The following is a 72,089-nucleotide window of genomic DNA, read 5'->3' as shown; positions in this document are numbered from 1 at the left end:
AATAATCCATCCACTTAGTTGCCTTTCTTCTGACGAGATGTCTAGGTTGTTGGCAACAGCTGATGAGTCAGTGAAAATGTAGCAAGATAGAGTGGTAGAGGAAGTCTATGTGGCTATCACCACTGCATGTAGTTTGGCCCATTGTTCAAAATGCCCATGTCCAGTCTCAGCCATGAGATAGCTATCCACTAGCTAGATGGCTACCACAGCCCAGGGAACCCTGCCTGCTTGCCATTTGGCAGAGCCATCAGTAAGCAAGCCATGTCATACTGTCAGTAGGCACATGTCTGAGTCTTGGGCCCCAGGTATCCATAGGAGGATCCAAAACATCCCCTACATGTTGCTTAGTCCCTTCTGGCAAGTTAGCCACTTCCTCACGGAGCCTACTGGTCTCTTGGCTGCTAGGCCCAATCTTTTGAATGTATCCTATCCATTTGATCATTGAGCTGTATTGAGCCTGTCCAATTTCATTGGCAAGGTTTGTGAGTGCCCAGGTGAGAATGGGCAGTTCAAGTTGCAGTGTCTTTTGTGGCAGTTCAATCACAAGATGCTCAGTCTCCTTTAGTGTCCAATGGCAAGCAAGGAGTTGTCATTCAAAAGGGGTGTATCTGCGGGCGGCCTCAGGCAACTTACATGTCCAAACTCCAAGAGGCTTGCACACCCCAGTGGCAGTTTTCTGTTGCCACAGACTCCAATCCACATGCAGAGTGGTTATGCACACATGTCATTTCATCAGGGTAGCAGGCTTTAAAGCTTTTAAAGTCAGTGCCTGGGCCACGGCTCATTGAATGGCTTCCAAAGTCTGCTGCTGCAAAGGGTTCCACTTAAAGTTGGTAGCTTTGTTGGTCACCTGACTAAGGGGACAAACAGAACACCCAGGTGGGGTACATGCTGTCTCTAGTACCCAAAGATGTCTGCCAGCTATTAGGCCTCCTTTTTATTAGTGAGTACCTCCAGAGTTAAAAATATTTATTTCACCGTCTCTGGAATACCTTTTTGGCCTCTTGCCCAAGTGACTCTGGCATTCAGCCTGGACAGTCCATTGTTAGTCTCTGTGCCCCAAAGGCCTTTTTGACCAGCCAGAAGAGGCTGTTACATGGTGATAGTGTAGTGTGTAGCAAGGCCTGAATTAGCAAAATAATATCCTATTTTCCACTTAGCTTGCAGTACTGCTTTTGTGGAATAAACTTGGGACTTGGGTAGCTTAGGTGGCAGGCTGAAGTGGACATGTTCCACTGTTAGGCTTGAATTCTTCGCTATAATGTGGTGATATTCTGTTCCACAAGCAGCCAAAGTGTCAATGCGTATGTCAACTAAAGAAAAAAATAGCTTTTTAGGGGTTATGGTGGTATAAGTTTTATTGAGGACTATAGACCAAGGCCTATAGCCTGGTGGCAGCCCTGTGGAGGGTTTTTATTAGACTGTTTGGCACAGTATTTTAGCCCAATGCTTATACAGAGATGGTGAGGGTTTAGTACATGTAAAATTGTATTAAACTTGTTCAGAAGTTATATTAGAGCAGAATCAGATCAAGGTTTGGGTGTAAGAGTACATCTGGCTATAGATTACAGAGGCATAATCACTAACCCTGTCAGACGTTATCTTATGTGTAGAAAAGGAAAGGACTAGGATTATTTATCTTCTAAGGAATACAGTGACCAGGGCAAGAGGCATGGGGGTGGGAGTAGTCTATCCTGTTTTGTCTTTAAAGCATCATTCTGAGAGCTGCACATCATCACAGAGTCAGGGGCTTTGTGAAATCATGCTGGAAAGCAGAAATGAGCATAGTGTGATGGTTACTACTGAGTGTCAACTTGATTGTATTGAAGGATGCAAAGTATTGATTCTGGGTGTATCTGTGAGGGTGTTGCCAAGGGAGACTAACATTTGAGTCAGTGAACTGGAAAAGACAGACTCAGCCTTAATCTGGGTGGACACAATCTAATCAGCTGCCAGCATGGCTAGGATAAATGCAGGCAGAAGAACGTGAAAAGACTAGACTGTCTTAGCCTCCCAGCCTACATCTTTCTCCTGTGCTGAATGCTTCCTGCCCTCGAACATCGGACTTAAATTTCTTCAGCTCTGGGACTCGGGCTGGCTTCCTTGCTCCTCAGTTTGCAGACAGCCTATTGTGGGACCTTGTGATCGTATTAGTTTAATACTCTTTAATAAACATATATATATATATATATATATAATAGGCGATATATATATATTAAAAAGGTGATATATATATATATAAAAAAAAAGGCGATATATATATATATATCGCCTATTAGTTCTGTCCCTCTAGAGAACCCTGACTAATACACATGGCTTCTTTTTAGTTTTTATGTTTGTGGGCACATAGTAGGTGTATATATTTAAGGGGTGCATGATGTTTGCTACTTTGCCTCACAACTCTCATGTACTCAGCTATGGGAACCACAGTCACTGGCACCTTAAATGGCTCAAAGGACCCCAAACATAAGCAAATAAGTACTGTGAGTCACATATTTGTCTCCAAATCTCCTGAGGTCATCAGTTTAATTTTTCCCCTAAGGGGACCTGGAAGTATTGTTATGTGGGCTCTAATATCCAAGAACCCCAGAAAAGTCCGAGTTCCTTTCTTTTCTCCTCTTGTTTTACAGGATTATAGGGACATTGGCATTGACTCCAGTTGAGGACCTAATTTCTCAGGCTGACTGGCCCCATTTCTAACTGTGCCATTCTGCCTGAGACATTTGGATTTGCAATGTCCCTTGATTAAAAAAAAAAAAAAAATCAACCAGGCTGCATGAGATTCCTCTGGCCTTTCTCTATATTTATCCTTTAGATAATGAGTCTCTCTTTCCATGAAGGCCCACATAGCACACGTGTTAGTTCCCTTTCAGGGTTCTTCTGAGTACGTGCTTTGCCAGCTCTCTAGCCAGTAATGAACAGTCACATAAGTGTCCAATAGCCAGGGGATCCTGTGCAATGCTCCCCTGTTTCTGCATTCCTCTCTCTCTGCCTCAATCAGCAACCAGCTCACACATCTGGGTGGGGGAGGTGACCTATGCCTACCTTATCACACTTCTTTCCTGATCAAACATCCAGCTGCACATCCAGCCCCTGTTTGCCCAGGCTGATGCTTATTGGCAAAGTGGGTAGAGCAGTAACCCCCAGTACCAGCCTGGGGGTTATTTGCTGCCCCTACTTTGCCCATAAGCCATGGTTCTTTCAGACCAGTCTCTACTCACTATGTCAATTTTGTAAAGCAGGTTTACTAATTACCATTTGCCTGAGTCTGGTGAGACAAAACATACACACAACGAGTTATGTGCTACAAATTTATTACTCACAGATAGGCAGCAAGAGACAAAAGAAGCTTAGATCTGTTGTGAGCCAATCCCTCCATGCCTCAACAAAGCTGCCCAGGGCAAGTGAAGTCTCAACTGAGCATGCCCCACTTGCATCACAGCTGAGGAACCCCAACAGGCAGCCCACCCTGGATTATATACATCGGGGCACGTAACTCACTGGGCAAAGCTTTGAAAGACATCTGGCTTCCAGGGAAAAGTGGAGTAAAGCCAAGGCTGTACCAGAGTAGTTCCTCCCTAACTCAAGACATTGCATTCCCATCACAATCTACAGCTGTTCCTGAGAACTCCAAGCAAGAAAAGGGAGAGAACTAGGTCACTCCAAGGCCACCCAGACAACTGACCTGCAGCACCAAATGTCTATACAATGTTGGTTTCACTTCTTTGTGGTACTCTTTTTCCAGGGCCTTGGCCTAGCTGACTTTTTTTTCCTTGATTATAATTTTTCCCAGGAGACATTTAAAACCGCTCAGTCTCTACCTTCAGCTTGGCTTCTCTGACACACTCAGGAAACACACAGAGGGGAAAGCACAGTAGACAAGGTCAGCCTATGCTCTCTCTGTGGCCTTGGCTTTTCAGGTCCTGATTTTCTTTCTTTGTTTTTCAATCTAGACTTTCTTGTTGTCTCAGTGTGATAGTTGATTTGATAAAAGTTACTATGATGTAGCAAGAAATGGACTTCTTAATAATTTATGGTTTTAGAAGTTATTAACTCTTAGTTTTATTGCCCAAACGTTTTCCAAGAAAGTTTTAAAAATTAATAATGCTTAAGTACATGATACATGTAATGTGCTCTGTGGTTTCTTCAGCCTATGCAGAATTCACAGGGGACTAACTGACATATTTAGCTAGTACGCACCTATTTTCTACGTAACTAATGTATATGTCCTCCTTTTTTATAAAGATTTTCTAGATATATAGGCCCATTTAAATGTGAAAATATATGTATTTTCATATATACATGTATACAAAATTTTTTCCAAGTGTTCGAGGATATTCACAATTTTTTTATGTTTTCAATATGCTTAAATAATTACAAGCAATTAAGTGTATACTTAGTATATTCTTGCTTGGGAATTTAGATCAGTATTGGGTTATAGACGTCTCAAATCTTATATAATCTAATGTGGGAATTTGTATGTTGTATAAAATGTATTTAAATGTAGAACTGCCTTCCCAAATTAGGTTAAATGTGATTAAACATAACCTCAAGCACGCTTAAAGAAATTCTAAACTTAACTAGTGTAATAATTTTTGTAAAAGATATGGAACAATTATTTGATAAAATTTATTATGCCAGAAAAATGCAGCCTTGCTGCTGCAGCAACTATAAATCTGGCCTGATTTTAAAATTGGACAGGCAACATTTTTACAACCACAAGATTTGAGATACTAGTTATAAATGAGGATTCTCTATGGGACCACTATTCTGCTGAAGAAAAAGAGTTCTTCCAAGTCCTCTATATATTATGTGACTTTAATATCTGAATAGTCACTGACATAAAAGGTTGACTTACTTTTAATTTATTAGTGCCAGCTTTCTATTGGCTTTAAGCTCAGAAATGTAAAAAATTCACCTTCTGAGAAATATGACACACTTTGATTAATGAATTTTTAACCAAAAAAAATCAGGATGGGAAATTTGATTGGCAAGGTATAATGAAAAACGTACCCAATGTCTTTTGCATGTTAGTTTCATCAAGGGACATAGCTTCAGTCACATAAGGTCCTACCATATTTTGAAAAGTAAAACACAACAGAGTACCATAACCATCTTAATATTGTGTTACTTTCTGGCCTTGTCTTCTTCAGCTGTTCAGATCTTGAATGTCTGTAGGACATTCTGGCTTTTATCAGAAAGAAGGCTAAACTTTTTCTTCTTAGTATAAGGAGTGACCACAACCAATGGCTTGCCAAATCTAGGCATTCCTCTTGGTGCAGTATTACAAAATAAAGCTTCACACTCCTTGGATGTGTAAATCGCATGCTAGGTGAGAGCACTTAGAACCACACCTTAGGTCTTTACCCTAAAATACATGGTCTGGATTCACCAAAATGGCATGAACCCTCAGTCATACTGCAGGAAAACTGACCTCACATCAACCATTCAGCCCAATGTTGGTGGCAAGATTGTCCAGATCACATCCAAAGATTCTTCTGCTTTCTGCCATCAAGCATATAAAGCTCATATAAAAACTTCCATGTAATTTTAAACACCAAACCTTCTCAGAGCCCCATGGAAAGCAGGTTTAGAGAACTGCTCCAATTCTATGAGACCTCTCAAAATATAGAGCTAAGAATCAACACAAGATAAGACAGCAGCTCCTTAGATAGCATAAACATCAATGACATTCACAGTTTACATCTCATTCATGTAGAATAAAGATAAAACCATCAGTTTTAACCACTCAATAATGCAGTGTTACAGTCTCAGATACTCATAGAGTTATCTAATAGTGACCTCCTTATCCTATACAAATCCATCTTCTTCCAGTTTATGTTAAGCTTTTATTTATTTTTTATGTATTTTTTTCTTGTATGCATTTATCTCAGCAGTGTATAGTGATTTTCTTGTATACAAACATTTGGAAAAGATAACTATAAAAAATCAAAATGAGTTTGTGACTGCAATTTTCTATTCGGCAATTTTTAATATACATTAGGGCACATGTATGAAGATATGTTTGACGAAAGAAATGAAATGTCTGGGGGAATTCGAAGTAGCTTCTTCCTTCATTTACTGACAGAAATAATTCAGATAAGATCTTAAAATATTCTGTAACATTTGCAGAGTGCTTTAAACACGAGGTTGTTCTTATTTTTTTATTTAACATCAACTTGCCTCCCTTTCTCAAAAAACCTATTGTCACTAAATCTTTCTGAAACAGAAATATACACATATATACATGTCTGAATAATAAAATGGAAACATTTTAAAATTTTTGATAAATATTTCATGATCTGCTATGGACTTATTTTCCCTCAAATTCAAATCTTTAATATCTTCTATAGTCTTAATGAATACCTGTTTCCAAAAGGCATATATTTTTGGTGTTAGTATAAATATTTTTACAACATCATCTCGCTTTGTTCTTTGTTATCTTGAAGGATTTTTTTCTAGACATAACTGTAGCTCCCTAGCCATGACTTCAACCACCTTTCTCAGAAAAATGTCTTTTCCCCTACTATACATTTGTGTTTGCAATAGAAGATCCATTGATCCTTCTTTGGTGGCCCAGGAGTAAGTTCCTATTCCATGCTGAGTTACATCATTTTACCCATACCTAGGGCCAGATATAAGTGGTTCGGGATTGTGCACCTGATCCAAGTTGGATCTGTATGGAAGCTTCCTTAGAATTTTTCTTTTTAATTTGAAAATAGTGACATTTCATCTCAATCACTTTTTGGTGAAGAAGTTGAGAGCTATCAGCAGACTTTCTTCCATCCTCATAGAAGGAACTCATCTGAGATAAAGTAGTTGCTATGAATAAAGAGTTTGACAAGCAAGATGGAAAAAGAGAGGCTTGACAGAGTTGGAGTCATTGGTGTGGTTTTCCTGAGGGCCAGCTGCATCCCTGCCTCCCTCAAGTGTTAATTAGGTAAGTAAATAAATTAACTGTCTTGCCTAGACTGATCAAGCTGGATTTCCCTCATCTGAAAACAACAAAAAGTCCTGACTAGTCTGCCCTGTAATATATATTTTACTGCCTCCATTTCTAATAATTTTCATATTGACACATTAGATGTCCCAGATCTTACCTTTGTTTCTTTACCCTAGGATTTTTGCCTTGAAGATTTTCTTAAATTTTATCTTTAATATTTTTTGTATTCTTAGCTCTTCATCTTTAGATATTTCTTTCATTTTATAATTAAGAAAAGTTAGTTAGTGGTTCAATTATTAACGGACACCCATTAATTTAATAACTTATTAACATTATCAACTGTATTTTATAGCCGAAATGTGTCCACTATTTATAACATTTAGATTCCTTTTATCAATTTAACTATTCCAAAAAGTCATAAAAAGAAAGTCTCATTTTAGAATAAGTCAGGTACTAGCTTTTGAAATTTTCATAGCTGTCATAATGATTGATTTACTGTCACATTTTAAAAACAAAATACAAATATATCTGTGATAATATCAAAATCCTAGGAGACCAATTTTCTATTTTATTCTAATGATATAATGGTCAAGGATTTTAAAATTAATGAACCAACGAGATTTTTCCGAAGCAGAACGAACAGAAAAATCTGAGAAAATAATAATAACGTGTAATTGTACAATATGTGAAGATGTAGACTTAGTATTAAATTGTTTTTAGATTTAGAAAAAAATTATAAAATTTTGTAAGGTACATTCCTGGTGTTGTTTCAATATCCAATATGTCATAAGAAAGTGAGTTATACTTCCAAAGGAACAAATAAGGCAATAAAAATAAAACCTAATATTATTTCTCAGGAACAATAGAGTGTCAAACATTGCAAAGAACAAGAAATAAGACAGCTTATGCCTCTAAAAATCTTGGCATGGTTTCAAAACAAACTAGATACTAAATAATATCAATGTCTGAAAGAGATTATTTTAATATTTTAGAAAAAGTAATGAGTTCTTCATGAGAATTTTCACTTTCCTAGTGTGCTATCTATAACTCCACTTTTGTTTCTGTAGCTACATCTTGACCTTAACATCCAAAATAAGCTGTTCATTTAAGTGTACCTCGTACTCTTTCTGTCTCTCACATAACATGTCTTATCATTGTCCTACAATATAAAACAGATTATGAGGGAAGGTTTTCCAGAGTCATAAAAACAAGATACATTCTATTATCCAACATTAGGTAATTAAAAATGTGAACATATTGCTGCAAGCAATCTACAGGGGTTTTTTTGCAATCCAATCTGTACTATCTTTTAAATATATAGACAATTATACGCATATAATTACATTTTTATGTTCACAATATATGTAATTATATTTTTATATAAATAATTTTAAATATTGGTGCTTTAGCTCTAATTAAACTTATTTTGCTCATCTAAAATTTGCAGATAAGGCTCTGGAGTTCCTTCTTTTTTGAATAATATAAAGCGTCCTCAAAATGTAAAATAATTACACTTGCTTAAAATATTCGAGTGCTTTTACTCTAGCCGTTTACAATATGTTTCACACATGTATATTTGACTAAGACTTTGCTAGTAACCTAAATATAGTATAAAACTGGACCCTAGCATATATTCAAAGTCACCTCATTAGGGGATAATATTCTGACACTTTTCTAGAGAGTGTGACATGAAAGATCTTCAAGAATTAGAGCTCAAGAGGGGAAGATCTCAGAGATGAATTTATCTATCAACTTTTTAAATATTTGCAATAATATATCCACATTTTAAAGTTTAAAAGACAATATTCCACATTTAAATTAATGTGCATATTGCATCAGCAGTTCGGATACTCAATTCCTTTCCACTTGCTCCTCTGGCTCCTGAGAATGCTCAGCTTTCATAAAAGTTCTATCAAATCCCTAGTGAGACAACCCAAAGTGGAATTCAAGATGCTTCCAATCTTTTCATGTTTCAATCTGGGTTTATTATTTTTATCATCCAATACTTTAGAAATGTTTATCCAAATGTTTATTTTCACACAAAAATTGAGAGGTTTTCCTCTCTATATATTAAAGAATAGCAATTCTTTAATTCTTTAATTGCTATTAAAGGAGGTCTGCCCCATGATATAATCACCTCCCACCAGGTCCCTCCCTTGACATGTGGGGATTACAATTTGAGATGGGATTTGGGTGGAGATACGAAGTCAAACCATATCACAGACCAAACTCAATTTAACACAAAATCTCTAAGCTGCATTTGGTATTAGCTAGGATAGCTGCTGTAACAACAGAGCACAGCAATAGCTTATGACAAGAGCAGTTCGTTTTTCTTTTATTTAACAGGACAATGCAGACGTTATTAGCTGGCAGATGGCTTTTCCACATATAATTTCTTCTGTCTGATAACTTCATCATTCTCTTGGGTTTGTGACCTCTGAATTCAGACAGGAAGAGAAAAAGAGAAGGTAGGAAAGGCATACCTGCCTTTTCATTCATCTAGGCCCAAAAGTGACATATTTTTTTGATTCATATAGCCCAACCTAGAAGCAAAAGGATGTGGGATGGGGAGACTTGAAATTTTAGCCAGCAGAAATTCTATAATGAAAGGAGTTGAATAAGTTTTCACGGATATTTAAACCTTCCAAAACAATAGAGAATAATTATTTTATACATTAGTAAAAAAATACCTAACTACATATTACAAAGACACTTTACCTGGCATAATACCTAGCATTTTTTCCACACACTCCATCCTATCAGTTACATATCTGTTAATATTTATATCCAAAACGATCACCAAACATGTAACATCAGTTCGACTTTTTTCCTGGAGCATTTCTTACTGGAGCCCTCTGTCCTTCTGCTCTAATCTGGACTAGAAGCTATTTGGCCTCTGATATGCTTTGGCTGTGTTCCCGCCCAAATCTCATCTTGAATTGTAGTTCCCATAATCCCAAGTCGTGGGAGGGACCATGTAGAGACAATTGAATCATGGGGGTGGTTTCCCTATCCTGTTCTCATGAGAGTGAGTTCTCACCAGATCTGACAGTTTTATAAAGCACTTTCCCCTACACTGGGCACTGATTCTTCCCCTTCCTGCTGCCATGAGAAGAAAGACATATTTTCTTCCTCTTCCACCATGATTCTAATTTTCCTGAGTCCGCCCCATCCCTGTGGAAATGTGAGTCAATTAAACCTCTTTCCTTTGTAAATTACCCATTCTTGGGCATGTTCGTATAGCAGTTTGAGAATAGACTAATACAGTACATTGGTACCAGGAGTGGGCTTTACTTTGCAAAACCACGGGGGCAGAGCTGCCCAAGGCCGTGGGAGCCCACCTCTTGCATCAACATGACCTGGATGTGAGTCATGGAGTCAAAAGGAGATCATTTTGGAGCTTTAAGATTTGACTGCCCTGCTGGATTTCAGACCTGCATGGGGCCTATAACCCCTTTATTTTGACCAATTTCTCCCATTTGGAATGGGTGTATTTACCTAATGCCTGTACCCCCATTGTATCTAGGGAGTAACTAACTTGCTTTTGATTTTATAGGCTTATAGGCAGAAGGGACTTGCCTTGTCTCAGATGAGACTTTGGAATTGGACTTTTGAGTTAATGCTGGAATGAGTTAAGACTTTGGAGGACCTTTGGAAGGGCATTATTGTGTTTTGAATTGTAAGTACATGAGATTTGGGAGGGGCCAGGGGCAGAATGATATGGTTTGGCTGTGTCCCTACTCAAATCTCATCTTGAATTGTAGTTCCCATAATTCCCATATGTCGTGGGAGGGACCAGGTGGAAATAATTGAATCATGGGGGCAGTTTTCCCAATCCTATTCTTGTGATAGTGAGTTCGTTCTCATGAGATCTGATAATTTTACAAGGGGCTTCCCCCTTCACTGGGCACTCATTTTTCCCCTTGCTGCCACCATGAGAAGAAGGATGTGTTTGCTTCCCTTCTGCCATGATTGTAATTCTCCTGAGGCCTACCCAGCACTGCAGAACTGTAAGTCAATTAAACCTCTCTCTTTTATATAAATTACCCAGTCACAAGTATATGTCCTTTTAGCAGCAGGAGAATGGACTAATACAGTCTGATAATGTTACCCTTCAATCTCTCTTTTTTGCTTTCTTTAATTGGAATTTCTATTTCCTAGTTCTATTTCAGTCTCTTTCCTGCTTCATCTGCTTGTGTTGCTGAAGCATACACTCTAAATCTTCCTACAAAGGGTGAAAAGGAAAAATTTTCTGTCTTTCATACTTTACATTTTTTATTCTATTTTTGCTGTGGTGTGAATGTGTCCTTCTCTGATAATGTGAAATATTTATTTGGCCTTTATTTCATTTCTTGTCTTACACCTCCTAAAAATCCCTGAAATCTCTAAAGTAATAAATGTCTTTGTGTATGCCAATGAGTTGGCTGATACCTGGCAGCCCCCAAGTAGTTTTAGGATGGGGCCTGGTCACCAAAAAGACCAGGCATGATTGCAGAGTTGTTATTTTCAGCTCCATCCCAACCTCCAAGGAGGAGACAGGTACTGAAGGTTGAGTTGATCACCAGTAACCAGTGGGCCAATGATTTCATTAATCATGCCTATGTAATGAAGCCTCCATAAAGAAACAAAAGGACTGGGTTCAGAGAACTTCCAGATAGCTGAACATGTAGAGATTTGGGGAGGGTGGCTCCACATCATTTCTCACATCTCTTGCCCTATGCATCTCTTCATCTGTATCATTTGTAATATCATTTATAGTAAGCCAGTAAATGTAAGTAGTGTTTCCCTGAGTTCTGTGAGCTGCTCCAGCAAATTAATCCAACCCATAAAGGGGGTTGTGGGAACCCCAATTTATAGCCAGTGGATCAGAACATAGACAGAATAACCTGATCTGTGCAATTAGCATTGGAAGCGGGGCTCTGTGAGACTGAACTTTCAACCAGGGGGATATAATTCTGTCTTCAGGTACATAGTGTCAGAATTGAATTGAATTAGAGGACACCCAATTGGTGTCCACTGCAGAATTAATTGCTTGCTTGCCAGTAGAGAGAAAACCCCAGACATCTGGTCAGACATGTGTTTTGAGTGTATAGTAGGAGAAACTGAATGTTTTTTCCTACTCATGCCCAAAGTTCATGTGTTGGAAACTTAATCCCCAGTGCAACAGTGTTAGGAAGTGGGGCCAAATACAAGGTAATTGGGTCATGAGGGCCCTGCTTTCAAGAATGGATGATAGTCATTATCATGGGAGAGGGTTAGTTACCTAGAAAGTGGGCTTGTAACAAAAAAAGTGAGTTCTGCCCCCTCTTGCTTTCTTGCCCTTCAACCTTTTGCCATGGGATAAGGCAGCATGAAGGCCCTCACAAGATTCCAGCACCACGCTCTTGGGCCTCCAGAATCGTGAGTCAAATAAACTTCTATTGTTTTTAAATTATTCAGTCTGTGACAGTCTGTTATAGTGGCAGAAAAATAACCAAGACAATCTTCACACTTGATTGATAATTTGGCTGATCATTAAATTCTAAATTAAAATTGTTTTCACTGAAAAGTTTGAAAAAATTGCTTTATTTCCCTGTAGCATCTATTATTATTTTTGAAGTTAAATATTAATTGTATTCCTAGTCTTTTATATGTGACCCATGGAAGATTTTAGGATCTTTACACACAGCCAGGGCCAATTGCATGTGCGTGTAACCAGTGCAGTTACACAGGGCCCTATGTTCTGAAGGCCCCAAGCTTGGTTTAATGTTTTGCTTTGGTTTTATGTCTTAAGATTGTTAATAATTGTTTCTGAATGTGTGTTACAACTGAAGACTGATGGAACAAGGGAATGTGTCAAGTGCTCACACATGGTAGCACCTCCTGCCATCTCACTGCATTCCTTCAGCTGCCCAGACCCCGAGCACACCAAGCCCTACCCAGCTTTCTCCTCTCCCCGGATCCTGTCCAGTGATCCTTGCAGCCTCCCACCCACAGCGGGGCCTGGGTGGAGGCTAAGGGGCACAGATATTAGGTGTCTGGGTAGCAAGCACATTGCATTGCAGAGTTGCAATATTTTGGTGTTGCCCATCTGTAGTGGGCTGGGGTAAAAGTTTTGTGAGACAGGGGATTGCCTGGCTTGACATATCCATCACTGGCTGGAGCACAGAACCTGACTTTGGTAGCTGAGATGACAGGGAACTCACTCAATCAAGGGAGGGAGGCCCCAACCCTCTATGAGGGCCTACACTCATGCTGTCAGTATCATCATGCACAAGGGAGTGCACCATCAATAGCAAATAAAATATAATAGGTTGAGAGACACTGCAGAATAAAGAATGCTGTTTGATATTTTAGTTACTTTAATGACACTTTTTGCCTGCTTTTTGAACAAGGGACCTTCATTTTCAGTTTGCACTAAGCTTCACAATTATGTAGCCAGGATTCTGACTTTTTTTTTCTGACATGCCTCAGGGAGTATCTTTCTTCATTCACCAAGCTGGACATACATGGGGCTCTGTAAATTAAGAGGTATGTGTACCTTAGCTTTGGACATTTTTATTATATTATGTAGGTATTTTATTATATTATGTAGGTAATTATAGATAATTACCTACTCTTTGTTTTATTTCAACTACTTTTTTGTAACTTCCATTAGTCAGTTGTTGCTCTTCCACTTTTATACTTTAAGTTAATATTTTCTTGCCATTTTTTTATCTTTTCTTTTTCTGCCTCTTCTTGGAAGATTTCCCAGGCCATATATTTCAACTCTTGTTTGTAATATTTTATCTTGGCTATTACATTCTTAATTTCTAAATCTTATTCTTTTGTCTTTTGTAAGTATCCTATAAGTATCCCCATTCTGCTTTTTTTAATCATTTTTTTATTTTTAACTTTTATGGGTACATAGTGGGTGTATGTATTAATAGGGTATATGAGATATTTTGATACAGGTATACTATATGTAATAATCATGGTAAATGAGATATTCATCATCTCAAGCATTTATTATTTATTTGTGATACGGACTTTCCAATTATACTTTTAGTTATTTTTAAATGTGAAATGAATTACTGTTGACTGTAGTCACCCTGTTGTGCTATCAAATACTAGATTTTATTCATTCAGTCTAACTATAGTTTTGTACCCTTTAACCATCACCACTCCCTCCACTCTTCACTACCCTTACCAACCTCTGGTAGCCATTATTCTACTCTCTGACTCCTTAAGTTCAATTGTTTTAATTTTTAGTTTCCACCAATGTGTGGAAACATATGAAGCTTGTCTTTCTGTGCCTAGCTTATTTCACTTAACGTTATGTATTCCAGTTCCATACATGTTGTTGCAAATGACAGGATCTTATTTTTTTATGGCTGAATCGTACTCCATTGAGTAATGTACCACATTTTCTTTATCCATTCATCTGTTGATGGACACTTAGGTTGCTTCAAAATCTTGCTATTGTGAATAGTGCTGTGATAAAAACAGGAGTACAGATATCTCTTCAACTTACAGATTGCCTGTTGTTTAGATATACGCCCAGCAGTGGGCTTGCTGGATCATGTAGTAGCTTTATTTTCAGTTTTCTGAGGAACCGCCATACCATTTTTAATAGTGTCTGTACTAATTTACATTCCCATCAACAGTGTACAAGGTTTTCCTTTTCTCCACATCCCTGAGATTAATCCCTCTTGGCCTGGATGAATTATCTTTTTAATGTGTTGTTGAACTTGGTTTTCTAGTATTTTGTTGAGGATTTTCATAAATGTTTATCAGGGATATTGGCCTCTAGTTTTCTTTTTCTTTTCTTTTTTTCTTTTTTTTTTTTTTTTTTGATGTGTCTTTGGTTTTGGTATGAGGGCAATATTGACCTCTAGAATGAGTTTGTATTCTCTCCTTCTCTATTTTTCAAAATGGTTTGAGTAGGATTGGTATTAGTCTGTAACTGTTTGGTAAAATTTAGCAATGAAGCCATTGGGTCCTGGACTTTTCTTTGGTGGGAGAATTTTTTACAGGTTATTACTTGTTATTGGTCCATTCAGGTTTTGAGTTTCTTCATGGCTCAATCTTCACAAGTTATATTTGTCTAGGAATTTATCCATTTCTTGTAAGTTTTCCAATTTATTGGCATATAATTTCTTATAGTAGTCTCTAATAATCCTTTGAATTTCTATGGCATAAGTTGTAATGTCTCCTTTTTCGACTCTAATTTTATTTATTTGGGCCTTTTTTCCTGTTAGTCTGGCTAAAGGTTTGTCGATTTTGTTGATTTTTTAAAAAGAACTTTTTTTTATTTCATTGATTTTTTGTGCAGTTTGTTGTTGTTGTTTATGTTTTATTTATTTCTGCTCTGATTTTTATTATGTGCTTTATCAATTTGAGGTTTGGTTTGCTTTTGCTTTTCTAGTTCTTTAAGATGCATCATTAGGTTGCTTTTCTGAAGTTTTTCTACTTTTTTGTTGTAGGTGATAAACTTTTTAGTATTTATTTTGCTGTATTCCATAGGTTTTGGTATGTTGTGTCTCCATTTTCATTTATTGCAATACATTTTTCAATTTCCCTCTTAATTTCTTCATTGACTCCTGTTCATTTAGAAGTATATTGCTTAATTTCCATGTGTTTGTATAGTTACTGAAATTCCTTTTGTTGATTTCTAGTTTTATTATGTTGTGGTCAGAGAAGATACTTGATATGATTTCAATTGTTTTGAATGTTTCAAGCCTTGTTTTGTGGACTAACATATGATCTATTCTTGAGAATGATCCAAATGATCCATGTATTCAGGAGAAGAATGTGTATTCTTCAGCCACTCGATGACATATTCTGTAAATGTCAACTAGGTACATTTGATCTATAATGCAGATTAAGTCCAAAGTTTCTTTAATGATTTTCTGTTTGGATGATATCTCCAAAGCTGAATGTGGGGTGTTGAAGTCTCCAGCTATTATTGTATTGGTGTCTATTTTTCTTTTTAGCTCTAATAATACTTGCTTCATATATCTGAGTGTTCTAGTTTTGGGTATGTATATATTTACAACTCTTATATCCTCTTGTTGAACTGACCTCATATCATTATATAATGACCTTCTTTGTCTCTTTTTATAGCTTTTTCTTGAAATCTATTTTGTGTGATGTAAGTATAGTTACTCCTGCTCTTTTTCAGTTTCCATTTGCATGGCATATCTTTTATTAATCCTTTTGTTTTCAGTCTATGGGTGTCTTTGTAGGTGAAGTTCATTTCTTCTAGGCAAGAGATAGCTGTGTCTTATTATTTTTATCCATTTAGTTACTTTATGTATTTTGATTGGGGAGTTTAGTCCATTTCCATTCAATGTTATTATGGATAAATAAATACTACTTTCATTTTGTTATTTGTTTTCTTGTTGCTTTGTGGTCTTCTCTTTCTGTCTTCTTTCCTTCCTGTCTTCCCTTTTGTGAAGATAATTTTTTCTGATGCTATGTTTTCATTTATTACTTTGTATTTTTTGTGTATCTATGGAAGGATTTTTTTTAATTTCAGGTTACCATTTGGCTTGAAAATAATATCCTCTAACCTATTTTAAACTGATGACGACAGTGATTCCAAAAGAAACACACTAACAAACAAGCAAATAGAAAACTAACAAAAACTCTTCACTTTATCTCCTCCTGCCTTGTAACTTTTTGTTGTCTCTGTTTACATCTTACTATACTGTTTATGTCTTGAAAAGTTGTCATAGGTATTATTTTTGATAGGTTCATCTTTAGTCTTTTTACTAAAGCTATGTATATTTCACACCACACAATTACAGTTATTATTCTGTGTTTGTCTGTGTACTTCCTACTACCAGTGAGTTTTGTACCTTCAGATGATTTCTTATTACTCGTGAATCTCCTTTTCTTTCACATTGAAGAACTCCTTTAGCATTTTCTATAGGACACATCTGGTGTTGATGAAATTCCTCAGCTTTTATTTGTCTGGGAAAGTCTTTATTTCTCCTTCATGTTTGAAGGGTAGTTTTTGCTGGATATACTATTCTAGGATGTAAGTATTTTTTTTCCTTCAGTACTTTAAATATGTCATGCCCCTCTCTCCTAACCTGTAAGGTTTCCACTGACAGGTCGGCTGCTGGATGTATTGGAGCTCCTTGTGTGTTATTTATTTCTTCTCTATTTCTGCTTTTAGGATTCTTTCTTTATCCTGGACCTTTAGGAGTTTGATTATTAAGTGTCATGAGATAGTCTTCTTTGGGTTAAATCTACTTGGTAATCCACAGCTTTCTTGTCCTTGAATATTGATATCTTTCTCTAGGTTTGGAAAGTTCTCTGTTATTATGCCTTTAAATTAATTTTCTAATCTGATCTCTTTCTCTACCTCCCCTTTAAGGCCAATAACTCTTAGTTTTGCCCTTTTGGGGGCCATTTTCTAGATCTTGTAGGAATGCTTTATTCATTTTATTTATTTATTTATTTATTTATTTATTTATTTATTTATGAGACAGATTCTCACTCTGTCACCCAGGCTGGACTGCAGTGGCGTGATCTCAGCTCACTGCTACCTCCACCTATCGGATTCAAGCGGTTCTCCTGCCTCAGCCTTCTGAGTAGCTGGGACTACAGGCATGCGCCACCACACCTGGCTAATTTTTTGTATTTTTAGTAGAGATGGGGTTTCACTATGTTGGCCAGGCTGGTCTAGAACTCCTGACCTCAGGTGACCTGCCTGCCTCAGCCTCCCCAAAGTAGGATTACAGGCATGAGCCAGTGTGTCTGGCTGCTTTATTCTTTTTTATTATTTTTCCTTTTGTCTGCTCTGTGTACTTTCAAATAGCCTGTCTTTAAGCTAACTAATTCTTTCTTCTTCTTGATCAGTTCTGCTGCTGAGATATCTTGAGGTATTCTTCAGTATATCAATTGAAGTTTTCAGCTCTAGAGTTTCTGTTTTATTTTGCTTAAATTATTTCAACCTTTGTTAAAGTTATCTGGTAGGATTATGAATTCCTTCATTTTGTTATTTAAATTTTGTTGATCTTCCTCAAAACAGCTATTTTGAATTCTCTGTCTGAAAGTTCACATATCTTTCTCAGGTGGGACTGGTCATTGGTTCCCAGTTTAGTTCATTTGGTGAGGTCGTATCTTCTTGGATGGTATTGATGCTTGCAGATGTTTGTCAATATCTAGGTATTAAACAGTTAGCTTTTTATTGTAGTCTTTGCTGTCTGGACTTATTTGTACCCATCCTTCTTGGCAAGGCTTTCCAAGTGTAAAAAGGGAATTGAGTGTTGTGATTTAAATCTGGTCACTGCAATTATATCTGCATTAGGAGGCACCCCAAGGCCAGTAACACTGTGACTCTTGCAGACTTACAGAGGTACCACCTTGGCGGTCTTGGCTAAGATCTTGGAGAGTTCTCTAGATTACCAGGTAGACACACTTGTTCTCTTCTCTTACTTTCCCCCCATCAAACATAGTCTCTCACTATGTGCTGAGCTGCCTGGAACTGAGGAGGTGTGACACAAGCATCCCTGTTGCCAACACCACTGGGATTGTGCTGGGCCAGACTCAAAGCCAGCACAACACTAGGTCTCACCCAAGGCCCACGGTGACCACTGCTTGGCCAACACTGATGCTCACTCAAGGCTCAAGGGCTCCTCTGTCAGTAGGTGGCAAATTAAATCAGCCTCATGTCTTTCCTTTCAGGGTGGCAAGCTCCTCACTGTCCCAGGATAGGTCCAGAAATGCCATCTGGTAGCCAGAACCTGGAGTCAGGAACATTAGGAATCTACTTGGGGCTCCATTCTACTGTGGCCAACTGCCACCCAATCTGCAAAACAAAGTCCTTCCCACTCTTCCTTCTCCCTTCCTCATGAAGTTTCTCCCCATGGTCACCACAGCCCCAGGCCCACAGTGAGTACTGCCTGGCTACCAACAGCATTCACTCAAGGCCCAAGAGCTCTTCAGTAAGCTTGAGGTGAATTCTGCCAGTACTGGGTCTCTCACTTCAAGGCAGGGGCCTCCTCTTGGCCTAGAGCAGGCCCAGAAATCCTGTCCAGGAGCCAAGACCTCGAACTGGGAAACTCGGGAGACTTCTTGGTGCTCTACCCCACTGTGGCCAAGTTGATGCTCAACTGCAAGAAAAAGTCCACTTTATTTTTTCTTCTTCTTTTTTCAAACAGAAGGAGCCTCCCTCTATGACCACCAGAGCTGGGAATGCATGGTGTAACATCTGAGGCCAGCATGGCCCTGTGTCAACTATGGCCTGAGTACTGCTGATGTTTAGTCAAGGCCCAAGGCTCTTTATTCAGCTTGTGGTGAATTCTTCTAGGACTTGCTCCTTCCCTCCAAGGCAGCAGGTTGCCTTCTGCCGCAGGGTGTGTCTAGAAATGTTATCCAGGAGCTAGGGCCTGGGATGGGGACTCCAGGACTCTGATGCCCTATGCTACTGTGGCTGAGCTGGTATCTAAGGTGCAAGACAAAGTCTTCTTTACTCTCCCCTCTCCTCAAATGGAAGGAATGTGTCCCTCTCTGGTGAGGGCTGATCTAAATGTTCTCTCCATGAGCACTGGCTAAATTCTGTACCATGTTGCTTTCCACTGTGACAGGGCTGCACTGAGTTTCAATGCAGAGTCTCACAATCATTGCACTCTCTCTTACGCAAGACACAGATTCTCTGTCACACAGCTACTGCCAGCAGATAAAAGAGGGGTGGTTTCAGCAATTCAAGACTGTCTTTCCTTCCCTCTAGTGCCTCTTTCCTTGATGAGATGTTAAAACCAGGTACTGTGATCACTTCATTGATTTTTGGTTCTTATAAAGATGCTTTTTTGTATTGATAGTTGTTCAATTTAATTTTTCTGTGGCAGGGATGGGGGAGCAATCTCTCAAGGATTCTATTCAGTCATCTTGCTCTGCCTACTCCTCCATATTCTTTACCCATTCTGTTTTTTTAAATGTAATATTGTCTCATATCAAAATGCCTTTTTGTTTGTTTGTTTTAGTGGTTTTTGTTTGTTTGTTTCTATTTCTAGCACTCTGTTTCTTCAGAGTTTTTCCTCAGAGTTATTTCTTTTGGTCTCTTTTTTCATGTTGGAGAGCCTTCCTAAAATGTTTCTTAATCCTTAGAAATCTCTATACCTTTAAGAGTGAAATATCTATAGAAATGGATGGTCTTTGTGCCTCTGCAGGACTTGTTAATTTAAATGTATCAAAGGAGAGTGAGTGATGGCCATGTTTGCATTTATGACTCACGAATGTTTGTAACTATAAGTTTATTCCCTAGAATTGGTCAGAGCAAAATTACCCAGTCTTCAACGTGATGGTCATGTGTCTGAATATTTACATTTGAATGAGCTGCACAAACTTAGGTAAACTTTCATGTAATCCCTCTATGTTTAGTTCTGTGCCCTTTGTTTAGTTCCAACCCATTGATTTTCTGCCATCAATGAGTTCAGAGTTTCTCTGGTAAAAAAACAATATATATATATATATATATATATATATATATCTAGAATTACATTTTGCTAAACCTATAACCTGAAAGTAGGTTAGGTAGATAAAGTGAGGCAGAGGCAGCTGCTTGGACAAATAGAGTAAAGGAGGGGAAGTGGGTTCCAATCACTCTGCATGCAAACTTTTAAATTCCAACTGTTCACCTAATTTCTGTCACTCCCTAGGGGTTCTACAAGGTGAACCCCTTTATGCTCACTACTAAACCAAAGACCCTCTCTGGGTACAATAAATTATATCCCAATCCATTATATTTAGTCAGTTATCTCTCTTCCATCTGCTTTCTCTCCCTCAAAAACATTGGAATCTCTTTCCCACATATGTATCATCTCTCTTTCTCTTTGTACTTGTGTTTGCAAACTTTGTTTTATTTCTGTACTATCATTCAATAGCATTTCATAAAATTGAAAGAATATGGGTGTGCTCAATTTAGCAACTCTAACTAGATCCCTCGACCATAATTTTAATGGTTATATAGCACTTGCCTGTGGTAATAAATAGTAATTGACCATACTAATTTCACCTTTAGAAACTTTAGTTTATTACTTTATATCAACAATTATAAATAATATGTTATACATGCATCCTTACATAATAATTTTCTAAGAAGAAATCTCATAGTAGAATTGTTGAGTTGGGCTGTATGCATTGTTGAAATGTTAACATATATACATACAGTTCATTTGTGAGAAAGTTTTTATTGATTATGATTAAGCATGGAGTTGGTTATTGACATAATTTGTATTTCCTTTGCAATTATTCTTCTACAGATTTCTTTAAACTGTGAATAAATGTTGAATTTTGTAAGAGCTCAATGGATTCTTCTTGCCTGCTGTCCAGAAAAAGCTAATGCACTGAGGACAGCAGGTTTGCAGCAAAGAAACTAATTATCACAGGGCTGGCCAAGAGGAAGAACAAGAGACATTTCTGAAATCCACTTCTTTGAGAGCTTGAAAATCAGGATTTTTAAGGATAATTTGACAGACATGAATTAGGAATGGGTGCTGCTGATTGATTAGCCATGAAATCACAGGAGTGTCCATACTGTCTGAGCATGCTGTCAGTTCCCGGGTGGAGGTCACCAGTTGAGTCAGTTCCTTGATATGAGTCATTAGTCCTGGTGGAGTCAGTCATAATTAAAAAGTCTGCAAAATGTCTCAAAGACCAAGCTTGGGTTTTGACAATGTATTGTTATCTATAGGAGGAATTATGGAAGTCATAAATCCTGTGATTTCTGGCTGCATGACTCTTAAGCATTAAGGAATTATGAGAGTCAAGCTAGAGAACAATGGCTGGTTACTGTTTAACTACATCCTAGAATTTAGGCCTTTCCCATAATCCTAGTCTTCTGGTCTTTCATTAGTCTCACAAAGACAGTTTCAGTCCCTGAAATAAAAGAAGGTGATTTTCAGAAAGGGACTGTTTACATCTTTGTTTTCTAGTTAACAAAGGCAATTAGCATGTGAGGTTAGACACAAGATGGAGCCATCAATGCTAGATTTCTTTCACTGTCATTATTTTTGCAAAGGCAGATTCAGTTCTATGAAACACTCATCCCCATTCTATATTTAGAACATATGTTATATTTTCTTTTTACTATTAATAAGATTGATTGTTAAAAAGATTTGTGTCAAACTTTTGAATTCTCACTTGATTATGGCATATTAGTTATTTAAAATAACTTTATTCCAAGAAATACAAAAGATTATTCAAAGCTACTATGAATACCTGTACATGCATAAACTAGAAAACCTAGAGGAGATGGATAAATTCCTGGAAAGATACAACCCTCTTAGCTTAAATAAAGAATTAGATACCCTGAACACACCAATAATAAGCAGTGAGATTGAAATGGTAACAAAAAAGTCACCAACAAAAAAAAGTCCAGGACCAGACAGATTTAGAGCTGAATTCTACCAGACATTCCAAGAATTGGTATCAATTCTATTGACACTATTCCACAAGATAGGCAAAGAGGGAATCCTCCCTAAATTATCCTATGAAGCCAGTATCCCCTAATACCCAAACCAGGAAAAAACCTAACAAAAAAAGAATTTAACTACAGATCAATATCCCTGATATACATAAATGAAAAAATCCTTAAAAAAAATTAGCTAACCAAATCCAACAACATATCAAAAAGATAATCCACCATGATAAAGTGAGTTTTATACCACAGATGCAGGGATAATTTAACATACTCAAGTCAATAAATGTGATACACCATATAAACAGAATTAAAAACAAAAATTACATGATCATTTCAATAAATGCAGAAAAAGCATTTGACAAAATCCAGCCTCCCTTTGTAATTAAAACCCTCCGCAAAATCAGCATACAAGGGACATACCTCAATGTAATAAAAGCCATCTATGACAAACCTACAGCCAATATAATATTGAATGGGGAAAAGTTGAAAGCATTTACTCTGAGACAAGAATGCCCACTCTTACTACTTCTATTCAACATAGTACTGGAAGTCCTAGCCAGAGCAGACAAGAGAAAGAAATAAAGAGCATCCAAATTGGTAAAGAGGAAGTCAGATTGTCACTGTTTGCTGATGATGTGATCGTATACCTGGAAAACCCTAAAGACTCCTCCAAAAAGCTCTTTGAATTGATAAATGAATTCAGCAGTGTTTCAGAATACAAAATGAATATACACAAATCAGTAACTCTCCTATACACCCACAATGACCAAGCTGAGAATCAAATCAAGAACTCAACTCCCTTTACAATACCTGCAAAAAAAATAAAATAAAATACTTAGGAATATATCTAACCAAGGAGGTGAAAGACCTCTACAAGGAAAACTACAAAACACTGCTGAAAAAAATCATAAATGACACAAACAAATGGAAACACATCCCATGCTCATGGATGGGTAGAATCAATATTGTGAAAATGACCATACTGCCAAAAGCAATCTACAAATTCAATGCAATTCTCATAAAAATACCACTATCATTCTTCACAGAACTAGAAAAAAAATCCTAAAATTCATACAGAACAAAAAAAGAGCCCACAGAGCCAAAGCAAGATTAAGTGAAAAGAACAAATCGGGAGGCATCACATTATCTGATTTCAAACTATACCATAAGGCTATAGTCACCAAAACAGCATGGTACTGGTATAAAAACAGGCACACAGACCAGTGGAACAAAATAGAGATCCCAGAAATAAACCTAAATATTTACAGCCGACTGGTCTTTGACAAAGCAAACAAGAACAAAGTGGGGAAAGGACACCCTATTCAACAAATGGTGCTGGTATAATTGGCAAGCCACATGTGGGAGAATGAAACTACATCCTCATCTCTCACTGTATACAAAACTCAGGATGGATCAGTGACTTAAATCTAACAACTGAAACTATCAAAAATTCTAGAAGATAACATCAGAAAAACCCTTCTAGACATTGGGCTTAGGCAAGGATTTTATGACCAAGAACCCAAAAGCAAATACAATAAAAACAAAGATAAATAGGTGGGACTTAATTAAACTAAAGAGCTTTTGCATGGCAAAAGGAACAGTAAGCAGAGTAAACAGTAAACCAACAGAGTGAAAGAAAATCTTCAAAATGTATACATCTGACAAAGGATTAATATTCAGAATCTACAATGAACTCACACAAATCAGCAAGAAAAAAATCACATTAAAGGGTGGGCTAGGGACATGAATAGACGATTCTCGAAAGAGGATATACAAATGGCCAACAAACATATGAAAGGTGCTCAGCATCAATGATGATCAGGAAAGTGCAAATCAAAACCAAAACGCAATACCACCTTACTCCCGCAAAAATAGCCAGAATAAAAAAAATTAAAAAATAATAGATGCTGGCATGGATGTGATGAAAGGGGAACACTTCTACACTGCTGGTGGGAATGTAAACTGGTGCAGCCACTATAGAAAACGGTATGGAGGATCCTTAAGGGACTAAAAGTAGAATTACCATTTGATCCAGCAATCCCACTGCTGGGTATCCACCCAGAGGAAAAGAAGTCATTATATAAAAAAGACACTTACACATGTATGTTTATAGCAGCACAATTCACAATTGCAAAAATGTGGAACCAACCCAAATGCCCATCAATCAACGAGTGGTTAAAGAAACTGTGAGATATATAGATAGATAGATAGATAGATAGATAGATAGATAGATAGATAGATGGAATACTACTCAGCCATAACAAGAATGAATTAAAGGCATTCGCAGCAACCTGGATGGGATTGGAGACTTATTCTAAGTGAAGTAACTCAGGAATTGAAAACCAAACGTTGTATGTTCTCACTCATAAGTGGGAGCTAAGCTATGAGGATGCAAAGTCATAAAGCAACATAATGGACTTTGGGGACTCAAGGGGAAAGTGTGGGAAGAGGATGAAGGTTAAAAGACTACAAATTGGATTCAGTTTATACTGCTCGGGTGACGGGTGCACCAAAATCTCACAAATCGTCACTAAAGAAGTTATTCATGTAACTAAATGCCACCTGTTTCCCAAAAAATCTATGGAAATAAAAAATAAATAATAATAATACTTTCCTTTGGACATATACCTAGAAGTGGGATTGTTGGATCCACATGGTAGTATGGTATTTCTGATCTTTGAGGAACTTCCATAGTGTTTTTCATGGTGACTTCGCCAGTTTACATTCCCACCAACAGCTTACAAGTGTTCCCTTTCCTCTAAAAGTTTACCAATACTTTATCTTTTATCTTTTTGATAGTAGGCATTCTGATAGGTGTGAGGTGATATCTGAATGGTTTTGATTTGCATTTCCCTGATTATTAGTGATATTGAACACCTTTTCTACATAACCATTGACCATTTTCATGTCTTCTTATAAGAAATATATGTTTAGGTCTTTAGCCCATTTTTGGATTTTTTTCTTTGCTAATGAGTTATCTGCAGTTTTATATATTTTAGATGTTAACCTCTTATCAGATACATCATCTGCAAATATTTTCTCCCATTCTATAGATTGCCTTTTCAATCTGTTGATTGTTTCCTTTGTTATTGTTAGGCTTTTAATATTCATCTCTATTAATGTTTTCTGAATACACACACAAGGTTTTAAGATCAGAGGCAGATTTCTTTTTACACTCACAAAAAGATCAACAAGTGAAGTAACACTGCAGCATTGTTCCCTACACCCAGCATGCCTTCAGAGTACCATGTGAGTGCCAGATGGAATAAATGCCCTATACAAGTTGTGGGTCACTCTATAAGTGACATACAACAAAATGTGGATTTCTTTTGTTTATAAAAAGCAATGACATCACTCTCCCTCCTCGCCTTCTGAGTACCCTTGGAGATCAGATGGAAGGATCCTTACCCTAACCCTTTGGTATGAAAGTAAACCTCTGAGGAAAAAGATGGGCCTAGTGTCTCCAGTTTGACAACTCAGAGATGTCTACAGGGCCCCGAGCCTCTTACTGCAAGAGTTAGGTCAATCTCTTTGGAATGTTTTCATTATCTGATCAGTCATAAATTGCCTTCTAAGCTTGCTCTCAGGCCAGGAAACACATTTTTGTAAAATTTATTCAGAAAGCCCTAACTGCAGAAACATATTCTCCAGAATCTTACAACTTTATAACAAATGGGTGAAGATAATATCACTTGAACTCACAGATCAATCTTACAACACACAAAAAAACCAGACAACCAGACTGTATATTCATTATGATATGATATGTTAATAATAGGAAGCTCACAGTGTTGCCTTTGAAGTGATTTTGTCAAATAATCAACTTAATCTAATCGAGCCTGTAGACCCAACTATCAGTTTAAAAGAAGTATAGAAAAGAACATGTTAAATGATGCCACAGGAATGCAATCAGCCAAAGCCAGAATCTGGGAAATTCTACAAAATAAAGGACTTATTTTCTACAACAATGAAGTTGCAAGAAGACTGGGGGGAGCAGAAATTCAGAAATTAGAAGAGACTTAAAAGCCCTACCAACAAATTAAGGTATACAGATTTGGTTTTGATCTTGATTCAAACATATCAACTGGGGGAAAAAATGGCTACGTATAGACAATAGGGAAAATTGAATATTGGCTGGATATTAGATGACAGTAATAAATTACTGTTAATTTCTTTTAATTATACTCTAAGTTCTACAGTACATGTGCACAACGTGCAGGTTTGTTACATATGTATACATGTGCCATGTTGGTGTGCTGCACCCATTAACTCGTCATTTACATTAGGTACATCTCCTAATGCTATCCCTCCCCCATCCCCCGACCCCAGGACAGGCCCCGGTGTGTGGTGTTCCCCTTCCTGTGTCCAGGTGTTCTCATTGTTCAATTCCCAACTATGAGTGAGAACATGCGGTGTTTGGTTTTTTGTCCTTGCAATAGTTTGCTGAGAATGATGGTTGCCAGCTTCATCCATGTCCCTACAAAGGACATGAACTCATCATTTTTTATGGCTGCATAGAATTCCATGGTGTATATGTGCCACATTTTCTTAATCCAGTCTATCATTGATGGACATTTGGGTTGGTTCCAAGTCTTTGCTATTGTGAATAGTGCCGCAATAAACATATGTGTGCATGTGTCTTTATACCAGCATGATTTATAATCCTTTGAGTATATACCCAGTAATGGGATGGTTGGGTCAAATGGTATTTCTAGTTCCAGATTCTTGAGGAATCGCCACACTGTCTTCCACAATGGTTGAACTAGTTTACAGTCCCACCAACAGTGTAAAATCATTCCTATTTCTCCACATCCTCTCCAGCACCAGTTGTTTCCTGACTTTTTAATGATCGCCATTCTAACTGGTGTGAGATGGTATCACATTGTGGTTTTGATTTGCATTTCTCTGATGGCCAGTAATGATGAGCATTTTTTCATGTGTCTTTTGGCTGCATAAATGTCTTCTTTTGAGAAATGTCTGCTCATATCCTTTGCCCACATTTTGATGGGGTTGTTTGTATTTTTCTTGTAAGTTTGTTTCAGTTCTTTGTAGATTCTGATGTTAGCCTTTTGTCAGATGAGTAGATTGCAAAAATTTTCTCCCATTCTGTAGGTTGCCTGTTCACTCTGATGGTAGTTTCTTTTGCTGTGCAGAAGCTCTTTAGTTTAATTAGATCCCATTTGTCAATTTTAGCTTTTGTTGTCATTGCTTTTGGTGTTTTAGATATGAAGTCCTTGCCCTTGCCTATGTCCTGAATGGTATTGCCTAGGTTTTCTTCTAGGGTTTTTATGGTTTTAGGTCTAATATTTAAGTCTTTTAATCCATCTTGAATTAATTTTTGTATAAGGTGTAAGGAAGGGATCCAGTTTCAGCTTTTTACATGTGACTAGCCAGTTTTCCCAGCACCATTTATTAAATAGGGAATCCTTTCCCCATTGCTTGTTTTTCTCAGGTTTGTCAAAGATCAGATGGTTGTAGATGTGTGGTATTATTTCTGAGGGCTCTGTTCTGTTCCATTGGTCTATATTTCTGCTTTGGTACCAGTACCATGCTGTTTTGGTTACTGTAGCCTTGTAGCATAGTTTGAAGTCAGGTAGCGTGATGCCTCCAGCTTTGTTCTTTTGGCTTAGGATTGTCTTGGCAATGCGGGCTCTTTTTTGGTTCCGTATGAACTTTAAAGTAGTTTTTCCAATTCTGTGAAGAAAGTCATTGGTAGTTTGATGGGGATGGCATTGAATCTATAAATTACCCTGGACGCCATGGCCATTTTCACAATATTGATTCTTCCTATCCGTGAGCATGGAATGTTCTTCCATTTGTTTGTGTCCTCTTTTATTTTGTTGAGCAGTGGTTTGTAGCTCTCCTTGAAGAGGTCCTTCACATCCCTTGTAAGTTGGCTTCCTAGGTATTTTCTTCTCTTTGAAGCAATTGTGAATGGGAGTTCACTCATGATTTGGCTCTCTGTCTGTTATTGATGTATAAGAATGCTTGTGATTTTTGCACGTTGATTTTGTATCCTGAGACTTTACTGAAGTTGCTTATCAGCTTAAGGGGATTTTGGGCTGAGACGATGGGGTTTTGTAAATATACAATCATGTCATCTGCAAACAGGGACAATTTGGCTTCCTCTTTTCCTAATTGAATACCCTTTATTTCTTTCTCCTGCCTGATTGCCCTTGCCAGAACTTCCAACACTATGTTGAATAGGAGTGGTGAGAGAGGGCATCTCTGTCTTGTGCCAGGTTTCAAAGGGAATGCTTCCAGTTTTTGCCCATTCAGTATGATATAGTCTGTGGGTCTGTCATAAATAGCTGTTATTATTTTGAGATACATCCCATCAATACCTAATTTATTGAGAGTTTTTAGCATGAAAGTTGTTGAATTTTGTCAAAGGCCTTTTCTGCATCTATTGAGATAATCACGTGGTTTTTGTCTTTGGTTCTGTTTATATGATGGATTATGTTTATTGATTTGCATATGTTGAACCAGCCTTGTATCCCAGGGATGAAGCCCACTTGATCATGGTGGATAAGCTTTTTGATGTGCTGCTGGATTCAGTTTGCCAGTATTTTATTGAGGATTTTTGCATCTCTGTTCATCAGGGATATTGGTCTAAAATTCTCTTTTTTTGTTGTGTCTCTGCCAGGCTTTGGTATCAGGATGATGCTGGCCTCATAAAATGAGTTAGGGAGGATTTCCTCTTTTTCTATTGATTGGAATAGTTTCAGAAGGAATGGTACCAGCTCCTCCTTGTACCTCTGGTAGAATTTGGCTGTGAATCCGTCTGGTCCTGGACTTTTTTTGGTTGGTAGGCTATTAATTATTGCCTCAATTTCAGAGCCTGTTATTGGTCTATTCATGGATTCAACTTCTTACTGGTTTAGTCTTGGAAGGGTGTATGTGGACTACTGGGTACATAATGAAATGAAGGCAGAAATAAAGATGTCCTTTGAAACCAATGAAAACAAAGACAAAACATACCAGAATCTCTGGGACACATTTAAAGCAGTGTTTAGAGGGAAATTTATAGCACTAAATGCCCACAAGAGAAAGCAGGAAAGATCTAAAATTGACACCCTAACACCACAATTAAAAGAACTAGAGAAGCAAGAGCAAACACATTCAAAAGCTAGCACAAGGCAAGAAATAACTAAGATCCGAGCAGAACTGAAGGAGATAGAGACACAAAAAGCCCTTCAAAAAATCAATGAATCCAGGAGCTGGTTTTTTGAAAAGATCAACAAAATTGATAGACCGCTAGCAAGACTAATAAAGAAGAAAAGACAGAAGAATCAAATAGGCGCAATGAAAAATGATAAAGGGGATATCACCACCGATCCCACAGAAATACAAACTACTATCAGAGAATACTATAAACACCTCTACGCAAATAAACTAGAAAATCTAGAAGAAATTGATAAATTACTGTTAATTTTTAAAGATATGATAATGGTATTATGGTTCTGTTTTAAAAATACAGTTATTGTCTCTATTTGGAAATATTTAGAGATGGAAATTATATGATAATTGGGATTTGCTTTAAAATAATAGGTGGAGATCCAGAGGAAATGAGGGAGTATAGAAGGAACAAAATTGGCCATATTTTGACAATTGTTGAAGCTGGGTCATGTGTAACTTAGGGTTCATTATTCTATTCCCTCTACTTTTACATGTTTGCAAATTTCCATAATAAAAAGTTTTGTGTTTTAAAAAATAATAATAAAATAAAAATAATTTGATTCCTAGTTGTTATCTTTAAATTTTGAAATTTTGAATATTTATTTGTAAATATGTTTAGTTTACAGTTATATTTTATAAGCTCCCTTCTAAAGATTTGGTGCAAGAATTGTATCTGCCTGAGAAATTGCCTTAAAAAGAATTGGGAAGTTTTCTTCCTAGCCAAAGTTCTAGCTTTACTATCACAAAGCATATCTCATAAAATTCTGGATCAGAAAAATTATTTCAACCCTTTATTTACAAAATAGTCTTGAAACTTTACGTTCAAAGTTTAAGATAAAAAATTAAGGTTGGTTTTGGATACTGGGAAGAGTGCCATAGATTATTCTGTTTGGAAGGCAGCATGACGAAATGATGAAATCTCTTACCCTGGAATTAAATAGCTCCATCTTTGGATTCTAAGTATACTATTTACTAACTATATAATTTCTTTGAGTCACAGGTAAAATAAACTAATAATGATTAAATAAGATACTATGTTTAAAATAGCAGCAGAATAGTTCAATAAATAGCAACTTTACTTACATTTGCAGTAAAACTTTTGAAATCTCTAAAATCATGCTATGCTATTTTTGCAAAAGCAAAAAAAGTAAAAATGTAGAAAAATATAACACAAAAATAAAATCTACCAATAATTAAATAAGGACTTTTTCTCAACTAAGTGCTAAAAACAGCTAGAAAATAACTTGAGCATCAAAAATGAAAATGTAGACTTCTTGGCATGTGACAATGTCTCCATAGATACTTTTGAAGATGAAGACTCCTGTTGAAGATTTCTGGGTTGAAAATCATTAACAGAGCATTTTCTGAGCTCAGAGCAGAGACTAGTACATTTAGCAATCTATTAGAGCTGTGCTTATCATACTTCATCTTGTATCAGAATCACCTGGAGGGCTCATTAAAGCCTAGCGGTTCTAATTCAGCAAGTCTTGGTTAAGGGTAGATAATTTGCATTTCTAACAACGTTCTAGGACATATGGACATTGCTGGTCCAATGACCACACTTAGAGAATTACTGCTATTGATAAATTGGTGCTTCCATCAGTCAAGCCATTCCCTGAGACAACTAGTTGCAGTAGTCAAGGCTTATCATAAATTACATCTCTCTTGGTCATCACACTTCCATGAGATTCTCAGACAGATAGTAGTTACTATCTCGGTTTTTCACATGAGAAAGTCAGGTGATCCATCTCAAAATGCACACTTAATATCACTGTTAGAACATTGACCTGGATCAAGAGAATCATCCTGGGCACCTGAAGCCCTTTAAGACTAAAAACTCCACAGTGTACTAAGCCACCATTTTTAATAGTGAAAATTTATTAACACAAATCTCTGAGTTTTATATGTAAGTCAAGGAGATGGAAAAAATGGAAATTTTGAAAAATTGTATTGTAAGCACACTGAAAGCAGGGACAAAATTTATTTCTAGGAAGCACTTAGTTGCATGCCTGGCTTAAATTAGAAATTTAATATTTTTAAAAATAAATAGGATAGGCACTTACTTGTTCTAGATTATTGAAGTCTCCTTTATTTTTGTGCTATCTCCAGTTCTATAATGTGATACTTCAATGCGAGACATATTTGGAATGCCAGAGAAACAAATGTAATTCTAGTATCTCCCTTAGGGGAAACCAACAACAAATTAGGAAAAATGCATTTTAATATCTCAAAACCTATTGTACTATGTGAGTCATTTTACTATATATTTTAGGGACAGTACAGTATACTATACTGTCCTTATTTAATTATTGGTAGATTTTATTTTCGTGTTATATTTTTCTATATTTTTACTTTTTTTGCTTTTGCTAAAATAGCATAGCATGATTTTAGAGATTTCAAAAATTTTACTGCAAATGTAAGTAAAGATGCTATTTATTGTACTATTCTGCTATATAGCACTGTGTACTATACTGTCCCTAAAATGACTATAGAAAAGTCATTTTACTATACTTGTAATTTTACAAGTAATTAAGTTCATTTAAACCAAAGCTCTCTGTCCTCAAAAGCAGCTTTCCTAGGGGAAAATTATTGCAATTCTATTAGATGTTTTGGTATTAATTATTGACATTATTATGGTAATATACACTTAAATTTCTGGTATGTATACTTATCTACCCAGAAATTTATTCCAAAAAACATTTTAAAAAGCCACCTGACAGGTTTGTGTCACTGAATTTGGGTAGAACCAGACACTCAAGAGGCTCAGGTGGGAGGATCACTTGAGTGGATCCCCATCACTTAAAAAAAATCAATTAATTAATTAAATTAAAAGTCACTTGACCTTTATGTTGGTTTTCCCTCTAATCAACGTGTGCCAAACCCATGCAAAAAGAAAAAAAGCCAGTTATTCTAAACTACATTGATAATGCACTGAAAAAACAATCTCAAAGTTTCTAATAATTGATGAATCAGAACATGTTTCATCCTAAAATATAGAGTTCATCATAAAATATTTCTCAGAACATAGTGATCTTTTAAAAGATGCATTATTATTTTAAACTCCTGCTGTCATAAAATGAAACATTACTCAAGCTTGTTAGCAAAAAACATTAATCTGTAAACAAGCAGCCATTCCAAACAATTATTAATACAAGCATAAACCTATTATCTACAGGGCTACCATTTTGCATGAGCAGAAAACACAGAGAAAATACAGTAACTAAAATGCATCAACTGAATAAAGGAGTCATGAAGTAAGTCTGTATCTTTCCAGAACAATGGTCAAGATACTGTTCATAACTCAGTCTTCTAATTTACAATACCTTGGATTCATTGAGTGTGGAGCAGGCTATAAACAAAAATATAGCCAAGTAATTAAGGTCATTCACAACCAAAGCTCTCTGTCCATGAAAGCTCCTTTCCGAGGGGAAAGTTACTGCAATTCTATTAAATGTTTTAGTATTAAGCATTACTATTTTTATGCTAATATATACTGTACATTTTCTGAAAGATAAGAAAGCATGTAGTATTTCTGAAATTTATTTGGCCAGTGCATTAGTTCCCTATTGCTGCTATAACAAATTACTTTAGACTTAGTGGCTTGAAGCAATAGATTTGTTCTTTTACAGTTCCAAAGTCTGAAAAGGGTCGCCTTATGTACAAAACACTATTTGGCAAGATCGTAAAGAAGGTTCCATGAAAAAGAGGACTCTTTTCATGTCAGGGCCACATTCCCTCTGGAGGTTCTAGGGAAGAATCTAGAAGCCTTTTCTATCTTCCACAGGCTTTCTGCATTTCTTGAGTCATGACTTCATCCTCCATCTTCAAGCCAGCAGGATCTTCCAATCTCTTTCCTGTCCCTCTACTTCCATTGTTATACCTCTTACCCAGATCCTTTTGTTTCTCTCTTATAAGGACCCTAGTAAATTGCACTGGGCCCACAAAAATATTCTGCAATAATCTTACCCATCTTTTAATCACATGTGAAAAGTCCCTATAGTCATGTAAGAACATATTCACAGATTCTGGGAGATAAAGAGGTGGCCGTTTTAGGGAGGCCAACCACAGCCATGGAGTTCTCTTTTTCATGGAACCTTCTTTACAGTCTTGCCAAATAGTGTTTTGTACATGAGATGTGATATACAAAATGACATCACTTTGGTTCACAGCTCTAAAATGAAGTCAGAAAGCCACGTGAAAAAAGAACTACTTGCACAACTTGTGTATTAGTCCATTTCCATGCTACTGATAAAGACATACCCAAGACTGGGCAATTTATGAAAGAAAGAGGTTTAATTGGACTCACAGTGCCGTGTGGCTGGGGAAGTCTCACAATCATGGCAGAAGGCAAGGAGGAGCAAGTAACATCTTACATGGATGGTGGCAGGCAAAAAAACAAAAGAGCTTGAGCAGAGAAACTCCCATTTTTAAACCATCACATCTCATGAGACCCATTCACTATCATGAGAACAGCATGGGAAAGACCAATCCTCATGATACAATCATCTCCCACCAGATCCCTCCCACAACACATGGGAATTACGGGAGCTGCAAAATGAGATTTTGATGGGACACAGAGCCAAATCATATCAACCTGCAACCAAAAAAAAAAAAACCTGAGAAAAATAGGAACTTGCCTTGAACCTTTCAAACTTAGCCAAACGGCAGTGACCACAATATCCTGGAAAACAGCTGAATTTCACCAGTGCTACAACTCCTGAACAGTGACAACCAGTGAACTGTGGACTCATGTACTAAGACAGCCACCTCCATTAACAATAATTCTTTCAAAATAACTTATGTAAACATCCTCAGCATTCTTTCATAAATCCCTACACCCTCCCCTCTGTTTGGAACTCAATTTGACCTTTGGCCAAATCTGTGTCTCCCAAATTGCAATTCCTAAAATCCCAATAAATGTCTTGTCTTACTGCTTTGCAGTCTGGTGTTTCACCTCTTTTGTGCTGACATGTAGAATAAAGTTTGGAAGACGTGTGTTTTTGTAAGAATATGAAAAAGATGGGGCGGTTCCAAGATGGCCAAATAGGAAGAGCTCCAGTCGACAGCTCCCAGCGTGAGCGATGCAGAAAATGGGTGATTTCTGCATTTCCAACTGAGGTACCGGATTCATCTCACTGGGGCTTTTCGGACAGAGGGGGCACGACAGTGGGTACAGCCCACCGAGCGTGAGCTGAAGCAGGGCGAGGCATTGCCTCAGCCGGGAAGCACAAGGGGTCAAGGAATTTCCTTTCCTAGCCAAGGGAAGTTGTGACAGATGGCACCTGGAAAATCAGGTCACTGCCACCCTAATACTGCGCTTTTCCAATGGTCTTAGCAAATGGCACACCAGGAGATTATATCCCGTGCCTGGCTCAGAGGGTCTCACACCCACGGAGCCTCGCTCATTGCTAGCACAGGAGTCTGAGATCGAACTGCAAGGCAGCAGCGAGGCTGGGGGAGGGTGCCTGCCGTTGCTGAGACTTGAGTAGGTAAACAAAGCGGTCTGGAGGTTTCGAATTGGGTGGAGAACACCGCAGCTCAAGGAGGCCTGCCTGCCTCTGTAGACTCCACCTCTGGGGGCAGGGCATAGCCAAACAAAAGGTGGCAGAAATCTCTGCAGACTTAAATGTCCCTGTCAGACAGCTTTGAAGAGAGTAGTGGTTCTCCCAGCATGGAGTCTGAGATCTGAGAATGAACAGACTGCCTCCTCAAGTGGGTCCCTGAACCCCGAGTAGCCTAACTGGGAGGCACCCCCCAGTAGAGGCAGATGGACACCTCACATGGCTGGGTACCCCTCTGAGATGAAGCTTCCAGAGGAACAATCAGGCAGCAACATTTGCTGTTCAGCAATATTCGCTGTTCTGCAGCCTCCGCTGCTGATACCCAGGCAAACAGGTTCTGGAGTGGACCTCCAGCAAACTCCAACAGACCTGCAGCTGAGGGTATTGACTGTTAGAAGGAAAACTAACAAACAGAAATGACAACCACATCAAAACCCCATCTGTACGTCACCATCATCAAAGACCAAAAGTAGATAAAACCACAAAGATGGGGAAAAAACAGAGCAGAAAAACTGAAAATTCTAAAAATCAGAGCTCCTCTCCCCCTCCAAAGGAACGCAACTCCTTGCCAGCAACAGAACAAAGCTGGATGGAGAATGACTTTGGTGAGTTGAGAGAAGAAGGCTTCAGAAGATCAAACTTCTCCGAGCTAAAGGAGGAAGTTCGAACCCATCGAAAAGAAGCTAAAAACCTTGAAAAAAGATTAGACGAATGGCTAACTAGAATAACCAGTGTAGAGAAGTCCTTAAATGACCTGATGGAGCTGAAAACCATGGCACGAGAACTATGTGACACATACACAAGCTTCAGTAGTGGATTCGATCAACTGGAAGAAAGGGTATCAGTGATTGAAGATCAAATGAATGAAAAGAAGCGAGAAGAGAAGTTTAGAGAAAAAAGAGTAAAAAGAAATGAACAAAGCTTCCAAGAAATGTGGGACTATGTGAAAAGACCAAATCTATGTCTGATTGATGTACCTGAAAGTGACAGGGAGAATGGAACCAAGTTGGAAAACACTCTGCAGGATATTATCCAGGAGAACTTCCCCAATCTAGCAAGGCAGGCCAACATTCGGATTCAGGAAATACAGAGAACGCCACAAAGATACTCCTCGAGAAGAGCAACTCCAAGACACATAATTGTCAGATTCACCAAAGTTGAAATGAAGGAAAAAATGTTAAGGGCAGCCAGAGAGAAAGGTCAGGTTGCCCACAAAGGGAAGCCCATCAGACTAACAGCTGATCTCTCGGCAGAAACCCTACAAGCCAGAAGACAGTGGGGACCAATGTTCAACATTCTTAAAGAAAAGAATTTTCAACCCAGAATTTCATATCCAGCCAAACTAAGCTTCATAAATGAAGGAGAAATAAAATCCTTTACAGATAAGTAAATGCTGAGAGATTTTGTCACCACCAGGCCTGCCCTAAAAGAGCTCCTGAAGGAAGCACTAAACAAGGAAAGGAACAACCAGTACCAGCCACTGCAAAAACTTGCCAAATTGTAAAGACCATTGATGCTAGGAAGAAACTGCATCAACTAACGAGCAAAATAACCAGCTAACATCATAATGACAGGATCAAATTCACACATATCAATATTAACCGTAAATGTAAATGGGCTAAATGCTCCAATTAAAAGACACAGACTGGCAAATTGGATAAAGAGTCAAGACCCATCAGTGTGCTATATTCAGGAGACCCATCTCACGTGCAGAGACACACATAGGTTCAAAATAAAGGGATGGAGGAAGATCTATGAAGCAAATGGAAAACCAAAAATGGCAGGGGTTGCAATCCTAGTCTCTAATAAAACAGACTTTAAACCAACAAAGATCAGAAGAGACAAAGAAGGCCATCGCATAATGGTAAAGGGATCAATTCAACAAGAAGAGCTAACTATCCTAAATATATATGCAGCCAATACAGGAGCACCCAGATTCATAAAGCAAGTCCTTAGAGAGCTACAAAGAGACTTAGATTCCCACACAATAATAATTGGAGACTTTAACACCCCACTGTCAACATTAGACAGATCAATGAGACAGAAAAGATATCTAGGAATTGAACTCAGCTCTGCACTAAGAGGACCTAATAGGTTAGCGGCACTATTCACAATAGCAAAGACTTGGAACCAACCCAAATGTCCATCAATGATAGACTGGATTAAGAAAATGTGGCACATATACACCATAGAATACTATGCAGCCATAAAACAGGATGATTTCATGTCCTTTGTACCCTAGAACCTTAAGTATAATTAAAAAAAAAAAAAGAAAAGAAAATGAGTCCAGACTGTCGAAGCATAAATAAGAAGATGAAGAATGAACTGTACTGTAAGAAACAATTTACTGTGGATAAGTCGTAATTGTAGGAGCCCTGTGGCTTGTGATTTGAAGCCACTGTGTCAACACAAATGGTCAAATGAAGTAAGGAAAAGTACTAGGACCTTGTTCTAACATGCTTCCAGAATCCTTAAATGCTATGTTGAATGCTTCTTAAAATGATGATGTAATAATGCAAAAGTGTAATAAATTTATAAAAGACAAATATGAATACTATGATCTGTTGGATTAGGGGAATTCATGTCATGATGTATGGCAATGAGAGGTAATTAGAAGGTTGGATTTGGAAACTTACAAGGTTATATGATGTTGACATCAGTTGCAGATCTTATGTTGTGCTAGGTGAAGACCAAAAAGTAGGAGGAGGATGAAGTGGAGGAAGAAAAGGAGAAGGAGGAGGAGGGAAAAAGAGAAGGAGGAGAAATCTTCATTTGATGTAAAGACAGGACAGTATAGTGGTTACCAGTTGATGCTTTAAGGCCAGATTGCCATGTCATAATCATTGCTTCGGCACCTTAACTGCCCCTTGCCTCTTTGACCAGTCTTCTTATCTGTAAAATGAGTACAATAATCATATCTGTCATAGTATTTGTGAATATTAAATGGTTAATTTGGGCGCATTATATAGCATGGACTGAAAACATATTACCTATTATTATTACAGATGTTCTTGTTTCCGAGGACAAAAGTGAGGGGCGACATGGGCAGGAAAAGATGACCCAGAGCCAAATATGTGAGCATGTCTTCTGACTACATCCTCTCTGACAATAAGTGAATAAATGTCTAGCTATACACCTTCTAGAACAGTGAATTCAAAGAAAGAATAATGTAATTTATAATAAGATAATCCTATTTGATGACATGAGATGACTATTCATCCTACATTCATTAATAGAATATAAAGAATGCCTTATAGAAAGAAACTCCCTTGTCACATGGTTTGCAAACACTAATGCATTTTGGGATTAGCTTGGAATACTAAAAAATACCCATTTCCAGGCATTCTGATTTACTTTTTCTGGGGTGCCAACCTTGGCATTGGTTTTATAAATCCCCTTTGATAAATCTAAAGTGCAGTAAAGTTTGGGAACTACTGCCTTTGCTCGCTAAAAGATTGTTGACTAATGAGGAAGCAACATCAACTTTGCCAGAGAACAATGGGCTTTAGGTTTGCACTTTAAAGTTCATACTAATGTTTCGTCATTTGAGTTGCTATAAATATAATATATTGAATCATATTACATTACTGGATATTTGAATGCTTTGACCTATAAAAATGACAATTTCATATGCAATAATTTTGAGTAAGATTTAGGTAGAGTAGCTCTTGTCCAGAGTAAACTAAACGTCCATTAATGGATAAAGAAAATGTTATGCATACATAAAAGGGAATATTATTCAGCTATACAAAGGTAATCCTATCATATGCTACATGTGTGAACCTTAAGGACATTACATTAAGTCAAATAAGCCAGTCACAGAAAGACAAATACTGCATGATTCCATTTACATGAGGTATCTAAAGTAGTCAAACTCATAGAAACAGAAAGTAAAATGGTGGTTGCCAGGGACTTGGGAGAAGCAGAAATGGGGTACTGTTCAATGCATATAGATATAGAGATCCAGTCATACAAGATGAAAAGTTCTAGATATCTAGTGTATAACATTGTGGCTTATACTTAACAATACTGTACACTTAAAACTTTTTCAATAAGGTATCTTTGGTTTATGTGGTTTTTACCACAATAAAAAATGTGCCTCTTAGTAAGAGACTGCTTTGCTAGCAAATACAGTACTTCTGCCACTTCTTTCATCCAGAATGTCTTCATTTTAAACTCCATTTGCAGAAATCTTATCTAACTTTGGAGTTCCAAGTTCCAGTGCTACATTCTCCATCAGTGCCTTATGTTAGAGAATGTGATGAGCTTTGCCTGTGGAGACGGGATCCCAGGGAAATGACAATAACAAAAGAAAGAAGAAAGAACATGAGCTTCCTCCAGACGTCATCAAAGGGTTAAGTAAAAAAAATCTGTTTGGAAAACCAATAAGTAAGAAAGGGTGGGGAGAAGAACTCTTGAAGAATGGGGGAAGTTAGTGGGAATAATGACATCACATTCCACAAATTTTATGATAACAGTGAAATGCAAGAACAGGTATAGCAGGAGTAAGAAGTGGGAAGCAGAGCCTCAGGCAACACTGAAAAGCTTGAGCATCCAACTGATGGCATTGAGATCAGCTGAAAATAGAGTGTTACGTGTACATGTTGGGACAGTGTGGTAAAAGCACAATATTGCTGCAAGTAATTAGATGCTGGAATTAGATTACACTTACTGCTATTATATTTATATCCAATTCAAATTGAGTACAATCAAGTGAACTAGCATAAGCGATTGACATAAGCCATTTTCGTGGCTTCTTTCTTGGCATGAAAGAAGGAAGGAAACAAGCAGATGGTGAACTAACATCATGTGGCACCACTCTCTATTTCTGGCTGATTCCTGGTGGACCCTGTATAACAAAGAACAGTGTGAGGTTTCACAGCACACTCAGAAGAGGTATATCTCACTTGAAAACAAAAGGGAGAATCTAAAGTAGTACTCCCGTCACCACAAGACTTTACCCCTCTTCCCCATAATCCAAAGCTTCCCTTTTCCTGAGTCAGGAACAGTAGGCATGACTCCACTCCTCATGCCCTCCATGTTCCGGGACTCAGAGAGACAACACACCAAATTTTCATTAACGACCTCAGCGCAGGTAGTCCCCACTTACTTAAGCACTTTTGTACTTCTTTTTTGATAGTCATTGCCAAAGTTTTGATGAGCTTTGATTAAGGTATCCTGGGGCCTCAGCACAATCAACAATAAAAAGAGAAGGAAGAAGACCCAGGACCAGGACAGGTAAAGGAAAACCAACCCAGCAGCAGGGCTGTCCCTGAGGGACAGTAGCTACATTAACACATGGTAATAAAGTAAGTGACATCTGTGTAGACTTAGACCCATTGACAACAGCTGTTTTGGGAAATTCCAAGTGTGGTCAAAACAAGACAGAATGAGGGGATATACTTGATGTTACAATGGTAGTTTAATGTTTCCAGGCCATTAGTATATGAAGAGCAGATATCTGGCCAGCAATTTGCAGTGTGTAAAGAGCCATACTCACTGGGGAAAAAAGGTGTGCTAGAGATAGAATTAGTGTTAAAATGGTGTAGGTGGGCCAGGCATGGTTTATCATGCCTGTAATTCCAGCACTTTGGGAGGCCAAGGCTGGAAGATCACCTGAATTCAGGAGTTTGAGACCAGTCTGGGCAACATAGCAAAACCCTGTCTCTACAAAAAATACAAAAACTAGCCAGGTGTGGCGCTGTGCTCCTGTGGTCCCAGCTCCTCTGGAGGCTGAAGCAGGAGAATCCCTTGAGCCTGGGAGGTGGAGATTGCAGTAAGCTGAGATGGTGCCACTGCACTCCAGCCTGAGTGACAGCATGAGACCCTATCTCAAAAAATGAAATAAACAAGTAAACAAACAAATAAATAAGACAAGAAGGTGTAGGTGTTCACCAACACTCAGTGGGAAATAGCAGTACTAGACAGAGAAATGAAAACAGAATCTAACTGAGGATACTGACACTTTGGTCTGAGCCTGTGTTTGCCTGTGTAAGCCTGTTTAAGGCAAGAGGATGTCAGCAACTAAAATCTTTTAGACTACTAGAAAATTAAATCAGTAGCTAGAGGTAAAAATACTAAGAGCATAGTCAGCTTTGTGTAACAACTAACATATGTGCTTAACATATTCCTTGTACCAGAGGGTAAACACTTTGCAGGCATGAATAATGCTTAATTTATGTAGAATCCCAAGAGAAATGTATGTTTATTATAAATTTGGAAGATAAAAAGCATAGAAAATTGTGGAAGTTCCTCTATGATAATATCAAGGGCTCCTTGATGAATTTATATTGAGTTCCATTCTATAGATACACTTGTTATTTAATTATAATTGGTACACCATTGCCATCTGTCACTTCATGGCTATGCAAAGAACCCTCTCCAGAAAGTGAAAAGTCAGTGGTAATAAATAGCAGCTTGCGTCCACTGTAATGATATAACATAGTTTCTAGGCTTTAATCCACTTCCACCATAATACTTTGAATAGAAAAGGAATAAAACATTAGGAAAAAAAAAGTATCATGATGCATAATGCCAAACAAAGGAATGATAATAAAAAATGTATTGAGCTTTTTTAGAGAATTGTTACTCCAATTTGGCTGGTGGTTAAATGATTTGTCAAATGCCACACTGCTGCCCATGTTATTTTGCTGGTGCAGCTCCTTGCTGTCTCAACTTCTTCCTGCCAGCATTACTGTGAAAATTCTGCCCATACTTTAGTCATGGTTCAAATGACATCCTTTACATAAAGCTTTCTCTGATCCCAGATCTATGAGTGCCATCTCAGTACTTTTTTTGATGTTCCTTATCCATATGTCAACGTGTCAGTGTCTCCTGGTCTTGGTGTTTGAGCCTCTTCTCTTCCAATTCTTACCTTCATTTCTAAGTGATCTCATCTAGTCTCAAAAGTTTCTATGTCATCTATAATTGGTTAGCTCCATTTTGTCCAACACTGACCTCTCCTCTGATATAGTCAACTCTCTATATTACATCTACACTTGGATATTAACAGAAATCTCAAATTTAACATGAGCAAAACAGAACTTTCACTATTTTTCTCCCAAGTGACGTTCTCTCATTCTTCTTTTTGAAAAGACAGGAAAATCAGGCATTATTTTTGATTCTTCTATTTCCATCACACCACATATCCAATATACTCTGAGCAAGTGTCATCAGCTCTGTCTTACAAATGCAGTTGTGAATTGGATGGAACATTTCTCATCTTTCAACCATCACCTGAGCCTAAGCAACTATTTTCTGTAGGCTAGATCTCAGCAAGAGCCTTCTCACAGATAATCTGGATTCCACTTCCTTTTGAAATTTTTCCATAGAGCACCTGGAATAATTCTTTCAAAATTAAACTATGTGAGTTTATAGATATGTTCACTTCCTTGATTGTAGTAAACATTTCACTATCTATGTATATCTAAAAAATCCTGTTGTATACCTTAAATATATACAATATTTTAAAAAGCCATCCAACCCCAAGTCCCTCATAGCAGCCTATAAGGTGACATATGCTTTATTTTTGGGCCTGCCTTCCAAATTTGACTTCTAACACCCACCCTCCAATCCATTTATCTCCCTGTGGATGTGCCTTCTTCATTTCCTTTGGGTATCCAGGCTCACTGTCCCTTTGGCCCTTTCAACTGTTGCTCTTTTTCCTGGAATGCTCTTCCTTAATATCCTCCTGTGGCTGGCTATCTCATTTCATTAGGTCTCTGTCACACAGTCCTATCTTCTGAGAGCACTTTCTTTACAGCACTTCCCAGAAGACCTTCCTGACTATATTGTTACTTTTTGTTCCTTTATTCTAGTTTATTTGCCTCCATATGATTTATGTCCATCTTCCAAAATACTATATATGAATTTATTTATTAATCTGTGTATTATTTTTAACTCTTTTTAAATATTAGCTCCATTGGGGTAAGATATTTGCCTTGCTTGCTGTTACATCCTCAACATCCAGAGTAGTGATAGTCACCCTAACCCTAACCCTGTGACAGGCACAGGGTAGGCATTCAATAAATATTTGTTAAATAGATAAACTGAATGTAATAAAATTTTCCTTGAAATCTATTCATAGTATTTTTTATTTTTTAGAGGTACTTAAGCATACATTTAATCTCTCTGGAATGCTATAAGCTTCTTGGGGGCAAAAAAGTGTCCAACTATATATTCTGTTCATCTAGACTACATCTTTGTATTTAGCAATACAGAAAAAAATACATTTTTACTAAATTAATTAAAGATGAATGAAAGTTGTGCTTGGAAGTTTCACATTTTAGGTGAAGAAGATTAAGAGCTGAGAAGTAATCAGTGTTGAGAAATTTGTATAGGTTCTAGGAGAAATACATAGCTACCTGATACCTCAATTAATAAATGCCATCTTCTTAAAAATATAGAGAATAACTGAAATACTTAAGTAATTACTGCTATGGCAAACCTGTGATATAAAAAGAATTGGAGATGAGGAAAAAATAAATACAAGAGATCAATTTAGAAACTATTACAATAGGCTTGATGAAAAGACATGGAACTCAAACTAGGGGCAAAGCCAATGAGATTAGAGACAGAGAGAGTTGTAACAGGACCTTCAGAGGTTTAGTTAATAATACTTAATGAATTTGGTCACAAATTAGAGAGGAAGGTCATGGAAACAACAGGAATCAAAGTAACTTCACAGTTTTGTACCTAAATAACAGAGAGGACAGTAAGGCAAATAAAAATTTAAAAGTAAAGAGGAAGCAACAATTTAAAAGGAAAAATTAATTCAGTTCAGGCATTTTGGATCAGAAAAAAAAAGAGATAAATGCATAAATACAAGAATGGGAAGAAATGCAGAGATGACTATTGTGCCAAGGACTAAAATTCCATTTCTAAAATGATTATCCAGGTTTAAAAATTGAGAGAGATGATGGGTAGATGTTGACCCCCGAGTTCTAAGAGGTAGAAGTGAAAAACAGAGTGTTCTGAAATAAAGGAAACACTTTATGACTACCATATTGTACCTTACATAAAGAGCCAAAGCTAACTGGTTTAGAAACTGAAGAATCTATCACAATGCAGTTTTCTCGTGTTGGACTTCAGTTTAATTGAATATTGTGCTGATTTTCTGCTGTTATAAAAGAAACTATGACCTAGGTAATATTAAATTCTGAAAATCTTGTCTTTAAAAAGGAAAAACACTGATCCATGTTATACAAGAAAGTATAAAGAAAATCAAATTAATTTTAGAGTCATTAAAATGAAATTCAGAATACTTGAATTGCCAAGTTTATGTTATAAAGTGAAAATACATCTAAAATCAAACAATGTTGACATTCCCTTAAAATGTGTATTTATATAAATAATTTGAAGATGCACCCAAAAGACATGCTTTTTCTTTCTGAGGATGATAAATCGTTTAAATCAATGTTATAGATAATTCATTTGGAATACAGTGCATCAAGCTCCCTCTGTCTCTTTAGGGCTTTAATAAGAACCTTGCGATGCAGAGCTATAAATTTTTTGTTTTATGGAGCCTCCATCTTATGGCTGACTCCTCTAAAATATGATTCTCCAACTGAAGTTAATGTAACAATAAGCATGCATCTTTAATTTTATTTTTGTTAAATCTCATGGGTTTTAATTTGGCAGGTAATGAATCAATCTTGTACATGTTTTATTATGCATATAAAAAGTTTTGGATAATCGTTGATGTATCTTTAAGTATTCTATTCTCATCTCATCAATTGCTTCCACTTTCGTTTAGAAAATTTGCTCAATACTTGTCGTTTCTAGTACATTCTGGACAAAACTGCAGAATAGACAAAATTTTCTTTTCTAACTTTTTGCACATTTTAGTGTCCATTTCACTCCAGGAACACTATGTCCTTCAGTTGCATATTACATGACTGTGTCTTCACTGTCTGAAGAACTTTAAGTGTGCTTGCTGCATCCACAAACTGTGGACAAATTTACATTATATGCTCTCAAGTGCCTGTACTTTCACCAGAAATTTCTCTAGTCTACACTCTCTTTTGCCTCTGCCAATAGTCTCCTTCCATCGCCCAAGACTTGCCTTCAAATTTGAAGAGTAATGGCCCCTATTAGTACATTTTTATTTTGGCGGACCCCCTTGTCTGAGATTGAGATTTTAAAATGTACTTCTTGTGGTTAGTAAATATTATGAGCAAAGACCATTCTGACAATTTGCAATTGCACAAAGCTATGTGTGCCATCATAGCTAATACACCTTACTTACTGTGAGGTTCCAATAATCCCAAAATAATCCCTTATTATAATTTAAAAATACTGAGCACTGTGGAATTATATGTTAAATTGCTAGGATTTTCATGGTAACCCTCTCAATCAAGCTATACTAAGTCCCTCTGTCATTGCACCTGAAAGATACCTTTGGACATCAAGAAGATAGCATTAGTTAAAAGAATCAACAAAAATAGATAATTCAGAAGAGGCTAGCAAAATGTTACCTTCATAACTCTGCTCTCTCACTTCATAAAGCTAAAAGTGGAAGCTAGGCAGGTCATTAATTTTTGTACAGATTATAGTACACGTAAACATGTGCTACATAGCAACATAGTGTCACCTCCTCCTTTTTTCCCCTTGGTAGATAAATTTGGGAAATTTACAAGTCTTTACACATTTGTTTGTGTGTGATTTGTGAACAAAAAGTACTCACAAAAATTACCAAATCTATTATTTTTCAGATTCATCATTCAGAAACTAATTATAGACTTAAAATAAATATTCAAAGTTTCTTAAGAAACATATGGTTTCTTGATACGTTTTGAGAAACTGGAACAGGAGTTATAATGAAAGACATCTTTCAACCTTGCCACCTCTTATTCCCATGAACACAATAATAAGTGGCATAAGTTTACACAGTCAGGTAAAAATGTCTCCATGAAACCATCCTTATGACCTAAATACAGCCTCACCGCATTAACTAATCAGGGAACATGCTGATAACAGAAACAACAAAACAGTTTTCCTTACACCTGGCAAATCAACACTGACCAACTTGTTCCTAGGTATATCTACTGCCCCCAGAAGCCAAATTATAACTAGATCATCCATGTCTGAATCATAAAAACCCTCAATATACAGTACTAGGAACTTCTAGTCACTTTGGGGAGCTTGATGGAAATACCATCTCAAAAATATTTTTAATTAGTTCCCATATTGATGGTAAGTTCAGGAATCAAGGTAAAAAATTCTCGGAAACAGAATCGCCAGAGTATGACTTGACGAAAAGGTTTTAGAACTTTCTTCACAACATACACAAAATAAATAAATAAATATGTTACAATATGATCTCCAGGTAAAAGAAAAAACACTTTTTAAAATTTAATAATAGCTCTGGGTCCTGAAATTAAGCACAGCAGGAAATGAGAGTTATGGATTTCAAAAGACATTGCACACTCTTTTTAAAGCTACAGTTGGCATATTTCTGTGTAAACTCTTAACACTTTTGTGTAACTGCAAACACAGCATGAAGGTAACATGGAGTCTCTATGAAATTACAGCACGCAGACAATGCTAAGAAAAAAAAAACCTGTGTGTTCTTGGAATTTAATCTTATTTCATTTGATTAAGAATTCTAATATAAAAATCAGTGTAAGGTCTCTGATTAATTAAGTAATAAAAATTTCTGTGTTATGGATCTAGTGATCCAGTGATGGTGCTACATAAATGATGTACTCCATTAGCAAATATTTTATTAATCATTTCATAAGTGGTAGGCGATATCCAAAGTGCAAAGGATATAGCATTAATAAAACAATTAAGATGCATGTCTTTATGGAGCTTAACATTCTAATTTAGGAGAATAGACAATAAGTTACATAAGATGTGTCTTTTCCAGAAAACAGAGATTACTGTGGAGAGAAATAAAACATAGGAGAGGGGAAGAAATATTGAGGAGAGTAGTAGGTTTATAGTTTTTACTATCATTTCCACGGTTGGCTTCACTGGAAAGGCAAACTGAACAAAGATTGAAACCATGCAGATATTTGTGAAACAGGGAAAGGAAGTAGGCAGCAGAAAGCCTTGAGGCTTGAGGTATGACTAGGAAGAGCAAGGAGCCAGTGAGAACTTATGGGGGTGGGTAAAAATGTGTGGAGAATAAGAGATGAGAGCCTTGTGAGCCATTTAGTAGATATTGGCTTTTACTCTGAGTGAAATGTTAAGGAAAGATGTGGTTTCATCGATGATTTCAAGAAATACTTTCCTTGCTTGGCTAAGAATAGACAGAAAGCAAGGGCAGAGACAAAAATCACTTAGGAGGATACTGGGGCAAGATAATATGGTGGCTTGTACCAGGATTTCAGCAACGTAGGTGGTAATAAGTAGTCATATTCTGGGTATATTTAGAATGTAGAGGCAAAAATGACTTGCCGACAGAATGGTTGTGGGATGTGAGAGGAAGAAATAAAGGAGGACTCTAAGCTTTTTTTTTTTTCTTTTTACCTGGGTAACCTGGGCATCCACTATTTAAATGGATAAAACTGCCATTTAAAGGGAAAAAAGTGCACTGAGGCAGAGTTAGGTTCAGGAGTAGAGGGGAGAGCAAGTGTTTGGATTGGGATGTACTATGCTTGTCATAACTGTTACACAGCTATTTGTTGGCGTTGAGTGAGGAGACCTTCAGGTGTGAAAGATAAACTTGGGTGTCACCAGAATGAAGACAGTTTTTTAAAACCAGGACACTGGATGCAATCACCAAGGTGTGAATGTACAGGGCAAATAGAAGGGCTCCTAGTACCGAGCCCTGGGGCACATCAACATTCAGAGGTTGAAGAAAAGGGACAAGCAAGGAAACTGAAAAGGTGATTAATGAGGTAAGAGAGAAAGTGTAAGCGTGAATTGAGTCTTGGAAGCCAGGTGAAGAAAATATTTCAAGGAGGAAATACAGAACAATTCTCTCTAAAAATGTTGATGTGTCAGTTAGAGGGTCATTGGATTTAACACTAAATCATTGGTGACCTCTGTAAGAACGGTTTCAGCAGCGTTGTGAGAGAGTGAGTTGGTTCAGGAGAAAATAGACAGGAGGAAGAGTTAGAAAAAATTCAGAGAAGTTTTGCTTTAGAGGGGTCCCAGTAATGAGAGGGTTACTAGACATAAATGATGTGGAATCAAGAAAAAGCTTTGCTTTAAGATGGGAGAAATTACAGCACATTCGTATGCTGACAGAAATGATCCTGTTGAAAGCATTCTCAAAAGGTAATCTAATAAGAATTATCTGACATGTTCTAATAAATTATATACTTCTTCTATAGAAGCCTGAGCCGCTAAACTGCAATTGCTAATGAAGAAGAAAAACTTTTAACACATTTACAACAACAAATTGAGAACATAAATGGCTCATGCTATATCTCATAATTTTTCAGTGTGTCTACTCAAATATTCATCATTGTTGACCATCATTTTTGCCAAAAAAATTCTCACAATTTCAATTGTCACCATCAACAGCTTGATTGAAAAAGATTCTTTGGAAAAATTTTTCCCAAATAATTGATATATTTATAAAGACCTATGTGATAGGTGTTCTGATCAGGGGCCTTCTCTAAGATTAAAATTTCTAAAAAAAGGAGCTGTGATCTTTTCAGAGATAGGTGTTACTAAAGAAATGCAGGTAGAGAGGCAGGGATCACCTTGGGCAATTGATTCTCAATTATGGGTGAAGAATAGAATTACATGAGAAGCTTTTTAAAATGCCGATGCCCTAGATTCATCCTCAGAAATTCTGAGGTTTAGTTGGTTTTAGATAGGGCCTAAGCATCTGAATTTTTAACAGTTCTTCAGTGGATTGTCATGAACAGTACTTAAATTCTTGGCACAGATCTTTAATAGTCATCAACTGTCAGCCTCTAAATTCTGAGGGTTTAGTGGCAGGGAATAAAGAAACACTGGGATGACCTTCAAGTCCTCTCAAGAGGCAGTAGTGTGATAGGGTTTCTGGCTCAAGAATAACATTTATCTTAGTAAAAGACTTATGCATATACCTTAACCAAGCTCGTGTTTATCTAAATTATCTAACAACTCTGTTCCTCATCTCTCCCAAGTTTTTATAAATCTAATTTAAAGATTTGATTCAAGGGCTAACTCATGGACTTAGACTATTAAAGAATATCTGTCTAGACTATGGTTAGAAAGTAATTTCTACTCATATTACCTCATTAAGCAAAACCCAGAACACAGACATAAGGCATCCTTGGGGTGCTATGATTGTGTGTATAAATGGCATGCTTCAATTTCCTGTTTCTTTTCCTATATTACTGTAACTTGTTCTTGGCCTCCTTTAAACTACTGTTTTTCATTTACCTCTTTTTGGTTTCTGCATTTATTTTTACCCTTCTCTGCCTTTCTCTTCATTTTGTAGTGTCTTCTTTCACTTTTTTTTAATCATTATTGGAAATAGCTGGAACACAGAAATGGAAGAGAAGTTACATTCAAGGAATGTAACATATTGGGAGTTCTTTATAATCATTTAGAAAGCATTTCATACAGAAGGGGGTGCTAAAAAATATGTATCTGAGCAATAAAGCCTAGCAAATAACTTCCAAAGCAGTTCTACTACTTACCCCAAATAAAGAAACCAAGAAATGGAAAATCACATATACAAAATAATTGTATACGTTTTAAATGTACAAGCTGTTTATTTCATAGAGAATTTTATTGTCTGACTATATTTTAAAAATGAAATAATGGTTCTTCTGCATTTTAAGGCAACAGTATTTTCTTGGAAAAGTAACATATATAATAGATTCACAATATAATCAACATAAAGGGTCTTTTGGATACAGTGCATATATGAACAAGAATCTGTAAAAGAAATTATTTGAGACTAAAGAGGAAAATCATTCATTATTACCATGTACTGTGCCTAGCTCTGCATCCTGTGCACATATTAATTTAGTACTTACTAAACATTAGAAAATTAATGAAGTGCTATAATAATTCTTAGACTTCAGATCAAACTACTCTTTAAAATCTGTTTTCACTCTCTATATAACAACATCTCTATGATAAGTCAGCCCTTTCTCAAAATCAGTGAGAATTCTGGCAAAAATGCTAGCTATCTGCAATATGATTTAATTCTATTAAAATAACTTCAATAAACCATTTGCATACTAGAAATTACAGACACTAGCTCATTTAGGATAAATTCAAACAATATAAAAATGTTGCTAGGAGATAGAAAAAAATAGCTAATTGAGTTCAGCAAAGGAAAGTGTCTTCATGATTCCAATTGATATATAATCATTTCATTCTTCACTAACACTCTTTGGATGCTACCCTGAAATTATGGAAAGAAACACAGCTAATCAACTATGAATTTTAGAATGTTAGTCAATTGTTTTCCATTTATAATAACTTGATCAATATTTCAATGGTAAACAGATTTTCAGAATTACAGTCTCCCTATAAAAATTTTGTAACTGTTTGCATTTCAGCCTTAAACAACGTGGTTCATTGCCCTATTTTATTTATGTAAAGTTATTTTGATGTCTAATACAAAACATCTTACTCTCTAATAGAAAGGATTCTACAACAGGTATGAATTTGAATTCATACATTCATTTATTCTGAATCATTATTTATTTATTTAAATATCTCTATCACCTAGTATATTGTGAGTTTCTTTAGAATAGAGCCTATTCATGGCCAACATGGTGAAACCCCATCTCTATTAAAAATAAAAAATTATCCAGGCATAGTGGCAGGTGCCTGTAATCCCAGCTCCTCAGGAGGCTGAGGCAGGAGAATAGCTTGAACCCAGGAGGCAGAGGTTGCAGTGAGCCAAGACCACGCCATTGTACTCCAGCCTGGGTGACAAGAGCGAAACTCCATCTCAAAAAATAAAAAAAAAAATTAAAAAGAAGAATAGAACCTATTCAAATCTTTATTCTCAATAACTAGACAGTGACCATATGCAGGATACATTTGATACATATTTGTATATCAGATTTCCTAACTGCTTGGCACAAAAAACTATATTGTTTTAAATTTTATTTTAGAGAGATAGAACATAAAGAGTCATCTCTCAATCATTCTTCTAAACGCGTAATCCTAGAGTAGAATCTCACTCTCCAGGCCATAAAACTTATGTGATCATAGAATGTTTCTGGTCATTTCATTTGGTCTGAAGACTGTTTTAAAATACTGTAACTCGGCAGGAAGTGTGCCTTTGGTGGTAGCAATGGTACAAGTGTAGACCCGTTGTCTTACTGTAGGACCACTTCACACTACATGTCATAATGTCAACTGTGAATGCATTTGAGTTTATGAAACTTACCTCCTGAGCCCAAAGTTTCAGAATTGAAAGAGCCCCAGGAATATATCTACCTAAGCCTAGATCCTAGAAAGTGTCTGTATGGTTCTATTAGAATCAGTGGTATATAAAACTTCTGAATAAATTATTACATTTGTTTTTTATTGCTGTGTAATAAGTTACCATAAATGTAGTTGCTTAAAATCATACTTTTTCATAATATTTCTGTGAATCAGGAGACCAGGCACAATTTAGCTGGGTCCTCTGCTAAGGGTCTCACAGGCTGCAAATGAGATATCAGTGGGGCTGCATTTCTTACTAAAGTTCGAAGTTTTCCACCAACCTAAGTGGTTGTCAGAATTAAGTTCCATTCCATACTGCTGTTGGACCGAGATCCTGCTCTCTTGCTGGATGTTGGCCAGGACTGGATCTCAGCTCCTGACCTTGTGATCTCACAGACCCTCTCACAATACAGCACCTTACCTCATCAAAGCCAGAAAAAGCCCAGACTTTTTTTTTTTTGAGATGGAGTTTCGCTCTTGTTGCCCAGGCTAGAGTGCAGTTGTGCAATCTCAGCTCACCGCAACCTCTGCCTCCCGGGTTCAAGCGATTCTCCTGCCTCAGCCTCCTGAGTACCTGGGATTACAGGCGTGCACCACCACGCCTGGCTAATTTTTTTTTTTTTAATTTTTAGTAGAGATGGGGTTTCTCCATGTTGGTCAGGCTGGTCTCGAACTCCTGACCTCAGGTGATCTGCCCACCTCGGCCTCCCAAAGTGCTGGGATTACAGGCAGGAGCCGCCACTCCCAGCACCCAGACCCATTTTTAAGAACGTTAACAAGATTGTATCAGGCCCACCCAGGATATTCTTCTTTTGGATGAACTCAAAATCAACTAATTTGACATAAATTACATCACAAAATCATCTCACTTTTGCCATATCACATGACCTAATCACAGCTGTGACATCCCATCATGTTCAGAAGTTGCACCCAAACTCAAGAAGAGGGGGTAATACAGAGGCCAGAAATCTTGGAGATCCTCTTAGAATTCTGCCTATCACAATCACAGATGCTTTTCAGACAACCATATTTCCCAGGATACAAAAGTGTGTTAACACATATAGATGTACACATATATTTATATAACACATAATCTATACAAATTTATATCACATTAGTTTAGTTTAAAATATTACTAGACTGTACCTGCCTATGCATACATATGTAGGTATATATAATACATGTAAATATATATATTTATTTATATATTTATTTTTCTTTCTAGTTGTCTTTCTCCTTTATTTGTACTTTTCCTCTTTCTCCTTCTTCTTTCCTTCCCCTTTTCCTGCTTCATCTTCTTTTCATCAACAAAATACCAAACAGAATTAATTTATATAAATTGTCGAAAAGCAAGAGACTTAATCTTTGACTATGAAAAATTAGGCTAATGTTTTTATTTTTATTCATAAAAGAGCATTTGGTGAAATGCCATGGTAGATTATATGTTTGTGTGCTACAAATGAGATGGAGTTTACTTTTACTCTCTAGAAAAGAAACCACTGTATCTTCTTAGCTATTCACGATTTTATATATATAAAAGTAAGCCATCTGAAAGAATCCTTAAGGAAATTAGGAACATTTTTAGAGGTTTCATGATAAAGTGAAATAAATTTTGATGGAGCCAATTCTCTTCTTTGTTCAATAGAAATTACTTTTTAAGAAACTGGATTAAAGTGACTTTACTCAATGTATCTGTCTAATGGATTTTTCTCAAATTTGCAAGGCATAAGAAAATAAAATGAGTAAGAAAGTGATATAGAGATTTTCCTATCTAATCAGAGATTTTAAAAGTCATTTTATTTGTAAGCATTCAGGAATGAGAATTAAAGGGAGAATTTTGCAGGGTGCTTACTTTGACATGGTAAGAAAAGCAAAAGTATGCATCATAAACTGGACCTCTGAGAGGTCCATACAAGGGAATTCCACCCAGAGAGGTCTGGTTAAAGGCCTATTCTACTATTAAAGAGCTCTGTCATTTAAGAAGAAAGTTCACTTTCTTCATGTATGGATTATGAATATGATTAACTTCTCTATCCAATTCTCAGGATTATTGTAATTAGTATGACAATAAAAAGAGCACAGATACACAACTCAGACAGAATTCTGTTGTAGTTCTGACTTTATTACTTCCTAACTACATGTACCTGGGCAAGTTATTTATCCAGCCTTAACCCAGGTTTCCTCACATGGCAAATAATACAGAGTCTCAAGGCAAACTTCGAGAATTAGAAAGACCCCCCCCCCCCAAGCTAGAGTGAAAAATGACTAGTGAAATGTTTCTGCATGTAAGAATACAGTGCAGAGAATGCCTACTTTCACATCCTCCCAACAACCTCATTCATTTATCTCAGAGTCAAATGTATAAAGCAAGAAAGACTAGAGAATGGGTAGAATTTACCTTTTCTGGGATCTGAGACTATTCAAAATGATTCTATATATCTGGACTTTATATTTGTTATTTAATTCATTATTGTTTCAAAATAAATGAATAAGTAACAAAACTTAAAAAAAAACTTTTCTGGATAAAAGGTGTTCCAGAACATTTATTCTTTATACTGTATCATAAAATCAATATAGAATGTTGAGTATAATATTCATTTATTCTAGACAGTTATTGCTTCATGTATGACATGAGGAAAACTTATCCATGCTCTAATATTTTGCATGCCCTAAAGTATAAAGGATACTTTATAGTAAGAAAGAATCCACTTTTTTTGAAGTTTTGCACAAAATATGGTTAAAAAATCATTTAGATGGTGACCAGAGTGACTCTGTGAAAGATAATAGATTACATGTTAGTTAATATGTAGGTAGCAAGGGAAAGGAAATAAATTCTAAACCTACATGTTTGAGCTGAAGAGAGGAGACTCTTTCTATTAAATTAGTTTGTATATATTGAGCATGGGAACTTCTGCTCTAAAACCATAATGTAAATATTCTGTTGAACCTAAGCTGCTGGAAGATGAGGATTAGGAAGACGAAGGATTCCTGTTTGCTTACAATCACTGTGCCAGGTTCTAAATAAAAGAAAATTACAGACTAAATTCTGCCACATATACTGCCATTTGTAAGCCCAACTCTTATTAATAAGCAGGCACAGAAACACTTATACAACCTGCTTTTGTCAACTTGATAAAGTCCCAGTTCTCTGGGTTTTGTGATAAAGCAACCACTTCCTGCATAAAAAATTCTCTAGCCCAAAAATATTTTAGAGGCAGAATTCAGTTAACCTAATATTTGAAACAGCCAGCTGGAATATTCTAACCTGTAACTACATTAGAATCCTGCCTTCAGTGACATTCTAAAAGATGAGGAGGAAAATGCTTTCCTGACTTGATTATCCTATATAAGCAGTGGGGGAAGTCTAACATAGTTAGATCTGTGTATGTTGAATACAACTAAATTCACATATAATTTACAGGCATCTTCATTATTCTCATTAAAAAGCCACTAACTTCACCAGTGAAAATCCTCTTCTAACATCCATTCACAAAGCCTCTGGTGTTGATCAGGGATAATAGCTAAACCACTTATAGTTGCCTTTTGATTAAATGTTATTACCCTTCATGTGTATAAAGCATTCCCTATTAGGAAAATTAACTGTCTCTTGAGTGAAATTGAATTAAGACATATATGACTTCCTATCTCTATGCTGAAATAGTGTAAAGCATATTTCCAGTGTCATAACACTCAGAAGTATTTATCTCCAATCCAGACCTCTCCTATAAACTTCAGACTCAGCATAAGTGGCCTACTAAACGTAATCAATAGCCTCCTGATTGGTTTCCTGTTACTGTCCTTAGCCCCCTATAGTCTATTATCAATACCACAAACAGTGGTTCTGGCTCCTTCTGATAGAAAGCTAGAACTGCTCAGAGCAAGGGTCAGATCTTATCATCCTGTGCATGAAACCCTTTAGTGCCTCCTCACCTCACAGAAGTAAGAATGAACATCTGACTGGGTCTTCAATTCCTCTGATCTTTCTGATCCTATCTCCTACTGCCCTCATCTGCTCACAGCAGGGAGTCTCAGTGGCTGCCTTAATGTCTCCTCAATCATGCCAGGTACTAACTTCCACCTCAAGGTGGACTGGACATGAGGCCTTCCTCTGCCTGGTTCCCATTCCTCATATATATGCATGGCTTGCTCCTTCACCTCCTTTAGGAATTTGTGTTAATATCATCGAATTATTTTCCCATGGCTGCTATAACAAACTACCACAGACTCGGTGGAATAAAACAATAGAAATTCCATTCTCTCACAGTTCTGGAGGGCAGAATGAAATGTTTCACTGGGCCCAAATCAAGGTACTGGGAAGGCCACAGTCCCTCTAGAGGTTCTACAGGGAATCTGTTCCCTGCCGCTCCTAGCTTCTGGTGGAAGCTGGACTTGTGGCCTCATCATTCCAATCTCTGCCTCTATGGTCACATTGCCTCCTCTTCTCTCTCTATAAAATCATCTCTGCCTCTCTACTACAAAGGTACCTACCATAACATTTAGCACTACCCGGATCATACAGAATAATCTCCTCATCTCTTAATCTTTAACTTGATCACATCAGGAAACTTTGCCTATATGTTAACATTCACATGTTCTGAGGCTGAACTTGTTTCCTATGGGGAAGATGTTTGTCAGTCTACCACAGTCATTTCTCATAAAGGCCTTCCCATAATGTCACAATTAACATGTCAACCATCCTCTCCCACAGCACTTTCTGTCTCCCTTCTCCGCTTTATTATTTTTTTCCAGAGCATTGATCACCAGATGACATTCCATATATTTACATATTTCTTATATTATTTGGCTTCTTCAACTATGAGTACCATGAAGCCAGAGTTGTCATCTTTTCTCTTCATTGCTCTTTCCCTAACACCTTGAAAGAACAATGTCTTTCATACAGCAAGCCTTAGATTAATATTTTTGAATGAATAGATAGATGAATGAAGGAAGAAAGGGGTTCAAGTATTTTAGTTGAATGGAAAATGTATCTAGTAAGTTAAAGGGCACCCCCTCAAAATATTTGTCCATGTCCGAATTCCCAGAATTAGTGAATATTAGCTTGTATGAGGAAAGAGTGAATAGTTGTAAAACATGTGATTAAGTTAAGGATCTTAAGAGGCAGAACTTATCCTGGATAGTCTGGCTGGGTCCTAAATCAAGCTCATGTATCTTTATAAGAAAGAGAGGCAGAGGTAAAATAGAAAGAGACACACAGAGGAAAAGACACAGAAGAGGAAGCAATGTGACCATGAATCACTCTGGCAATTAGAGTGGTGGGGCCATAAGTCAAGGCATGCCAGCAGCCACCAGGAGCTGGAAGTGGCAAGGAACATACCCTTCCCTGAAGCCTTCAGAAGCAGTGTGGCCCTGACAAAGACATTTTGATTTCAGACTTCTGGTCTCCAAAACTATGAGAGAACAAATTTCCATTATTTTAAGCCACCTAGCTTGTGGCAATCTGTTATTGCAACCCTAGGAAATTACTACAATGTGGACATTCTAAATGGCTTCTAATTATAGGAAGACAGATTATTTTAGGAAAGGCATTCTTATTTTGAATTTATTATCTGGGTTCCTGTCACTCAATTAAGAGCATAGACTCTGAAGTCAGAAGTCAGATATCCTGTGTTGCAATTATTTTGTTAACTTCTGAGGAACTTGGGGTCCATTGATCTTTTTGCCTTGGTTTTAGCACCTGTAGAAGAAGAATAAACCAATGTCTACCCTAATGGTAGGCCTGGAATTAAAATATTTAAGAATTACAAAGCAGTTAGAAATGTGCCTACACCTAACATGCATTAAATGTTGTCATTATTTTGCTATTATTTGCATTATATTATAAAAATCCAGTTTATTAGAAATACCTTAGTAGTGTGATAACATTTTTGCCCATCAAAAAGTATAAGAACACAATCTGTTCTAAAGGGGGTGATGGTCTAGGCATTATCACATTTTGATGGTAGGAGTAAAATTGCTATAACTGCAATGGGGGGCAATTGGTACTATTTATCAAAAGTACAAATTCACTTACACTTGTGAGATAACTTGGTTAGGCATTGCAGCATTGTTTTAATAGCAGAAGACTGGCAACCTAAATTCCAGCAATACAGGCCAAGTTAAAATATGGAATATTCATTCAATGGACTATTGTGAAGCAGTCAAAAAATGAGGCAAATATTTCCAGTTCTGGCAATAGAAGAGTAACTTTTTGCTAACCATAGTCCCACTGAGAATAATAGATATGCTAGACAAAATATAAATGTGTGTGTGTGTGTGTGTGTTGTGTGTTTGAATAAATGGCCAAGACACTGGAGAGAAAGAAAGCTCATGGAGGTAAGCCAGACATTCTATGCAGCTTTTCTCCTCAAATACTGCCAATTTGGAAGTGGCATAGAACCAAGAGGCTAAATACCTAGCAGTAAACAGCAGCTAAGAAGCTGAGTTGAACTTTTGAAAGTCTTATGGGGTTGGGGAGATAAAATTTTAAACATAATAAATAGAAAGATAGTTGGGAATCCTGAACTCATGATCTTGGAGGGAAGGGAAGGACAGAAGTAAGCCCAACAGTTGGTCCTGCTCTATCCCTTAAAACATTGCTCAGGTTGCCAAACATAGATCTGATAAGGAGTTTGCATGTAGAATATGTAGAGATTCCTACAACTTAACAACATATAAACAACTCAATTTAAAAATTGGCAAAGTACTTAAATAGACATTTCTTCAAGGAACATCAACAAATGGCCAATAAGCAGATGAAAAGATTTTCAACATCATTAGTCATTAGGGAAATGAGAATCCAAACCACAGTGAGGTATCATTTCACACCTACTGGGATGGCTACAATAAAAATGATGAATAATGACAAGTAATGGCAGGGATTTAGGGAAACTGAAGCCTTCATATGTAGCTGACAGTGCAATGATGCAGCTGCTGTGGAAAACAGTTTAGTGGTCACTCAAAAAATTAAACATAGAATTACCATACGACCAGTAATTGCACTCCTAGGTGTATACCCAGAAGAATTATAAACAGGGACTAATCAGATACTTGTACACAAATGTTCACTATAGCATTATTCACATAGCTAAAAGTTGGAAATAACTCATGTCCATCAACAAATAAATGGATAAAGAAAATGTGAGTGGCAGAGTGCGGTGGCCAACACCTGTAATCCTAGCACTTTGGGAGGCCAAGGCGGGAAGATCACAAGGTCAGGAGTTCAAGACCAACCTGGCCAATATGGTGAAATCCCATCTCTACTAAAAATACAGAAGTTAGCCAGGCATGATGGCAGGCACCTGTAGTCCCAGTTACTCAGGAGGCTGAGGCAGGAGAATCACTTGAACCCGAGAGGCAGAAGTTGCAGTGAGCCGAGATCAAGCCACTGTACTCCAGACTGGGTGACAGAGCAAGATTCCATCAAAAATAAAAGTGATAAATACATTCAATGGACTGTTATTCAGCAATAAAAATAATGAAATTCTGATGCATGCTACAACATGGATAAACCTTGATAACATTATGCTAAGTGAAGTAAGCCAGACAATGAAAACAACACAGGTAGTTTGATTTCACTTATATGAAATTATCTATAAGCAGCTAATTCATAGAGACATAAAAATTAGAGGTTAAGAGAGGCTAGAGAGAAAGAGAATAGAAAATTATTACTTAATGGATGCTGAGTTTCTGTTTGAATGATGTAAATATTTTGAAAATAGATGTGACAGTTGTACAACATTGTGCATATAAACTAATGTCACCATGGGCTTCTGGATTGAGTTGGGCACTGTAGGGGCCAAGATGGCTCTCTGAAGTTCTGCTGGAAAAAAAAAAGAAAAAAAACTCATAAAAGGCTTATTAATTGGTGAAAATGTAACAAATTTATTTAACATCTATGCAAGGGAACTTTAAGAATGGTGACCCAAAGATACAAGAGAGATTGTCTATTTTTATACTTAGGTTCAAAAAAAACAGTTGTGTAAAAATATGACAGTTGTGTAAAAATATGATTAAACAAAAAGGGCATAATCTCATACAAATAGATGGAGTCTGGAAGCCCAGCAAGGCCAGTCTGTCTAGATTCTTCTTGGCCCCTTTGAGCGTCATTTCTTCCCTCCGGGGGTGGGGCGGGACCCTTTCTGGAATGGGGGTCTCAGGACCTACAGTCAAACAACTAGGTCAGATAATTTCTTTATGGCCAGTTTTCACACAGAAAATCATAAGGAAAGTTAAAGTAATATTTTTAGGTTTTATGGCTGGCTTTGGGGGAAAGGGATTCCGGTTTCTACGAAAATCCTTGGGGAAAAGGAATTCTAGTTTCTATGGTCAGCCTTCGGGGAGAATAGATTGAGGGGCAGGAGGGCAAGAGAAGGTCAGGGAAAAACTTTTGCTTCTGTGGCTGCTGCTGAGGCCTTCATTTGGGGGTATTATTTTCTGAGCTCCAGAGGCACCAGGATTTCTATTGTTATTCCCACATTTTCACACCACACATTACACATACTTAGCATTCAAATTATATTAAACAAATATTTGACTGTCCACCTTCTTCCTATTGTCCTTCCTTCCCCTGGCCTGCCATACTTTCTTTCTCTTAATATCTTTTAATTCAAAAGTTCAAGAACAAAAGGCTGTTCTTGGCATGCAGCAAAAATATTTTAAGAAAATTTCTTGATTTAAATTTAAATGAGCAGTTCATTACACAACATGTATGAATTAAACAGAAATATTGTTGGGAAATATAATTAAAAACAAAGCCTTTTTCCAACCCGGAAATCCTCTCCTTAAAAGTAGTAGTGGAAAACAAAAACAAAAACTTTTATTATCAATAAGCACTAAGCCAGACTGTGATGTACATCACCATCAATCCACTAAGAGACTGCAAAGACAGAAATCTCACCCTTTCATGTAGACAAGCAGATACAACCTATTACATACATGTTTTCAAGATAAACAATGACTAGTCCTTGACAAGAACATTTGTCACAGGTAATTCATCCTCACTTTACCTCATCATTGAGGTGACCATCTGTGTTAGCTAATTAGCTGTATCCAGAGGAAAAACAAATTCCTCATCTCTATATGAGAGGAGGTAGTTTTGCAACCCTCCAGCTGAAGTTAGGCTCCTACCTTAACCACATAAACAGAGATAGAGGTGCTATCTCCCTTGACATTTGCATTTCAAAGAAATCCCTCCCATGTTCTTGAGAAAGATGTAGCTAGGTCATAGAGGTGACAAAAGGCCTATCCAGTCTTCAAAAGGATTTATATATGTTTCAAAGACACAAGAAAGTATTTAAGATATTCTAAGATAAGTGCTTTAAGAAAAAGGAGGGGAGAGAGCTCTTACCTCATTCTTAACAGAGAGAACTAAGCCTCTTACTTTTAATTTGCATTTGTTCTTACAATATGCAAATCCGTCTTAAATTTAATTAATCTCACTGTGCAATCTTGGTATATTTCATTCCAGTCATTGATATATGTGTGTATCTATCATTTTACTTAGCCATTTTATTATTTATTATTTAATGTTATTTATTACTCATATATTTCCTCAGGTATTCAGATCTTTCTGTAAATTCTAATGTGAATAGTCACCTTTGATCTGTAAAAAGAATAAAAAACAAACAAAGTGATTCATAAATGACTAAAGGCTTAGTTTACTCTTAGGAAATATTACATATATTTGAGATGGAGTCTTGCTCTGTCACACAGGCTGACATGCAGTGGCACGATCTCGGCTCACTGCAACCTCCACCTCCTGGGTTCAAGCAATTCTCCTGCCCCAGTCTCCCAAGTAGCTGGTATTACAGGCATCTGCCACAACACCTAGCTAATTTTTTTTACTTTTAGTAGAGACAGGGTATCACCATGTTGGCCAGGCTGGTTTCAACCTTCTGACCTCAAGTGATCTGTCCACCTCAGCCTTCCAAAGTGCTGGGATTAGAGGTGTGAGCCACCGTGCCTGGTCAGAATATATACACATTTTTTTTTTCTTAATTTTTCTACAGCTAGAAACTCAAACCCGCAGGATTTCAGTGTGATGCTTGAGATGACCAACATGACTACTTTGTTGTGAACCATGTTTTGTGTATTGATTATTTCAAGAAATATTTATCCTCTAAGGAGCTTGCAAACTATCCAGGAAAAGAATGTAGCACAATGAATTGTTATGTATTATTCCATTTGTTTTAATAATAGACATCATGTTAGTCCATTTTCACAGTGCTATGAAGACATACCCGAGACTGAGTAATTTACAAAGAAATAAGGTTTAATTGACTCACAGTTCCGCTTGGCTGGGGAGGCCTCAGGAAACTTAACAATCATGGTGGAAGGGGAAGCAGGCACGTCTTACATGGCAGCAGGTGAGAGAGAGAGTGTGTGAGAGCACAGGAAAAACTACCCTTTATAAAACCATCAGATCTCCTGAGAACTCACTCACTATCATGAGAACAGCAAGGAAGAAACTGCCCCCATAATCTAATCATTTCCCTCCCTCCACACGTGAGGATTACAGGTCTCTCCCTTCACACGTGGGAATTACAATTCCAGATGAGATTTGGGTGAGGATACAGAGTCAAACCATATCAATAAGCAATATGTTATGGGGAGAGAAGTGGGAGTGGTTAAGTTGGCCCGGAAAGTTCAGGAAGAACTCCACAGAAGTTAAAAGTACAGTCTAGCCAGAGGGAGGAGCTTGAGCAGAGGAAAAGACTTACGGGAAGGTCTGGCATACTTAAGCAATGGATTGTGAATTCCAGTGGGGTTTATCAGATTTACCTAGGGAGTTTATTGAAAATATGGATCCAGAGACTCCATATCAGTGTTCCCAAAATTTTTTACATTAATGCCCACCCGTTTTGATTTCAATGCCCCCTGAGTTTGTGAATCACTGCTTTAGGGCTTATGCCTGGAACCCAGTACAGATGAGAAGTGGGAGAGACAAGCAGAGGCTAGATAATGAAAAGCTTTGTGGGTTGTCCCTAGAGAGGCTGAATTTTATCCTGAAAGTTTTTGGCCAAGATTTGTCATTAATTTCCACCTAGGCTGGGCATTAAAAGCCTGAGGATATGAGAGGAAGAAAGAAAGTAAAAGAAGAAACGAGTCAGGATTGAGAAGTGAGTGTTAATTTAGGCTCTCCTCCTTCCCCACCAGCCAGGGGCAAGCTGTTTCTGCTACTTTAACTGTTTTCTGTCCTGGCAAGGACAAAGCACAATTTATTAGAAAAGATTTTTCCAAGGAAAGCATTTTGCTTCCAGCTGTGAATCTGCCTGCTGTTCTTAGAGTCATAAAGAAGCCTCTGCTGGTAGGTATGGTCGCTGTTTCAAGGAAGAAAGTTAAAGTCTACGTTTTGGAAAGTATGGGGGAAGAACCCCTTTCTTCTCCCCATCCGTGGAATACATTATGTGTAAGCAGAAAAATATGCTGTGTTTAAGTGAGGTGTTGAGGAGGGGCAAGCTCACCTCCTACCTTTCACATATCAATTATGACTGAAATTAAGACATCTATACATATAAAAGCACAAAATGTATTTTAAAACTTACAAGAAGGAAAGCAGTGACATTCCAATACCTACTGAGAAGGCTTAAGATTTTCTAAAATAATGTAATGAGCTAAAATGGCATTGGAACCTTCCAGAGCACTAGCTGTTACACAGGACTGCTTATTGCATGGCTTCTCAGCCTCAGCATTATTGACATTTTAACTGGACAAATTTTTGTTATTGTTGGGATAGGCCTGTGTATTATAGGATGTTCATCAGCAGTTCTGGCCTCTGCCTGCTAGATTCCTGAAGTACTCTTTACCAGTTGTGACAGCTAAACATGTAACAAATACACAAATATTGCCAAATATCTCTTAGAAAGGAGAAGACCAAAATTGCCCCTGGTTGAGAACCAGTCATTTATTAATAACATATGGAGATGAGATCGTTCTGCAAATTCAGTAATTTAAACCCCCATATAGAGAGGATATAAGTCTAATCTAGATCAAATTTATTAATGTTTCATAAATTCCGCCTAAACCCAATTATGTTAATGCACGGGTTTATCATTCTGTTCATAAACAGCCTATAGTAATGATTGAGGAGTTAAGGCTTGGAGATAGACTTTCATAAAAATCTTAATGACAAGCATGCCACTCATTTTCATTTTTTTTCCGGGTATTAAATTGTATCCCAGGGTCCCAAAGAATTAATACAACTCAAAACCATCACTGATGTATTCCTTTCTGGATCCAATTACATGGTCTATAGTAAAGCCCTGTAGCTCCCAGAGGCAGAATGGGGGAATAAAAAGTAAATCCATTCTCCACTTAAAATTTCTACGTATTCCACAGACCATCAGAAAGCTTCTGAAGTCAGTGTCTCTGAACTCCAAATACTGCTGATTCACAGTGTCTCTTTCACTTATGACCCTGACCTATCTATGCAGAATTTGGGGTTCATTTTCTTTGGAACGACCATTCTTAGATGTAAAAGTAAATTTGACTCCCAAAAAGAGTAAGGCAATAACTAACCTCGAACCATTCTGAGTGTGACTTCTATAGATCTCATTTCAATTTTTTGCCTCTAAAGAGTCTTAAATCTAAAATACTTACTTAAATTTGACAGTAAATACTGGTACCTTCCCCAGTGTTCACAACTCCATTTCTAAATGTATTTTCAGTGATATATTGCTTGGGTAAAATTTATGTGTTCTATACTTATGGAAACAACTTAACTCTCCAAGAATAAATGTATGGTTAAATAAATTACTCTACATCTATATACAGCCATTTAAAAATTATGGCTGAGAAGAGTAATTACCAACATATTTATGACATAAAGTAGAAGTTATAAAGGTAAAATAGAAAATTATATACAGTATGATCTTTAGTATACATACATAAATATACATATGATTTTATAAAGCATTTTACCCATCAAATGATAAATATTTCAATTCATGTATTTATTTTGTATTTTTTCTCTGCTTTTCTCAAAGCCTCCATGTCAGAAATGAAGAAGGAATCTGCACGTTCAGACAAAATAGACCTACTGCCCTCTAGACACTTCCTTCAGCCTCTCAACTTAAGGTAAACTTCTGTGTCTTCATTCTTATCATTTTTGTACCAAGAAATACTGGACATCCTTCATCCCCAGCAGATTCTATTTCCATCTGGCTCTGTCTGTCCTCTTTTATGACTAATCTCCTGAGAGTTTTTCTAATTCATCTATGAACTCAAGGTCAATCATCAGTGAAAGCCTAGTCATTAGAGAAACTTTAATGTCAATCACTTCTGTAGACATTCTTTTTGTGTTTTGCTCTAACAGGAATCTGACTCTCTCCTGTGGACTCCGTTCCTTGAAATCCAAAACTTAAAGTATAATAATAATAAAATTTAAAAAAAAAAGAAAGAAATCCAGCCAAGCAGAAATTGAGTTGATTCTTCTATCCCTTGTACCTCTCAGCTCGGAGAAGTCCATTTTATTCCACATTGTCATTCACAAACAACTGATTAAAAGAGGGACAACGTGGTTTCACTGAGCAAACATAGCCCCATGTAGGAGTGGGAAAAAGCACAAGGCAGTGACAGACTGAAACTCTCTGGAGGAGTCATTCACCTCAGCTGACTATGAAGACTCCATGTGGGACACCATAGAGACCTCTCCATTCTTAATAACTGCTCCCTATAGTACTATAATCCTTGGACTCTGTTGTTTCAACATTCTATGGTTTATTAATGAGATCCAATATGAGTTCACTCCTGTCCATTATAGTTGCTTCTTATGAAAAGAAAGGAGATCCTATGAGGTTTTGTTCCATCTGTTCAGTACCTCCAATGCCAACAGTATGATCTCCTTTCTCAGAAACACAGAAAACCAGACATACTGGGGTGGGCATGATTCACATTTCTCCTTAGCTAATGCATGACCTCCAATCATATTCAACCCATGCTCAATTCATCATTTGCTTATGCTGTCTGCCAACCTAGAAAATCTTCTAGTATTTGTGTATTCTGTCACCACATAATACTAATACTCTGAAATTAATTGTGTTTTCCACTACTTTTGCATACCATCCAAAATCTTGCACACTAAGCAAGGATTGACCTTTAAAATGCATATTTATTTTTACGCATTAGCACTTTGGAGAAAGAAAGAAATCCCTTCTCCTTTTTATAATTGAGTGCTCAGCAGTCGTGGGCTCGTAGTTGACATCTAACCAAAAAGCATAACATCTACTGGTAGCTTCAGCCCAAACACCAATAAGCTGGATACATTTGTGTCAGTTCCTTACTTTCTCTATCAGTTTTTTTCACTTGAATGGGCTGAACACAATAAATGATTACTTAGCAACTAAACTTCATATTAAGCAAGCAATTATTGTGTGCCAAGGACTGTGCTAAGCAGTGTCAACATTCTGTGGTGACTTACAGATTCATTTCTTAGCAAACGTCTCTGTGGTTTTTAAAGTTTATATTCACTATATTTTGAAACATTTGAACAGTTACGACTGCACTTTTAGAAACATTCACCTTCCAATGTCTAAATGTTGCTGGGATTTTAGGCTTTATTTTATTCAAGATTTTTAATATTTTCCAAGTATTATTGATCATACAAATAGGAATGTTCCTGGCAAGATATTTCAAGAAATATTAATAGTTATTGGCAGAATTGGATGAGGAAGTTAATTAGAAGTTATTGAGGACACATTCTATTTGTTAGGTTCTGCACATATGTTCACTAATTTAGGTATTATTAGTCCCATTTTATGACTAAAAATACAGTCAGGGAAAGTAATGGTCACATAATTACAAAGGCAATGCTAAAAGCCAAGTTTCACCTGTTGACCTCATCTAAGCGCAAAACCCTTTAATACACCAGAGTACCACACTTCTGTGGAAAGGCAGTGATTCATTCTGGTCATTTTCTAGCATATATAATATTGGCCACATTTCCTAGTAACCCACTATTGTTTAAATAAAATGCCACACAGCTCGGGTCAAAGGGGCCATTATTTTCTGTTGACTTCCTTTTCATTTCTTTGACACTATATTTTGCTGTCTCTTCTCAAAATTCCTACAAAAGCATTTTGATGCTAAAGTCGAGCTTGGAATAGAAGTTTATAAATGTTTAGAAGGAAATCAGAAATGCAATAACTGCTTTATTAAGTATAAGAGATTACTATACACTGAGTTTAATTAAAACTATGGGAGCTGGTGCGATGGAGAGACAGATAATCCAGATCAGACCGGTTTCTACAAATTCCACTCCCTTTCTGCAGATCACACCCTGAGAATAGGACAGTGCTCCCTGGTATCAAAGGAAATGGCCAGATCTCACAGATTAACCCTTGCAGGTACATTGCACAAACCAATAAAGTTTCAGTATCATCAGTGCCACCTTCAGGGGCATAAATGAAATAGCAAATTTTTCTATTTCTCAAATGTTTTTAGAATTAATGCTGGAGCAGGAATATATGCTAATATGTATCTTTGTACATTTTCTACAACCAATATAGTTTCCTAAATTTTTATAATAATATATTCCATTGTAATGAGCTATATGCTAAGATTTCCCAATAGCTGATAACTCTTTAATCCCAGTATAAATATGTGAAGAATTTGTGGCTAAATATAAAATAGGCTGGGGAAAAATTGTTAGTGGTTTTCAGATATGTAATATTAGTCAAAATTGGTGTCAAAAAGGACACTAGTTGGCAAGACGCGGGATTTTGTTGTTGTTGTTTTGTTGTTGTTTTAGCTTACAGAAAAACAGAATGAAATCATGGATCTTTTAGAAATCCTACCTCTTGTTCCCTGCCAACTGCTGAAAGCATCTGTAATAAAAGCAGTGCCTAATGCAGTTTGGAAAGAGGGATACATGTGCCCAAAGGAAATCCAATTAAGACAATATATAACAACAACAAAAAAGATATGTGATTTAATGCCAATGGTAATAATTAATTATAGTGAATTTATTTAACCAATAAGTGATTTAATTTTTATCAAAACTTGGAATTAACTACCATACTTAGCCTTTTGATGGCATGTTCTGCCCCTCCCTGACCCTATTTCTGCATGACTTTCTGCCCAGTGGAATGCACTCTGTAGGCCCCAAGGTCTTCAGCTGCTGGCACTTCTCCAGGGGGCTCCCTTGGAGATCAATTCTTTCTATTTTCTGGACCTCATTATGATTATCAAGCTTTCTCTATGCCAAATGCCTCTAATTCTTATTTCATTCCTTGGGCTCTATGAATTACTGTTGCTGGCTGGTTCTATTAACTTGAATGAGTATTAAGTGCTAATCTTGTCTCCTCTTCCAGTATAACTTTTAACAAACATTTAAACTAAACATTTAAGTTTAGTGTTTAGCTTCGATCCATATTGAATATTCTGGTGGAAATTTCCAGTGCTATGGCTTGTGATTGAAAGAATTATCATGAATATGAGATATAGTTAAATGTAACCGAGATAACACTAAATATATAGATGAGAACATTAGACTCTACTCATGTCCCTACAATTAGCCATCTATGTGATAATGAGCAGGGCATTCCTCACTTTCTAGATCCCAATTTTACAGTTGTAAAAGGAAGTCATGAGACACACAACCTGTAAGCATCCCTCTAAGTCTCCAGGATTCTTGCTTTATAGAGTTACAATGCTAAGACATATACGTGTGAACAAACATAGGTCCAAATTCTTAAAGAATGTTGTCTTTAGACCTAATTGGTGAAAACAATCTATAATTATAAAATGCACTTGAATAATTTAACTGAATCTCCATGGTATTCCATGTGTGTATCAGTTAAGACAGGTTAGGTTATACGTTTTTAACAAGCAATCCTCAAATCTCACTGCCAGAACACCACTTTACTTGCTGCTGTTGCAAAGTCCACTGCAGTTTCAAGCAGTTCTCCAGAACACCTCTCCTCCTTGTTTTGGTTTAATGCTCCAAGTTGCTTGGATCTTATTCTACCTCTGTATTATGATGTGCTTCTGTGAACAATGAAAGCAGATGAAAGGCAGTGTGGAGAGTTGAACACCACCAATAAACGCTTATCCACAGTACTGCTTATATAGCCACACTTCGTCTTTTAAGGGAAGATATGTAGTCACACCTAACTTCAATAAAATAGAGAATAGTGATCCACACATGTACCCAGAAGTAGAAAAGAATCAGATATTGGTGAAGAGAAGTAATACTTACTACAATGTAACATGGGCATTGAGAATCATCAGAAATTCAAAGTAACAGCCACAATGGGTAATATAATGTGTTTACATGAGAAGACAATGAATACAAAACACAGTAACAGGTCTACAGAAGTCTGCTGGAATTCCCGCTGTAAAGATACTCATGGACTTGTGGATTCATTTTTTTATTCATTTAGCATTTAACTAATATTCATTCTTTGAGTGCACACAGTGTGCCAGGTACCAGAAATAAAGCTGTCCCTAATTTAACACATTTAATTCATTCCTGAAAACACTGCTGACAAGTGAAAAATCATTAAATGAAAAATAAATTTCCATTAATTTCAGGGGGAACAATTATGATGCATTCTATTCCAACTGGAGATGCTCAAATAATTTTCACAGATAAACATATCAGTTTAGCAGTGTAAACAAGTTTAAGTAGGTAATAAACAATAATTGAAAAGTAAAAAAAAAAGTTTGCAGATAAATGAATACACAGAAAGGGACTCGTCATGTTTATGAGACCAAAAGAAGAGATAGCTAGAAAGGGAGACAGAAAATATTATATACAACGGATATGTAGAATGATCATTACATATAGCAGATATGAAGAATGATCATTATATGTAGCAGGTATGTAGAATTTATCATTGGAATCAGGACAACTTTGTGCATTGAAGCCAGTGCTATGGATAAATATACACTGGGACAATAGGCATAAACCAGTACCCTCCTGGGAAAACTAAGAATTATGCTCATTATACTCATATGCAATGTTATTTATGAGAAATCATGAGACAAATGTTAAAAGCTGGTGTTTCAGGGGGCACTCCACCAATCACTGACACATCTATCACAGTTTCAGTTTACACAGTCCAGCACACATTCATTTTGACAAGCAGGAGGTAGCATAGGGAGAGTGGTCAGCAACCCTCTCTGGTGTTAGTTTGGCCAAGCTTCCCAACCTCCCTCAGGCACATGCTAGCTAGCAGTCTGCAAGAAGCCTGCCTGAGCCAGACTGCATAACAATTCTGAGGGCACTCACCCCCTGCCACAGGTCCCCTATTTTCAGTCAGGCAGTGCTTGACTGTAAGAAGCCTGACTGATACTTATCTCAAGTTAATCTGCACAACTGAAAAGATTTGTGTACAAAGTCCACAATGCAAAAAAATAAAGCTATAGACACAATCTGAATATAAGCAGCTGTTTATATCCTTTAAGGCCAGCTGTAATGGGACTTGTATTTTTGGCATTTTCTAACCTGAACCTCCTCGCTCCATGTAGGGAATCACTGAAGAGTTAGAAGCAAAGAAGTGCAATGGTCCTACTTGGGTTGACCCTATTTGGGTATTTGTTTTGTCACTCACAATGTGCTTGTCTGTAAATAAATTAATTAATCTGTCTAAGCCTCAGTTTTCTCAACTGTAGAGCATAAATAATACGATTTATATTTCAGTTATTGAAAGAATCATATGAATCAAGGTATGCAAAGTGCCTGGTATATTAGAGATCCTTTTCCTTTAATAATTTTGAAATGCCAATAAAGACACTTACATGTCAGGTATTAGTCTAAGTGCTTTATACCTATTAATCCATTTAATACCCATAGTAACCAATGAGGTAAGTATCATGTTTGTTTATACATGAGAAAACTAAGACATGGTGGGGGAAAGGAGGGCTAACTAAATTGTCAACTTCACAAAGTGAGAGGGCTGGGATTTGAACCCAGCAGTCTGAGTCAGGAGTCTAGTACTTTTAATCATCACACCGTTCTGCCTTCCCACCTGGTCCCTGTCACTTTCTTATATTTCATTTTCTGTCCCTAACTATATACCAATTCCATTGCTTGACCCTATTGCTTCCTTTCTTCTCTGACATCACAGAACAAGTTACCTACAGGTTCTTATTGTCAGGGAAGTTTTCATGGAAAATATGATATTTAAGCTGTAAATCATCCTCTTGCCAATTTTTGGACATCCTAAAGTGTACCTATTGTTTAGTGTGTGTTTTCAAAATCAGTAATTTTTTAACATCAAAATCATTTTTTAAAAAGTAATCAATGTATTATACTCTTGTTATGATTGGTATTAAAAATATTTGCCAGGCACAGAGGTTCGTGCCTATAATCCCAGGACTTTAGGAGGCCAAAGTGGGAGGACTGCTTGAGCCCAGCAGTTCTAGAGCAGCCTAAGCAACATAGTGCAACCCTGTCTCTACAAAAAGTTAAAAAAATTAGCCAGGTATGGTGGCACACATCTGTGGTCCCAACTACTCAGGAGGCTAAGGCAGGAGGATCTCTTGAGCCAAAGAGGTCAAGGCTGCAGTGAGCCATGTTTGTGCCACTGCACTCCAGCCTGGGTGACAGAGGGAGATGCTGTCTTGTCTCAAAAATAAAAGAAAATTTGTCTGAACCTCAAAAAGATTAGATATATCTGAGATAGATGTTGAATAAAGGATTTAGTCTGAATGAAGACTGGCATTTTATTATTATAAACACCTGTGTCAAGCTCCTTTCTCAAAACAAGAGATTAAACAACTGGCAAAGAATTCAGTAGTAATATGGATTTGTTCAAAATATTTATTTTGGCAAATTTTCCATATAGCAAGTTATTGAATATGTATTTACTGAGAAGATATCTTGGGAACCTTATTTTGTCCTATTACACATTTCTTTTCTCCTGAAGATCATAGCTTACTATCTTAAATTTACAGCACTTTCCAAAAAATTACTTGTAGGAAAGGAGAAGATCTATCAAAAGTCAAATTCAATTCAAAGTTGAGAATCTAGGAAAACTGTCTTTAGCTGATAAGGAGAAAGAAAGAATTATTATTATTATTATTATTATTATTATTATTGCTTTTCTTAGTGTATGTACTCTTCCCATATTGAACAATGTAAAATAATTCCCAGCAAGTTGACTACCCAGAAAATCAGGTACCCAGAAAACTACCCAGAAAAGCAAATGTCTGTTTCTCTTCTCCACCCTGCTTTCTCCTTGTGTTGACCCTGAGCCAAACAATTGACGGGCACAAGGCCATAATCTTTGTAACAGAGACTTCAGGATGTATAAACTCCTCATTGTTGTTGTTGTCTACTTAAGTTCTAAGCTCCAAACAGTAACTCAAATAGATGTATGATAATTTAAAATATCAGAATTTATATTTCAAGAAGGCAGAGAATAGAACAGAACTCCTCAATTTATAGACATGGAATTAAAACTTTTCTTTCTTTCCTTCTTTGTTTGTTTGTTTGTTTGTTTTGGTTTTGGCTGTTTGTTTCTGGAAACAGATTCTCTGTCACACAGGCTGGAATGCAGTGGTGCACTCATTCAGTGCAGCCTCAAACTCCTGTGTTCAAAATATTCTGCTACTTAAGCCTTCCAAGTAGCTGGGACTACAGGTATATGTCACCATGTCTGGCTAATTTTTTTATTTAAAAATTCTGTTTTTGTAGAGACAGGGTCTTGCTTTGTTGCCTAGGCTGGTC

General features: G+C 36.9%; 2 long non-coding RNA genes across 2 annotated transcripts; one reads left to right on the top strand and one right to left on the bottom strand.

The window, feature by feature from the left end:
* Nucleotides 1–13,343: 13,343 nt before the first annotated feature.
* LOC129059976 (uncharacterized) lies at nucleotides 13,344–53,913 on the bottom strand. Its single transcript, XR_008526243.2, has 3 exons — nucleotides 51,700–53,913; nucleotides 49,406–49,502; nucleotides 13,344–21,793 (listed from the first exon to the last, which is right to left on the bottom strand). It is a non-coding gene; the product is annotated as an uncharacterized LOC129059976 (long non-coding RNA).
* Nucleotides 53,914–57,137: 3,224 nt separating this feature from the next.
* LOC129059978 (uncharacterized) lies at nucleotides 57,138–64,563 on the top strand. Its single transcript, XR_008526245.2, has 4 exons — nucleotides 57,138–58,978; nucleotides 61,628–61,782; nucleotides 62,464–62,535; nucleotides 64,402–64,563. It is a non-coding gene; the product is annotated as an uncharacterized LOC129059978 (long non-coding RNA).
* The last annotated feature ends 7,526 nt before the right edge of the window (nucleotides 64,564–72,089 follow it).

The sequence above is a fragment of the Pongo abelii genome, chromosome 5 (assembly GCF_028885655.2).
Source record: "Pongo abelii isolate AG06213 chromosome 5, NHGRI_mPonAbe1-v2.0_pri, whole genome shotgun sequence".
Taxonomy (NCBI): Eukaryota; Metazoa; Chordata; class Mammalia; order Primates; family Hominidae; genus Pongo; species Pongo abelii.
Note: the sequence above shows the minus strand (reverse complement) of the source record. Positions and strands in the feature narration are given on the sequence as shown.